Source organism: Pogona vitticeps, chromosome 15, assembly GCF_051106095.1.
Source record: "Pogona vitticeps strain Pit_001003342236 chromosome 15, PviZW2.1, whole genome shotgun sequence".
Taxonomy (NCBI): Eukaryota; Metazoa; Chordata; class Lepidosauria; order Squamata; family Agamidae; genus Pogona; species Pogona vitticeps.
Window position 1 is genome coordinate 3696838 of NC_135797.1, and position 67925 is coordinate 3764762.

General features: G+C 53.4%; 5 protein-coding genes and 1 long non-coding RNA gene across 13 annotated transcripts in view; 1 reads left to right on the forward strand and 5 right to left on the reverse strand.

Annotated features, from left to right (window-relative positions):
- Window positions 1-4640, reverse strand: part of KCNN3 (potassium calcium-activated channel subfamily N member 3) — a 55542-nt gene extending 50902 nt beyond the window's left edge. For both annotated transcript variants that reach the window (XM_072983910.2, XM_078382241.1), the window contains exon 1: window positions 3472-4640. In XM_072983910.2, the coding sequence (XP_072840011.2) occupies window positions 3472-4296 (825 nt within the window). In that variant the 5' untranslated portion in view covers window positions 4297-4640. The remainder of the gene's footprint in view (window positions 1-3471) is intronic.
- A 9180-nt stretch (window positions 4641-13820) lies between these two features.
- On the reverse strand, window positions 13821-19804 carry PMVK (phosphomevalonate kinase). The gene is made up of 5 exons (XM_020797412.3): window positions 19576-19804; window positions 17406-17469; window positions 16155-16307; window positions 15922-16051; window positions 13821-15209 (listed from the first exon to the last, which is right to left on the reverse strand). Exons 1-5 carry the CDS (start codon window positions 19662-19664, stop codon window positions 15073-15075), a joined length of 573 nt encoding a protein of 190 aa, XP_020653071.2. The 5' UTR covers window positions 19665-19804; the 3' UTR covers window positions 13821-15072.
- A 168-nt stretch (window positions 19805-19972) lies between these two features.
- Window positions 19973-34257, reverse strand: PBXIP1 (PBX homeobox interacting protein 1). Of its 2 annotated transcripts, none has more exons than XM_020797420.3 (11): window positions 33669-34257; window positions 29042-29161; window positions 28267-28348; window positions 27829-27890; window positions 27057-27204; window positions 25791-26021; window positions 25671-25694; window positions 24728-24801; window positions 24237-24419; window positions 22762-23762; window positions 19973-21478 (listed from the first exon to the last, which is right to left on the reverse strand). In XM_020797420.3, exons 2-11 carry the CDS (start codon window positions 29102-29104, stop codon window positions 21382-21384), a joined length of 1965 nt encoding a protein of 654 aa, XP_020653079.3. In that variant the 5' UTR covers window positions 29105-29161; window positions 33669-34257; the 3' UTR covers window positions 19973-21381. The 2 variants fall into 2 exon arrangements, with proteins under 2 accessions (XP_020653079.3, XP_020653078.3); XM_020797419.3 differs by having other exon boundaries at window positions 29042-29176.
- A 3393-nt stretch (window positions 34258-37650) lies between these two features.
- On the reverse strand, window positions 37651-42785 carry PYGO2 (pygopus family PHD finger 2). Its single transcript, XM_072983897.2, has 3 exons — window positions 42453-42785; window positions 41103-41152; window positions 37651-40740 (listed from the first exon to the last, which is right to left on the reverse strand). Exons 1-3 carry the CDS (start codon window positions 42577-42579, stop codon window positions 39610-39612), a joined length of 1308 nt encoding a protein of 435 aa, XP_072839998.2. The 5' UTR covers window positions 42580-42785; the 3' UTR covers window positions 37651-39609.
- A 2761-nt stretch (window positions 42786-45546) lies between these two features.
- Window positions 45547-67925, reverse strand: part of SHC1 (SHC adaptor protein 1) — a 30581-nt gene continuing 8202 nt past the window's right edge. For 3 of the 6 annotated variants that reach the window (XM_078382243.1, XM_072984379.2, XM_072984378.2), the window contains exons 2-13: window positions 59767-59928; window positions 57854-57924; window positions 55829-55892; window positions 54060-54179; window positions 53167-53220; window positions 52274-52325; window positions 51586-51712; window positions 50526-50697; window positions 49612-49672; window positions 49171-49311; window positions 48397-48647; window positions 45547-47612 (exon numbers count right to left, since the gene is read on the reverse strand). In XM_078382243.1, the coding sequence (XP_078238369.1) occupies window positions 47484-47612; window positions 48397-48647; window positions 49171-49311; window positions 49612-49672; window positions 50526-50697; window positions 51586-51712; window positions 52274-52325; window positions 53167-53220; window positions 54060-54179; window positions 55829-55892; window positions 57854-57924; window positions 59767-59928 (1404 nt within the window). In that variant the 3' untranslated portion in view covers window positions 45547-47483. Of the gene's footprint in view, window positions 47613-48396; window positions 48648-49170; window positions 49312-49611; window positions 49673-50525; window positions 50698-51585; window positions 51713-52273; window positions 52326-53166; window positions 53221-54059; window positions 54180-55828; window positions 55893-57853; window positions 57925-59766; window positions 60752-64944; window positions 65005-67712; window positions 67773-67925 lie in introns of those variants that run through there. The other 3 variants (XM_072984377.2, XM_072984376.2, XM_072984375.2) reach the window with 3 other exon arrangements.
- Window positions 60961-67925, forward strand: part of LOC144584943 (uncharacterized) — an 8439-nt gene continuing 1474 nt past the window's right edge. The window contains exon 1 of the long non-coding RNA XR_013539440.1: window positions 60961-61083. This is a non-coding gene — a long non-coding RNA (uncharacterized LOC144584943). The remainder of the gene's footprint in view (window positions 61084-67925) is intronic.

A 67925-nucleotide genomic window follows, 5' to 3' on the forward strand; every position in this document is an offset into this window, starting at 1 on the left:
AAAGCCTGGTGGCCAAACGTGGACCACGAGGAAGGAGGAGGAGGAAGGAGGAGGAAAAAAGAAACCATGACTCCTAGAAACACACTGAAATGGGGGGTGGGGAAAGTCTCTGCAGTCAAAGCTGGAAGTCCATAACCCTCAACAAAAAAGAATTCAGTGGTCTCCAATTTTTGCCATTAGCATCTCCCTTGAACAGAACAGGTCCCCAAAAAAACTGACCAGAAACTAACAAGTTCCTTTCTCTTGCAGGACAGAGATAACCGATGGAACTCACTCCCTCTTGATACAGAGATAACTATGGAGTTTTCTCCTCCTCTCCTGATTACTCTCTTGGTCTCCAAAATTGTTTACGCCCTATGATAAACCTTGTTTACGCCCTATGATAAACCCTTCCGAAGCCTTCTGCCTTTTTCTTTCTTTCTTTATAGCAGCCTGCGTTAAACTCAGCCACTTGATTATCATTTATTGGTCTTTTTTAAAGCACTATATTCGTATCATCAAGGTAGATTGTTAACCCCTGACCATGTCGTATAATCTTTAAGCTTCTTAAGAAGCATTTCCCCCTCCCATAACACCTTGTTACTTAATCACTCCCGGCTGTCGTAAAATAAAAATATTTGATTTATTGCTTATCTCCTTTATTTAAAAATGCTTTATCGCCCCTGTCCCGTTCGGATCTTCGAGGAGTGCAGAGCACAAAAGAGGAGTACATTTTAAAAGGGAACAGCCGAGATCCCTTAAAACAAGCCGAAAAGAAAAGAAAAAGAAACGAAGAAGGAGGTTTACAGCAAATTCAAGCACGTGGGTGAATAAAAATATTTTCGGCTGGCATTAAACAGATGGCAATGTAAGCGCCAGGCAAGCATCTCTTAGGATGGTGTTTCATGACTAAGGAACCTCAAGGGAAGGGGGGGGGGGGAAGCCTTCTGAATAACAGGTTTCGGAAAGTTACATTTTATGGACTACAAGACCCAGCATTCCCTCACCAGCAGGGCTGCCGGGTCGGATCCTGGATCTGGAGCCACAGAGTGGGGAAAAGTAACTTTTCCACACTCTGATGAATGACGTGCACCTCATAAAAGGGGCAACTCCAGAAGAAACCCCACCTCTGGCAAAGCATGGCGAGGCATCTACACGCTGTTCGATTCCAAATCCCATTCTACCTACCTGCTGGCTGGGGACAATGGGTCCCTGAGTCCAACAAGATCCGCACAGCTAGCCTTCTTCCTCACCACACTACTTTGAAACATTTAGGCCTCTTTTGAGCCATTCATCTCAGCCCTGTCTGCTTCATCTGCCTCCCTTCTCCAAGCCCAGGTTCAAGGCCAAGTGTAGACGCCTAGGGGCAGGGACCTGTCCTTTGGCTAACAGGGGCTCACACACCTTGGTCCCCCAAACGACTGAGACTCGGGACCCTCCCAAGCTCCAGGCCGCTGGAGGCGAAAAACACAGATTTACGCAGCATAATTGAGAGCAACGGAACTCGAATCACCCGGCAGGTCAAAGGTTAAAGATCCCTGCTCTAGAGCCCCTTATAAGCAAATTAAAACAACCAATTAAAACATCTGCCTACTCTTTAGACGATCAGCTAAGGAGGCGAGTTTAGTAAAAAGAAAAGCGAAGCCAAATTTCTGCACTGTTCTTAGGTCCAGCTTCCCTCCACTTCCCTCCTGATACGCTGGACTAAAATGCCCATCATCCGCAGTGCCTTGACACCTCTTGAGAACATCACATTAAGGCTGACTGCCTGAAACCCCGTTCTGGGGTAAATGCAGCAGGGCAGCGGTGAGGTATTCAAACACTGTGCCCAGGGGACCTCTGGAACTCCCTGCCACATGGGGAGAGCAAGGCTAGCCTATGAGCCTAGGCTCAAATGGGGAGAAGGGGGATCCCACCACAGGGAAGAGACAGGGCCGCCTGTCTGGCCACCATGACCGCTTTCATGGGGGGGGGTGTCATGATTCTGCCCCACACTTGGAGAGCCCAATGCAACCACACCCCAGCATGCCCCCAAAGAAGAGCCAGCCTCAGGCCGGGAAAGGTTCTGTGCTCAGCCCCCCTCCACCCCAAAGATGGTTTCTCTGCAGTTCTTCTGCAGCAAAAATCGGGTGGGGGGGGCATCTAAATTCTACAGTCTCACCCAAATCTGGGGGTTCCCGCAGAGAAAGGATCAAGAACGGGGGGGGGGGGGCAGCCGGCCACAGGGAAATGGCTACAGAAATTCACCAGGGCGCGGTGGAAGGATTAAGGGAAAATATATGGGTAGGGAGACGCCTGGCACCGGAGGCAAGGCAATGTGGACCCCCAGGGGGTCAGGATTGCACCCCTCCCTTGAAAGGGAGAGGCAGGCAAAAGGTCCCTGGCCCTCAGAGGGTGTGTGTGTGGGGGTGAGGGGTACGGATCCCTCTCCAGAAATATGGAAGGGGCTTCTAATCCAGTCTTCAACCATTCCTGCTTCTAGCCTCTAAAACGCCCCCCCTCCAACCAGGGTGGGGGCGAAATAACACACACACACACACACACACACACACACACACACACCGCCCTGCCTAAACCCCTTCCAGCTGCGTCCCGAGGAACAAGCCGCGCCTGAAGCCTTTGGGGGGGGGGGGATGGAGGGAAGGATGCCCTCCCGGCGGGAACGTTAGCTCTCAAGCCTCAGGCCTGCCTCTTTCCCCCCCCCCCCCCGATCCCGACCCCCCAAGGAGGACCCGCCAGCAGCCTCTCCCACCCCCCCACCCAGACATTTCCAAACTCATCTCAGGGAGAGGAACGGGTTTGCGTGCCAAGCTGCGGGAGGCGCGCCGGGGCGCGGAGGCCCCTCGCCACCTTTTCCCATCGGAAGCCTACAGAGAGGGAATGATCCAGAGCCAGAGAAGCAGGTGGGAAAAGCAAACCAACCGGTCGGATCCCCTCCGCCTTCCTCTTCAGCCCCCTCCCACCTGTAACCATCCTTCCGTCCTCGCCTCGTCTCGGCCGGTTTTTATCCAAAGGGCTCCTTTGGATGAAGACGGGGGCTCCCTTTTGGGCACGTCAAGCCACCCAAGAGGGGCTCCCTTCCCTCCCAAATTCGGATCGTTCCCCCTTTTCCCTTCGCCGCCCCCCAGAACCGGCCGAGAAAGGCCAGCCTGGAGCGGGCAAACTTCCTCGGCAGCGCGCGTTACCATGGGGAAGCCACCGGGGCGCACCGCTCAGCTCCGGCGCTGGCGGAGCGCCCCTAGGCAGAGATGCGCCGCCTTGGGGGAAGAGGGAGGGGGTCCCTAAAGGTCGGTCCCTAAAAGCCCGGTTTTCCCTTCCCCACAAAGCCCCGTTTCCTCTCCCGGAGGCTGAGAAGTCTCCCCAAAACGGTGGCCGCCGCGCCGCGCCGGGGGCGTTTTTGGAGAGCCCCGGCGTGCGCTTTTTGGCGTGCGCTTTTTTTGTGGTTTTTTGGCGATGCCTCCCTGGCTCCGCGCCCGGCCGGGCGGCTCTTACCTTGGAGTACAAGCCCCAGGAGAGCTCCGTCTCGATGACCATCACCACGATGCCAAACATGCCGAAGATGAGGGCGTAATCGCTGAGCCGCTTGCGCTTCTCGAAGAGGGCGCGCCGGTGACCCAGGCGGTAACCGATGTTCTGGTTCTTGCGCTTGGAGGCTTTGGCGAAGGCGGCGGGGCCCCCGACGGGCGGGTGCTTGTGGGCGCCGCCCCCGCCGCCCCCCAGCCCGACGACCCCGCCGCCCGCCGTGTTGGGGTGCGCGTGGTGGAGCAGGCCCTGCGGGGAATGGTTATCCTCCCGGGAGATGACGATCTCCGGCGGGGGCGCGCCGCCGGCGCCCAGCAGCTGGAGCGGTTGCGCCTCGGCCTCGCCGTCCAAGAGGTTCCGACGGGAGGCGCTGAGGCGGCTGAGCGGCTTCATGACGCCGCCGCTGTACTTGCAGGAGCTCATGGCGATCTCGGTGAAGGGGTTGCTGTCCCGCCGGTGCGCCAAGGGGCTGGCTTGCCGGTGCTTGGCCACCCCGCCGCCTCCTCCTCCGCTGGAGCTGGGCGAGTGGCCCGACGGGGCCCAAGGGTCGCCGCTGACATTGGGCTGGCTGCCCCCTTGGCGGGAGGCCGGGCGCAGGGCGGCCACCGGAGGTGGAGCCCGCAGGGGCCCCGCCGCCGCCGCCGCCGTCGGGGGGAAGCCGGTGGAGGGCGCGGCCGGGGCCGGGGGGCGCGCCTCTTCCCCCGAGGGTGGGCACGGCGGCACCACCGCCGGGCACCCGCGCGCCTCCTCGGCCTCCCGCTCGCCCCCGCCGGCGTCGGGCCCCGACGGCTCCATCCCCGGGCCGCCCCGCGGTGCCCCTGCCCCGGCTCAGCCTGCTGCCACCCCCAGGGCAGGGGCATCCAAGCCGCCCCTTCCGATGCCCAGCCTGGGCGGCGATGGCACAGCCGGAGGAAGAAGAAGAAGAAGAGGCGGCGGAGACGGGCGGGCGGGCGCGCTGCTGCCGCAGCCGAGCTGCTGGAGTCTGAAGCGCGAGAGCGAGAGCCGCCCGGCGCTGCCTCCCAGCCTGGCGGGAGCGCGCGCGGGCGCGCCGCCGCCGGCCAAGCCCCCCTCTCGCCCCCTCGGCGGGCGCTCATTGGCTCCCGAAGAGCGGCTGCCGGGGTGACATCACCCCCCCTCCCTTGCCCTGCCCGCCGCCCCCTCCCCAAAGGCCGCCCGAGCCCCACTGCGCCTGTGCGCGCCGCGGGCATCACGGGGTTTGTAGTCCCGCGGCTCCTCGGAGAGGTGGGGAGCGGGGGGAGTTGGCTGCCCACGCCCCGACCGGGCGGACGCCGCCTGCCTTCCCTTCGGCAGGGGGGCCTCTGTTGAAAAGGACCGGTGGGTGGCGGCTGGGGGGGGGGGTGTCGCTTTTTGGCCGGGACGCTGGGAATCGGGCGAGGCGGCAGGTGGGAAGTTCAACAGGTGAAGCCGCGGGGCGCGAGGCGAGGCGAGGGGGAAGCCTCGCAGGGTGTGTGTGTGTGTGGGCTGGGGTCGGGTGCATCGCCCGGTCATGGTGTGGGGCGGGTGGGGGGTCTGCTGTTCCAGATGCTCTTGGACAACAAGTCCCATCGGTCCTGGCCAGACTAGTCAGGGATACGGGGAAGTACGAGTGACACCCCGGGGGTGGGGGGGGGAACATCTGGGGATCTATCTTTTCCTTCTCTCTTCTGCCTTTCTAATCTTCCTGCTTGTTTAACCCATATTTTTGTTTAAAGCTCTTGTCTCCCAGGATCATTTCAACTTGGGCTCCCATCAGCCCCAACAGCTGGGGATGATAAAAAATGTAGTTTGTGACAGCTGGAGAAAACCCCAGGCTGGAGGGAAGCCGATTTATCTGGATGCCTCTCTCTCTAATCTGATCCAGTTCAGCTGTCTGAGCCACTGTCCTTTCTCCTCCCCCCTTGAATCTTTCTGTCTCCGCCCAGGGCGTGGGAGCGATGGGATTTGGTGGACCAACAGAACCCATCAGGCAAGACTGAGCCGGGGCAGCCCTCCAAATGTTGGTGGGCTACATGACCCATCAACCCTACCCCGCATAGGTGAAGCATTCTGGGAGCTGTAGTCCATCGCCAAGGACCGGCATGCACATCCCCTTCCCGCCTGTTCTGATGAAGGATGATGAAAACCATCTCTGATCTTCTCTTCGTTCACATTGTGAATCTCCTTGGTTTGCCCCCGTGGAGTCGGAGAGGAGCTAAGTTTTCGCACCTCGCTCACCTTACCGGAAAGCACCCTTAATTAAGGAAAGCGTAGCAAAAAATCTCCACAATTCCCTAACACAAGGAAAAGATCATCAACGCCTCAGGCTAAGGATCTCAAACCGAGGGTCCTGTCCAGGAGGGTTGGAGCAAGGAGCACGAATTTAGCTCCTCTCCGGCTTTTGTTTGGGGGGGGGGTGTCACGCCAAATAAATCCTCACACCCCAGATACGAAGGCCGAGGTCTCCATATGAGGTGGAGGGTTCGAAGCCTGCTGCCACAGCCTCATCATCTCATATTTTCTAGTCTGTAGGTGCCGAGCAGCCAGAGAGACGGGTCGCCACTAAGGTCCGCCTGAGGGTGCCTGGGTCACCCAGACTCTTGAGGCAGGCATGTGAGGAGAAGTTTTAAAAAAACAAAATACCAGGAGTCTTGTAACATTTAAGATTAATGTGAAAAGCCTGGGGGGGGGGGGGGAAACGCAGCTTCCAAACAGCTGCTTGAACATCATGTGGGCTGGAGAGTTACTGGGATTGATCTTGGGTTGTTGCTTTTTTAAAAATGGATGGATGGATGGATGGATGGATGGATGGATGGGTGGATGGGTGGATGGGTGGATGGACAGACAGACGGATGGACGGATCTTATGTCCAGGCTACCTGAAGGACCATATCTCCCCATAGGAGCCTTCTCGGCTTTGAAGATCATCAGAGAACAGCTGGTGGGGGACACAAGACGGGGCCTCCTCCGGGGCAGCTCCTACGTTATGGAAGGCTCTCCCTTGGAAGGTCAGGTTGGCCATTGTCCCTTCTATCCCTCCGCCGGACCATAAAGAAAGTTGACCGCCGAAGAATGGATGCTTCTGAATTGTGGTGCTGGAGGAGGCTCTTGAGAGTCCCCTGGACTGCAAGGAGATCAAACCTATCAATTCTAAAGGAAATCAACCCTGAGTGCTCCCTGGAAGGACAGATCCTGAAGCTGAGGCTCCAATATTTCGGCCATCTGATGAGAAGAGAAGACTCCCTGGACAAGACCCTGATTTTGGGAAAGTGTGAAGGCAAGAGGAGAAGGGGACGACAGAGGATGAGATGTTTGGACAGGGTCACCAAAGCGACCAACATGAATTGGACCCAACTCCGGGAGGCAGTGGAAGACAGGAGGGCCTGGCATGCTCTGGTCCATGGGGTCACGAGGAGTCGGACACGACTAAACGGCAATCCTTCTGCCGACAGCTGGAGACCCACCTTTTCAAGCAGTCTTTTGACACCCCCCCAATGCCTTTTTAAAGTTTAGCGTTTGTAATGTTTACTTGCTTTGCATTATTTAATTGTATTTTAATTAGCATATAGGGTTTTTTTTTACCTTTTGTTTTTTAACTCTGTTCTTAATATTGCGACCCACTTGAGATCCCCTTATCCGGCCAAAGGCAGCCTATAAATAAAACAAACACTTAAAAATAGATAAATAATAAATACATGGCACAGGGAATATTCTTTCCTAGCCAGGGCTGTATCCTTCTGACCTCTATCTCTCTTCTTGACTGCTCCGGGCTCGGGGAAGCGAGAGGAAAAGCTTTATTACAATATACTGTATATATATGCGTGTTCAGAATATAAATTTCACATCACGTTGGCCCGGATCATCCGGCGTGAGAGTCTGTCTCCTTTCGGTCTCCAGATTTATGAATTGTGACGTACAAGTTTGCCTTTTAGCTAGTTTGTGGGAATTTGGACTCCTAGGTTCCGGACGCAGCCGGAGAAGGGCTGCCAGGCAGACGGGGAGAATGTGTGGGAAAATTGAGACGGATGCAGGAAATCAGCAAACCGAGTCACGGAGGCGGTGGTTTCCCCCTTGCCAAGCTGAAGAGTGCAGTGAGAGTCTGCAGTCCTACACAGTTAGCGAAGACGGGTACCTTTCTTGGCATTATTTCATAATGTCTTAGCAGAGCGCAGTAGCTGGAATGGTGGCTAATGGAAAGAATTGTGAGGCTGAAAATAAGTAATAAAGCAAAATAGGGGAAACGTATTTACTTCCATAGGAAATCTCTTTAGGGATAGTGCTGGAGGTCATCACACCTAAACTCATATACAGAAGCCTCTAAGAATGGCTTCTATGGGTCTCAGGTGGCTGACACCCACTTCTCGGAGGAAAATCCTTTCCGAATCTTAGTCTTTGCCCCCGATATCCATGTTTTAGAATACAGTAGATGATTTCCAGGGCCCAGGCTGTACCCCAAAATCTCAAACGCTGGAAGCCGTTTCATAGGCTTTTATTTTACTTTGCAGTGGAAAGCCACAACTTTAGCAGAGAAGGCGGGAAAATTCACAGACTCCCTTTCCCCACCCTTGATGGGGAAAACAAATGCAAAAATTGCAGATTGCACGCTTTCACAACACCCCAAAAGCTGCTTGGTCGAGCCAGGCCTGAGAAACACGGAGAGCAAAGGAAGGGAATCTTGGATGCGAAAGCTCTCCATCAAGGGTAAATTTCTGTTTACTTTATCATGAGTTGGAATAAATGCCCGGCATGTTAAGATAAATCTGTTAGTAAGCGAGTCATAAGGTGCTGGTGGCCAAGATTACAGAACCCGTTTCCTTGAAGGAAAAGCAGCTGTCTTTTCTCTGGCCTTCAAATAAGGCTCTCCAGGGCTGGCCCGGTTTGTTTTAATTATTCTCCTGCTGTTGTGGTTTCTTTTTGTTTGTTTGCGGCTGTTGCTTTTAGCTCTCGGTTGTTAAGTGTATCTTATGGCATCCGTTTTCATTTGTTTTTATTCTTGTGGTCCACGGCGCGGAGAGCGCGGTGCAAGAAAAGCACACAAAGAAACAAAAAATCATTTTTTTTTCTTTTAGAAGTTCGGTACTTTGTCGTGTCAAATGAGGGATCTGTTTTTTTTCCCCTGTCCTCAACATCTTTATCAGGCTGCTTCTGTTGTTGTTTTTTTTCCACTTGGAAAATGAGTTTATGCATGTGTTGTGTTTCAGATGTTCAATGGCAAAATTGAGGAAAATGGGTCCTTTTCTGGATATCCTGTAATGGCTAGAAAGACAGACAAGTGGGTCCTTGATCAAATCAAGCCTGAACTGTCTCTGGAGGCAAAATATATTGAAACTGAGGCTATCCAACTTTGGGCACCTCATAAGGAGGCAGGAATCTCTGGAAAAGACCATTGTGATGGGAGAGGTAGGAGAAAGCAGGAAATGAGGAAGACGAAATATGAGATGGATCAACTCCCTAAATTACGCCACAGGCTTGAGTTTTTGCAAGAGCTGAGCAAGGCAGTTGAGAAGGGCATTCGGAAGAGCGCTTGCTCATAGGGTCAGTATAAATCAGAGGCGACTTGATAGCATATAATAATAACAATGGTCCTTCCCTACAGCAAGAAAATGTAGGAAAACCAGCCATTCCCTGCAAGAGGAAAAACATTGGCCCACATGACGCCATTGCTGAGAAATGAGAAACGAACCTTAGCACATATGCAGGACCATCAATCTGGGATTGACTGACGGGCAATAAATAAGTAAAATCAAACGTTGCAAAACCCCTGTGTGAGATGGAGAGTCAGTTACTTACACACATGGGGAGTCTGTTTAAAAAAAAAATCAAGGAGTATTTAAAAAGAGGGTGCCAGGCTCTGGATCCCCAAATCTGAGTGCTTCTGTTTGAAATCAACTCCGCGCTGCACCATTTTGTTGCAGGTTCGACCAAACCGAACACGCAAGACCCCCACCGGCTGGCTTTCTCCATGGAAAAAGATTCCTCCCGTCTCAGAAACCCGTGTTTCCACACATCTGTTTATCTTTTCCAGCCAGCGCTGGCTAGCCCCACAGAAGCTGGTCTTTTGGCTCCATTCCTCGGATGAACATCCGGGAACTGAGCTGAAGGTCAAGTCGCTCCTTGCTGGCAAATAATTCTTTTTTTTGGTCCCTGTTTCTTAAAGCTCTTCGCTGGTGGCCATTCAATAGAACGACCCGCTCGTTTCCCTAGCAAAACCTCCACAGGTAAGAGCAGTGTATCTGAGAAGCCCCATTTGCCACAAGGCGGCCACCTCAGTCGGCCAAAGTTGGGGAGCAGCAAAGACAGGCCTCACAGGTTCTCCCCAAAATCCCCAGCCCCCCCCCTCTCTCCTGTTGGATCTCCAGACTGGTCTCCCCAGGCTTGGTGGGGAACGCTGCCTTGTTCCCCACCCCCCAATAGGCTGGGGATGACATGAGAAAATCTGGCAAATTTTACTCCGTTTTTACTCCTGCAGATTGAGGGATTTCTTTCTTCTGAAAAATAACCGGGTGGCCTAGACGAGGAAGTGCATTCTTTGACCTGGCGAGAGTGGCCAGCTGCCCCTTCCAATCCTCACTCGGGCATCAACATACTGGGGACGGCTCACCTTCCCGCCATGGGTCCACAGCACCAACTCACACACCCCTCTAAGCATTTCCGTACGGCAACACAACCCCAAAGTCGGTTTGAGCGCCAACTACGTTTGCAAGCAACCTGCCATGATTCCCTGGAGAGCTAGATTATTTCCTGCAGGGAGGCGGGGAAGAGAACCCCCAGGAGTAATAATGATGAAGGCTGGACCTTCATCTAAGACAGCCGCCACCCGCCTTCCCCTTCTTCACTTGACAAACCGCAACCCCGTTTGCCTCTCGTTTAGAGTCTACCGATTTCATCATCATTGCATGCTGTTCCTCAAAAGGTGGATGTTGGCTGCCAGGGTTGCCATGGCGACCGCATCCAGGTAGCGCTCTGCAGCACAGCAACGGAAGGCTGAAGGAGGGCATCCTGCTGATGAGGTCAAAGAGGACACGGGAAGACTCCTGGGGAGGCCCTCCTAACTCCCATCACCGAGAGAATATTCTGGTACAGTATACGGAAAATCCGGGTTCAATCAGCCAGCATCCCCTGTTTTCCAAAGACCTTTTTGGTTACCCAGACTAGAGAAGCCCCTTTTGAGAATTTGGGCCTCTGTCCATTCAATCAGGCAAGAGGAAGAGGAGGCCGGATGGAGCAATGGGTTGAGCAATCCGCTGGCGACTCCCACTCCGGGGGTTCTGGGAATCCATTCCGGGTTTTATCCTTCCCCTTTTACAGGAGTTATCCAACATCTGGTACCCATTTGGGAGATTGAAGCTGAGCCCCCTGAATGGAACAACTCTTGTAACGCCTAAAACCTGGAGCGGATTCATAGCGACTCTGAAACCAGACTCGCCGGCCGTCACCTGGAGGATTCTGGAATCTGTAGTCCGAAATCATCCTTTCTCCAAATGCTGTCTACTCCAGTGTGTTTGGTAACCTCAATGCCGGTTGTAATGCACAGGATCTTGACTATCAGTGGAGGGAAGACGGCCATCCAACAGGCGAAGCCCCAGTAATTTAGGGCTCCAACATCCTCATCCCATCAGTCGCCTCCGTCTTAGACTCCAAATAAAGGAAGGGGAGGGGGGAATCGCAATTCCTTATCAGGCTTTAAGGAACCTTCATCCGTGCATTGCTCCTTGGTGGAGTTATATAAGACCCCCTTCTGCGTGCCCTATATAATCTCCTTAGCCACCCTGTTTGGCCAGAAAGCAGGATCAAGAGGGGCGGGGATTACAGACAACAGCTGGACCGGCGAGCCGAACAGCAGCTGGATTGAAGCCTTCTGCAACGAAGGGGCCGCCTGGCCGGACGAGGAGCCAGGACAGACGACGGTTACCCGAGGCGAGCTTTTGGAACGAAGAGACGGAGGAACACCAGAGGCAGAAAGTCTGGATAATGACCCGGCAATAGTAGGGAGGTGTAAATTTGGAAGTAAAGGCACTCATTGTGATTTCCACCCCGGTTCAGGTCGACTTTGGCACAACGAGAGTCTAAACACGCAGCTAGCTGGATCAGTCCTAACAAATAAGGAGCGGGTCTTTTGTAGAGAGAATAGCTCTTAATTGTCCTTGCGAGACCCCCATCTCACAAGGTCTGATTAAGCCACTTCTGATCTGAGGGGGGGGACCTTAATGGTGTTTCTGGGGTACACAAGCTGCCCGTCCCTCCGGCAGACCGAGGCGCCTGCCTCAGGCAGCAGAACCCAGGGGACGGCAAAAAACACAACCCACCGCTCTAGTTAAGGTCCTCGTTCGCCTCCTCTTGGTCTGCCACAAGACCCAGCCAGCAGACTCCCTAAACTGAATTGCCATCCTCTGTGCTCAAGAGAGATGACTTCTGGGGGAACTACGAGGCCCATCATCCTCACACCAACAGGGCCACCAAGCATTTTGACAGCACACACTTTAATATTTGATAGGGGCTGGACTTGATTCTATAGGGTCTCTTTCAGTTCTGCAATTCTAAGATTGTTATGGCTATTCTACCCTATAAATAAATATTCAATTTAAAAGGTTTTAAATGACTTTACTTGTATACTGCACTGGGGTGTGTTCCACTGTAAACTGCTTAGCTATATAGATATATATCTATATTTGCATCTTGTGTTACATAAACAAAAAGGGCTTTACCACATTTCCTTCCAGCCTTGATTTCTTGAAAGGGGCTTAAAATTAGGTTTCCATTAAGGCGATCCTTTCGTGCATTTCCATTTGGGTCTTCCAGAGCAGCTCAGAATCTCAAAGAAAATGTTATTCAGATAAGATGGTAGAAGCTAAAAATAATAATAAAAACCAACAAAAAAAATGAACTCTGAATGCTGGGAAAGACAGGATGCTAAAAGCTACGGTTATTATAATAATCGCTTTATCAAAACGGCAGCCGACGCCATTTGAATGCTGCCGAAATAAAAATATTTGGATTTTCTTTTCTTTTAAACACCCTCAGAAGGCTTGATGATTTTTTGGGGGGCTGGGATTGCCACCTTCCAGGAGACCCCGCTTCGTGTTCTCACATGCTCAGTGGCTCGGGGTCATCATCATCATCATCTTGGAACGACAGAGCTGGAAGGGACCAGATGGGCCACAGAGTCCAGGACGGCCTAGTGGGGGAATTCGAACTCTCAACCTCCCCAAAAAAAGTCAGGCAGGTTTCAATGGGGCACAAAAGCACATCAACCTCTCTGTTGCTGTTTCGTGCCACCCAAAAACGGCCACCCGAGGCCACTGCTTCCCTACGCTTCACGGTAGGGCCGGTTCCAGCCACCCAGAGCCCCATACGCTCACCAAATCCGAACCATCAGCTCTGTTGCTGCCAAGAGGGTATTACAAAGGCAGATCTTTCTACTTACAGAGACAGATAATCTCCCAGCGCGGGGATACAGCGAGCATCATTCTGACGGAGGGCTCGGTGGCCTGGCTTTCGAGCAAAGAAGAAGGGCCCCATTTTTTACAAACGTAGGGCGTGGAACGTGAAGCAACTGTCCTGTTCTGGAAGCGCTCGGACAATAAATAAATAAATATCCCAAAAAATGTGGGGTGGGGGAGCTGTTGTGGTCTGGGCCAGGGGCGGGGGTGAGGAAGAACAGCAGGGCAGCAGGAATGCTGTAGCACAACAGCGCCACCACGATGTCTGGCCAGAAAGGGTATTGCAATGCTTAAATGCAGATGTGATCCGGAGAACCAAGCAACCAGCCAAGTTCCCAATGGTCACAGATCACTTCCTATTCTCTCTGGCGCAATTCTTGCATCCAGGGGTCTCTGGGTTAAACTGGTTTGTTTATGGGATGCCTTAGAAACCCCGGAAAGGGGGGGGGATCCATTTCTTCACTACTTCTGAAAGACTGCGAAAACCGTGTGCAAATTTTAAGCTCCGAAAGAGAAGCCTGGTTTTCGTACAAAGTGCCACAGCGCTCAACTCCCACTTCCCGGAACAAAGGCTGGCACAAAATAAACCACGTCCTTGTCTAGGGGACAGGAAAGGCAGGGGAAGAGTGGCAGATACCGAAACAAGCTTCGTGTCGGCTGGATGGAGGCTACGGAGCCCATTAATTCCGCAAATCAGACGGACTTCTGTCCCTCCATAAATGGGACCCGACGCCAGCGAAGAATGGGATCAGAAGAAAGTGGAACTTCCTCCTCCTCCTCTCCGCCTTTGCAATGAGGGGCCAAACGTCCTGAGCACTTTGGAGAGGGCTTTTGGGAATTGAGAGCCACCGAGGTCAAGAACGGAAGCTGGGGAAGAAGACGACAGAGAGGCAGGCAACGGATGTAAACAATCAGATGCTTTTATTGTGAGCGCCGCCACCTTTCTCTCCCGTGGGAGGAGAGGACGCGGCGCGCCTCGGGTTCAGCAAGAAATGGCATCAGCCGGCGGTTAGAGGACTCGGCAGGGAGGGCAGAAAGATATATATGCAGAGCTGACTCCTGGCTTCTCCTCCAAATCCCATCACCTGTCCTGGGACGTCTCGGTTTTAAACTCCGTTTGGTCTGGGTTGCCAGCATCATTTCCCCACCGAGGCTCCTCCGCCCTTCCCACTAAGGTCCCTACGGGAGATTTAACGATATAAAACGTAGCCTTTGTCAGAAGAGCAGCATTACAGGAACGAAATCTCACGAGCTCCCCCTTGGTCCCTGAGGTCGCTGACCTTACCCCGCTTTCCTGTTCTATAGCCCTCGAGAAGCATAGGAGCCTTCCTCAAGAAAGGAGTTGGCCACATCGTATCTGAATTAAGGACGTGGCAAGGATTTCCAGAAAGGCGAGCAGGAGGGGGAGAAAAACAGGGCTGAATCAGGTCCTTGGAGAGATAGAGAGCGCTGTGAATAAGGCACCGCAGTTCACCACCATCAGAAGGAGGTGGGTGGATTTATAACAGAAAAGGAGCCAGAAATGAGATTATTCCCATCAAGGATTTGGGGGGGTGGGGTGGGGGGAACTGGTTGTATCTGGAAAGGGTCTGGTTTTTTCCATGCTCCAACTAGTGGCCACTGGCAATCCCCTAAGGAACTGGATCAAACTGCTTGGAATTAAGCAAGAAGGCTGTAGGCGGGCGAAATTAGGAAATAAGATCATTAGGAAGAGCACAGCAAAAGCGTTGTTCTGCCCCCTGGTGGCCAAAGGCCGCAAGCGTTTAAATGACAGCCCAAGAGGCCGAAGCGGAAGAGGCGTGTGTAGAACGGAGGGCATGACCACCAAAGCCAAAGTGGAACAAAAACCAAGAGACTCATACATTTCTGTAAAATAGGACGCGATGCCAGGCAAGTCCGGGGGTCAGATGCATGTATAAACGGGCACTGGATTATGGCACCAGCTGGAATGGATTGTCCAGACGCCTATAGTGGTACCATCAGGAGCACACGCCCCATCATGCTTTGCCCCAAGGCCAGCATCCCCACACAGCTGTTTCCGGCATCTCTCCAGATGCAACTGCTGGCGTTTCGGCCCCAGGTTTTTCCCGAAAGCGGCGTGGGGGGGGCAAGGGGACGGGGTGGAGGGGGCTGGTGACGGTCAGCCCCGGGCCGTCCTACAGTTTGCTCTGGACAAACTCCATCAGGGTCTCCAGCTGGGTGTCGAAAGAGAGCAGGTCCCCGTCGTTGGTGATGACCCAGTCGTACGTCACGCCGTGGTCCAGCCCGCATTCGGACTCCGCGTCGTCTATTCCTGCAGAGGGGAGAGAGAGAAGGAATCGACCAGATGCCGGTTGGGAAGTCTGCCTGAGGAGGGGTGTGCAGGCATAACCCTTACAAACTAGCCCAGCGAGTGGAGAAACTTTTCATTCCAGGCGGATGATAGACCCACCGAAATTTCGCTCGCCTGGAGAAAGGCCTAGCTCCGGCCTAGCTTCCTGTTCAAACAGGAAATGCACAGACTCCTAGGCTAAAGCTAGGCCTTTCTCCAGATGAGCGAAATTTAAGTGTCTGTAGGCACAGGTAAACAGGGAGTGGTGCGAGTTAAACCACGGAGCCACTGGGCCTGTTGATCGGAAGGTCAGCAGTTCGAATCCAGCTCCTGCCAACCTCGCAGTTCGAAAGCATGCAAACGCGAGAAGATGAACAGGGACAACCTCGGTGGGAAGATAACAGCGTTCCGTGTCTAGTCATGCCGGCCATGTGACCACAGAAAGTGTCTACACAAAAACACCAGCTCTTCAGCTTATGAACTTCAGTCCCTTACGAGTTGATGGATTAGAATCTGGACTCCGTTGACTCAACCCTCAAGGCTGGCTTTGTTTAAAAACACCTTCATCGAAGCCGCCTCCATTTCATTCCTTGTCAAGAGGGCTAGGAACTTGATTCTTTCCAAAAGCCCCAGAACGGCGCGTTGCACAGGAAAATAAATGTGACGCAGGCTGGCCCGCTCCCGACACACGTACCTGCAACGAAGACCCAGTCCCGCCGTTTCCGGGTCTCCTCGGTGGCAACGACGCGGATGAGCTGGACCACGTCCCCGTACACGTCACGGAACCACTCCACGTCCGAGAGCCGCCTCGTGTCGCTCACTAACTGCGGGGTCAAGACGAGGGGAAAAAAGTCAAGGGACATCAAAAGGTGGGAGAGGTGGGTTCGGATAAAGTACGTTATGCCCCCAGGAGACGAGTCGACTTACCCAGACCGGCTGCGTGACCCCTTCCGCCACGATCCGGCAAAAGAATCCGGGGTCGTTCCTGCGCTGTTCCTCCCCCCAGCGGATCATGTCCTTCCGATAGGTCTCCTTGTAGTCGCTGGCGTCCAAAAGACGCTGGAAATCCAACCCGTGTTCCTGCGGGCGGGAAAAGCACGCCTATCGCTCCGTTCCAATGCCCGCCCCGATAAAACCTGACAATAAATCCTAATTAATTCGCTCCGTACGGGCGCCCGCTGTGGTATAGCGGATAAAATGGCGGACGAGCACTCCGGCGTTCGAATCCCCGCTCAGCCAAAGAAACGTAGGCCGAGGGGGGGGGGGGGTAATTGGTAAAATCACACCTTAAAATATATCAAATATGTGGCAAGCCCCTCCAGAGGGGTTCTGACTTGAGAGCAGGTAACAGACCCGTTTGATCCAGAAATTAATTTGCTCTTTTAATCCTGAACTGACCAACGGGATGTTTTAGTTCTAAAGGACACGGAAAAGCTTCTCGCTCATGAATGGCCTGGAAAAAGTCCACAGAAATAGAAACAAGGACGTTTAAGGTTTCTCTCCTGTAGCATTAAATCCATTTTTTAATTTCCCAGAGCATTTACGGATTGTTTGACCCTCCCTTGAAGACCTTCAGCATTTTTTTTTCGCTTTGATGACTGCAACATTGTACTCCTGCTGGCTTTTATTTATTTATTCCTACCTTGGGGCTGCAATTATTTTTTAAATTCTGTTTGCTAACCTATGTTATGGTTCTTTTTAAACAATTGTATAGCCAAATAGAAAACATTGTTACCTAGGGCGGGTGCAAACAATAAACACTGGGTTTTCCCCAGCCCGGGGTGTGTTAGGTTCAAACTTTCACTGTCCCTAAGCGGCACAAGGGAGCCTGGCAGGGGATGATGGGAGCTGTAGTTCAGCACCCTTGCAAGGTGAGGACTGGCAAGCAGCTAACGTTTGGGACAGGATTCGCCGAGGCCTTTTCTCCCAGGCAAGCCACATTTAGAGGTCTTCTCTGTCAGGCAGAACTCCCGGAATGGGGAACAATGGGATTCGGAGTCCATTCAATCCGAAAAGCCCATCCCAAAAAAGGACAATGCCTCTAGAGTTCAAAATGGAGCCTCTCTGTTCAAGAGCAGTCTATCTCACAATTCGGCACGAGATCCTGCAATCAAGTTCTTAAAATACTTACCCGTCAAAACAGCAGCTTCAAAGGGGGCAGAAACGGGAATAACTCACCTTCGCATACTGTTCTTTAAGAGGTCCGGACAGACGGAGGATAGCGCACACATCGGGACCCAGCCTGTGAGGAGAACAAGGCAGGAGGCACCCAGATGAAGCTGCTTCTACACCGGCGAACAAGTGACTCGGAGAGCAATAGCTAACAAAGCCTCCGTCGCTAAGCATAGTCTATCTCAAAATTCCTGGGAGGCCTTGCTTTCTTCCAGGAAAGGAATGGCTGGTTGACCCTGAGCTCTTATATTTATCTTTTTTATGAAAATGAACAGTGAATGACACTCTATTATGACACTCCATTACCCCCTAACCCAGGCGGCTGGCTAGAACCTCCAGCTTCAGCAATAGTATATCTGATACCAAGGTTGCAGAGGACAAAGAGCATGGTGGGCAGCTGTTACCTTTCTGGGGGACTGACTTAAAGTAAATAGTGGTCTGATCCATTTTTTTTAAAATACCCCAGCCTCATCAACTCCACCCTCCTGTCACCACTGCAGGGTCGTTTTGTATCTTAATTATATTCTTCTGCCTCCAACAGCTTGCAAATCCTGCACCCCAATGACATGGGGGACTCCCCGTTTTATACCTTTCCAACTCTCACTGTTTTAAAAAATAAGATCCTTTTTAAACTCAAACCCTCCTCTTCTCTCGAGCGATATATTTTTCTCTTTTTTTACTGCTTCGTTTGCGAAAGGCGAGAAAAACTCATTTATAACAAATCTGAAGACTCCTGCTTTCGCCAACTTCTTAAGTAGGTCCTCAGAGACCCTGAACTTTTGTTATTCTCAGATGCCGGCACGTATTTCTCTATTCAGCAGCACCTTGGCACATACTCCCCCCCTTTTAGATGGCTTCGGACTACAACTCCCATAATCCCCTCACCCTCGGCCATGGTGAACCGGAATCCAAATCCCATTAAGAGGGGCAAATGGGACCCCTTACTCTTGATGGAGCCCCTTGGAATGGGCAGTTGTGGGGAATCTGGGGAAATAATTCGCTCCCCCTTTCCCGGGACACCATTTTGCCTCAGGCTCCACCCACCAAAGCCACCATTTTGTAACAACTAGTTCTCATATCCTTGCAAGCCACTGCCTCTGAGCATGTGCAGAGCGCTTCCATCACAACTCTCCCTCGAACCGCAGGCAGCTTGTGGGCCCGCCAGGTTTTGCTGGATTACAACTCCCATCAGTCCAGGCAGCATAAAGGATGCTGGGCATCGGAGGCCGACAACCTCCTGAAAGTCGTGTGTCACACGCTTGCTTAATCAATCCCCCTTTTTTCATCCATTTTTGTTTATTGCTCGTAAAAAATACCCAATAATTGGGTGTTTTGGAGGGAAGGGAGGGCCAGTGCCCCAAACTTTTGGGTCAAAGGGCGCTCTGTACATGCTCAAGAGTACTAGGAGCAATTTGGCAGGCTTGGGGGCTCCGAGAACTGGTTTGGGGCTCTGCAAAAGAGTCATGAAATTTTAATTTTTAAAAAATAACAAACCTCTCCTGTGGCCCAGTGCAGATCAGAACCCCCAAGGCAGACCTGCAGACCTTGGATTCCGGTGGCTTTTTCGTTCCCCCAGTATACACGCGCTACTGGTCTTACTGGTCAGACTGGTCCTGCCTGCCTCCCACTCCCCCACCCCTTGGTAGTCATCTTCTGCGATGCAACGCGGGCTGACTTTTGCAAACCCTCCGCCCCTCTGCTAGCTCCCTCCCCGACCCCTCCCCACTGCGCTCACGTGAACTGCGCAACGTGCGAATGGGACGAGGGGCGGGTCCCGAAACACGCAAGAACATCGCCGGCGCTCCAACTCCCCCCAGGAGTCTAGGCCTGGATAACTTCCCCTCCTTTTCCGTTCTCGTTAGCAAGGAAACGTCCGACGACGCGGGTTTCCTCCCCCCCCCCCCGCCCAGGACGCATTCAGACGTGCAAATGCAAACACGGAAGTTAGGGAAAAATTTGGGGGGAGGGTTGTTTTTCAAGGTGGAATGCGGGCGGCTGCACCCTTGAGCAGGAAAACCAGAAGCCACGTCGGGAGACTGCTCGGTGGGCAAGGTCCAGCTTGCACGTGTTGGGAGTGGGTGGTCTTGTGAACGCCACCGCGCCAACCCCCGTGTTGCGTGTACGGGTCAAATGTCCCACCCCTTCCTCATTTTTGCAACCCACCCACCCCACTTACCGGCTCTGAATCTCCTCCGCCACGAAATCTTTCCCCGATTTTCTCTTCCCGCTAAAGAGCAACACGAGTCTCGGCCCGCTCCTGGCCATGGCGGCGACCCGGCTCCCCCTCCCTCGCCGGCTTAATGGTCTCGCCCGGGACCGACCATTCCGACCGGGCCGCCCCCGCCTCGCTTCGCGCCAATGGGTGCGCCCGAGAGAGGCGCCACTTCCTGCTAGGTGGGCGGTACCATTTGGAAACAACCAGAAAGGGGGGGGGAAAGAGAAGCCAACTCCCTCCCCAAAAGGCTGAATCATGGGGGTGTGTGAAAATAGTACGATCCGAAAAAAGGCGGAGCTTTTCTCAGAAGCCACGCCTCTCAGGTGGCCTACCTGCGCCCAGGTGTGCTGGAGAAAAGTTTATTATTTATTTATTTATTTATTTACAGTATTTTTTTAGCCACACCATTACCAGTGGCTTCTGGGCGGCGTACAACAATATTAAAACATTAAAAACTTTAAATATAATGTTGCACATCTCTGCCAACCTTCTCCAAAATAATTCTCCTAAATTAAGTGATATTAAAATATATAAACCCGCTGGAAATAGTTTAAACGATGACCCTGGAAAGCAAAATAGGCACAGACTTCTTTTTTCTAAAAAAAAAAAACCCTAATAAACCCACTAAGTGCATTTCTGCCCAGAAATTATCAATCCATTGAAATAATCAATCCTCCAGAGGCCTTACTGCTGAAAAAAAGAGAAACTTTGCATAGAATTGCAAGTGTATTTCTTCACTGGATGCCTAGGGAATACTCCCGGGGTTTTGCATATATTTGCATCTGTATTTCCAAGGATGCATTTAATTTTTAAATGAATTTGTATACAACAACGGTTAATCATGCAAAACTACCTCAAATGGAGCTGCAGACATTGTAGACTTAAAGCATCCATGAATTTCTGGAGAGAGAAGTTATTTTATCATTTTATTATTGTTACTGTGTTGTTGGCCTGCTTGCACACCCCACGTTTCTGCCCGTAAATTTGCAGTGCGATAGAAAGCAATTTCTGTCTCCATTTCCCCCCCTCCTTTAGAGCCCTACGAGGTGGGACAGGCAGTGAGGGTCACCCACTATTAAGTGAGAACTCGAACCCAGATCTATTTGACGAGTCCATGTAGATAGATTTATTTCTTGCAATTTTTTAATTTTTTATTTTTTATTTTTTATTTTTTTCTCTAATCTTCATGACGGTTGATATAATCTTGTGCCGTTCAACAAACACAGAAGGCTTTTTTTCCACCGTGTCAAACCAGGCCGCTGAGGCGGAAAAAACTCATATTTCATTGATTTTCAGACAGCCCCTTTCACATCTGATGCAAGACGAAAAAAATCAGCCTCCTGCAAGGTTTCAGGACATTTCTCCCGCAAGGAAACCAGACACCATTAAAAAAAAAAAAGCAAACAACACAAAAAATGCACAACCTACAACTCCCATCATCCCCACGTAAGAGGCCTGGGGCTGATGGGAGCTAGAGTCTGGGATGCTCCAGAAGGCCACAGGCTTGGCATCTGTGGTGGAAGCCACCCATCGGGTGCTCTCCGATGGCTGCTACCGAGCTTCACACCCTTAAAGGTTTGGGGTACAGGAGCAGACGTGGAAGAAAGATGGATTTAACGCAAGACGATCTTCCAGGAAGGTCTCTGTGTGTCGCAATTACGCTACTCAATCCGCTAAAGAATACCCCTCGGTCTCTCAGGATGTGAATGGGGTTTGCTCCGTCCCTCTTGGTACCCCAGGGGTACCCCCATCTGTTCCCCCCCCGTCTTAGCCCCGGACCCGGTTCGCTCTGCCATTCTTGGGCCCAAATCCCTCACTTTTCAGCTCCTTGGCGTGCTGCCGGCTGCCGTCTCGGTGAGGAAATCTGTAGAAAAAGAAGTTGGAAACGTCACAAGATTAAGGATGAGCAGAAGCCAGGCCTCGGGAGACTCTGGTGATAGCACACCATCTGTCTCAAACCCCAGGGCAAAAACTTCCTTCTCTCTTCAGTTGATCCTCAGGCGTGTTCTTGAGGACTAGCATCTTTGCTCCCTTACAGAACCCTACCACCATTAAAAAAATAAATAAATTAAAATCCACTTTCTTACAATACTTTAACCATCCCATGAATTTTATCAGGTTCGAGAGTGTCCAAAAGATATCTGAATTCCGCGCTACGTAAATTTACAGGGATCAAACAAGGGGGGTGGACATCGCCCGCTCCCCATAAAGTCTAACGTGCAGTTTTTGCTTCCCAGTTTCTGCAGCTTCGCAAACCTTCCGAAACAGGCTGTTCCCTTTCAAAACACGCTCTCTATTTCATGAAAAAGAAAATGCAGAATATATCATCGCCGTCACTGGCATCCAACGTTAATTTGGATGCACAGAAGCCATCATATATTTTTTTTTTTTAAAAAGAGGACTGACTAGGAAAAATCGACACCAAGGGAATTTATTAACATATATATTGCATTGTAGGCAAGACAGAGCATTCTGATTCTGGCAGGTGATGAATAGAAGCTTGTTTTCTCCCTTTGAAAAGATCTCCCAACAAATGTTCGTGAACTTACTCCTGCACACACTTTTGAAACACACACCCACCCACCCCCAAAAATCTGCTACCTGAATCAGCCCCTCACTCTGGCCAACAATGCTTTCCTTAAAAACAAAGTGTGAATTAATGGAGGGGCACCCTCCTTGTCTGCTGATCCTTGAAAGCACTTTTGCAACTTAAGACGGACTTTGGACGGTGTACCGAACTTTGTAAACACCGTATTTCCGCGGAGCACCGATCTGGAAAGTCAATAGCCCTTTCAGGAATCTGGATTCGACATTTTCTGGTGTCCCCTCAACCCAGATTTCTTTCTGGGACTCATTCTCAATACAGTAGGACCACTCCCCCATACCTGCAGGATCAAGATCTCCTGATGAATTTATCCGCTGCCTGAAAATACTAAATAAAAACCCCCAGAAATATCAATTTATGTGTATTTCCTGTGTCTGAGTGCTCGATACATCCACATTATTGAAACGAATTCCTCTGCGGATCACACTGTTCTACTGTATCTTCCTTACATTTTCCTACAGATATGACATCTCTGAAGCCTGTTTCGCCTCTCCCCCCTGCACCCCTCCCCATAGGACGCAGACATCCTTCACAGTTCTCACCTGGCCCCCACCTGCTTCAAGATCACCTCTTCGAAATCGTCCGGATCTTCCCGGCTGCGCCCCAGGGACCTCGCCAGCTCCTCCAGGGCGTCCTCGACCTCGTCCAGAAAATCCACGAAGCTGACACGGTCGTGGGCGAACGCCCCGTCGCTCCCGAAAAAGCCGCTCAGGGCCTCCGCCAGGCCCCCGTAGTGCTCCGCCCAGCCCAGCTCGGCCAGGTAGCTCTGGACCAGCCTCAGGAAGGCGGCTTTCTCAACCGGCGCCAGCCCTTCCCGCTGGGCGCACTCCACGACCCCGACACAGCCCTGGGGGGCCCGGTAGGGATGCTTGGCCAACGTCTCCCACAGCGTGCTGGGCTCCGTGGGTTTCTTCACCTTCCGGACGCCGCGCGGAGGCTCCCAGTCCTTACCTGGCTTGGTCTCTCTCTCACCGTGATGTTTTTTGGGGCGCCGAGGCTCCTCGCTCATCCTCTTGTGCATTTTGTGTCTTTCGGGGGGCTCGTGGCGATACCCTTCCGGGCCGCCGGATCTCTGCGGCCAGGCCTTCTCCTTTTTCCTTTTTGTGCCGTCCCTCCATGGCGGTTTGGGGCCCTCCTCTTCACCCTCCACCACCTGAGCCAGCCTTTGCCCCACGCCGCTCAGCTCCGCCCGGAGACCCTCGGCTCCTGCGCCCGGTGGGACTTTCTGGGAGGCTCTGGCCAGGTCCTGGCCAACCGAGGCCAACACAGCGCGCAGCCGGCGGATTTCAGCCTCCTGGCTCTCTGGCTTAGGCCAGGGGCGGTCCGGGGGCGGTTCAGCGTCCGTCCCGGCGTCCCTAGGATGCTTCAGCTTGTCCTGCAGACGTCGGAGCTCAGCCTGCGCTGCCGTCAGAGACGCCGTCTCCCGCCGTAGCGCTTCCACCAGTCGGGCGTTCTCGGCCGCCAGCACCTGCTGCTGGGAGGTGAACTCCATCGCCTCGCCTTCCGTCTTCCGCAGGAGAGCCTGCAGCTCCTCTTTCTGCGCCTGCCAAGGAACGGGAGTGTGTTAAACACGAGAATCAAAACGTGGAGGAGAGAAAAATCTCCTTCTCCTGGCCCAGAATCACAAGAACGCGGATAAGGACACGGTGCATCGAAGGAACGAAGTGTATCACGCCACTGCAAAAGGTTAGGGTCCCTGCATTTACGGCAGAAATCCATTCCAAGGACGGATTCTGAAAACAGTGGATAATAGCAAACGCGACACACAGCCTGGTCTCTGGCTCTCTCTACTGGCCAGTTCTGGAAATGTCATCATTAGAAACACTATATATGTTCGGATTTTTTTTCTTTTAATATTTTCAGACCGCAGGTAAGTGAATCAGCGGATACAGATCCAGCGGAGAAGGGGGTCCGATTGTATTTTTGGGGAGCGGGCCATGCCGGGGACCTCCTCCCTGCCAAGCTGGCGTGGTAACCCGGGATGACCGCCCCTCGGGCCCGGAGGGACGGCGCTCACCTGCAGCGCCGCCTGCATCAGCCGGATATCCTGGTTCTCCTTGGCCAGCTTGTCTAAGAGGAGCCCCATGGCGTCAAGGCTCTGGGGGCCTTTGGCCGCGTCCGTCGGTAACTGGGCGTCTTCTTTGGCCCGCTGCAGGCCGGCGTCTCCGGAGGGCTCCGGTGGAGGGGGTGCCGGCCAGTGCTGCGGTTTGGGGAAAGGGGGAGAACGGACTAAGCACCGCCTCCTTTTGGGAATGCCAGGATTCGAACTCAAAGCCCAGAGGATTTTGGGTGGCCGTAGTCTCCTCCACCCAAAACCCAATCCCCCGAGCTCTGCTTTGTCTTCTCCTTCTCTCCGTACTATCCACCGGCAGGCAGCTTGGCAGGTGACAAGGGGATCAGGGAGAAGGCAGTACCGCCTACTGGTCATCCCCCCCCCCCCAGCTTGAGGCTGACGGCCCGGCCTCACTCTCACCCGGCACCTGGCTAAGAAACGCCCGACCCACTCACCCTCCCGTTGGTGGCAGGGTAGAGTTCGTCACCCTCCGCCTTTGGCCAAGGGCTTGAGACGTCCGCCGGGACCTCTGGAAAGAAGACGCAAGTAATGCAGAAGTGAAATGAAAAACAAGAAGCCGAGTCTGAAATGGTACTCCACCAAGGGGGCTGGGTCCAAATTTTTTTTTTTTTTTTGGACCCATGGACCTGACATTCAAAAGAATTTTTAAGGAAACTAAAATGGGTACAGTAGGAACCCTGTATCCGCGGGGGATCGGTTCCAAGCTTCTCCGCGGATACTGAAAAACGCAGATGATAGCAAACACACTTTAAAAGTGATTGCTATACATAGGGGCCAGTTCTGGTAGCTTCCTCTTTAGAAATATATATAGTTCTAGGCTTTGTCTTTTAATAGTTTCAGACTGTGGATAAGTGAATCAGCGGATATGGATCCCGCAGATACAGGGGGACCTATCATATTATACTCCCAGAACTGTGATTTTCTTACAGAGTCAGGCTTCCACTCACCAAATGCCTCATTTTGAAAAAAGGCATTATAAACCGCTTGTGTTTAGAGATCGAAGCATGTTAGGGTTGGAAGGATGTAATTCCAGCACTCCTTTCCGCGTCTGAGAAATCAGACTTCAACCAAGTCTCAAAGACAGATCACAGACCCAAAGAAGCTGGTTTGTGAATTAAAGGAGGGAGATTCAAACTTTCGCTGTGCACTCAGATGCCTTTCAACCGTTAAGGAATTCACTCTTCTAGACACGGGCTATCTAGAACGTCTGTATTTTCCTTTTCCTGGGAAGGAAGACAGCTACCTTGGGGAGACTCCCAATGACACAGCGGGAGGGGATTATGGGCTCTGTAGTTTGAGAGAACAACATTTCCGACACCTTCTTTCTAGGCAGGCGTCTGGTAATGGGGGAAGCGCAGAGCGACACGAGAAACTCACCATCGTCGGTGTCTAAGATGACCCCTGTCGAAAAGAAACAAAGAGTGAACGAAGCGTCGGGGGGGGGGGGTTGGCATAATACCTCATTTCTCCCCAACCGAGAAACCAGCAAATATTTACCTACGGCCACCAGCAAGCCTATACCCATGAGGACTAGAAGACCGAAGATCCATTTGGTTCTCTCTCCGTCTTCGTCCCCGAGGGTCCCTTCCTCTCGGTTCCGGGTAGCCCCCGGCCCGGCGGGGGCCACGTCTCGGCCTTTACGACGGCGCAGGCCTTCCACGTCCCGTTCTTCCACGTCCGCTACGTCTTCTCCGTGGCTGGAGGTTGCCGTGTGTTCCCCTTCCGGGCCTGGGAAAGAGGGAGGAATGAAAGACTCCCAGATCGGAGGAAACACGTTCCCCATGAAACGTTCAGTTCCATCATCACGCCTTTGAAAATAACGCCCTGCCTGATAAGAGACCCGGGGCCTTTTTTCCCCCTAACAAAGTGCATTTAATTCCATATTTTTATTAATTCTCAGGAGAACGTCAAGCAGCTTTGGGGGAGAACTGTGGGGTTCCCCCTCCCCCAATTTTAGGTACTTTTCAGGTGGATTTAAAAAAAAATAGAAAGGATACACTATGTAGGGTCTTGTAGACAGAGCCACAGAGGCCCATAATCCCCAAACAAGGGGCTTCAAGTAACCCTGGACTACAGCTCCCCGGCCAAAGGTGCAGACTTCTGGGAGTTGTAGTCCAAGACCATCTTGGGACCCCCAAGCGGGGAAGCCACCAGCAGAGACCGTCTTAGGCTCGACGGATGTAAAGAAAGCTTTGTTCCCGGAGCTTAACAGATCCAGCTTTTTTTGCTTAGCTATGAAATGAATGTCCTGGATGAGTGCGAGCCCCCCTGGGGGGGGGTGTTTACCCAGTTTCAGCCTGACTCCCTCTTAGGGTGATTGCGACTCAAAAACTTGAGCAGCTTAAATTGTTTTATATACAGTGGTGCCTCGCAAGACGATTGCCCCGCAGGACGATTAATCCGCAAGACGATTGGTTTTTGCGATCGCTGTGGTGCTTCGCAAGACAATGTTTTCTATGGACGATTTTTTTTTTGCAAGACAATGATTTTTCCCCATTGGAACGCCTTAAATACATTTCAGCGCATTCCAATGGGGAACCGCGTTTCGCAAGACGATGTTTTCTATGGACGATTTTCGCAAGACAAAAATTTTTTCCCATTGGAACACATCAATTAGATTTCAGTGCATTCCAATGGGGAACCGCATTTCGCAAGGCAATGTTTTCACAAGGCGACGTTTTTCGCGGAACGAATTAACATCGTCTTGCGAGGCACCACTGTATTTGGAAATGCGAAACAGCAGCTCTGGAAAGAACGACTCACCGAGTTTCTGGATCACGATCGGGCCCTGTGGAGCAGGTACGGCTTGTTGCTCCCCATCCTGGCCATGGGGCTCCTTCGATGGGGGCTCCGGAGCTTCAGCCGGGCTCGGGGTCTGCTCGGTGGGGACATCTAATTCCACCCCAGGGCCCTGGATGCACAGAAAAATTAAGAATGGAAAACACACCGCTTCCAATGCCTTTGCGCATTGAAAAAAAACACAACAACACAGACACACATTCGACACCAGGAATGACAGAAATCAAACCCGCTGGCTGCTGAGCCAGACAGCGGACTCATAAAACGCCACTGCCTCTCCTATGGTTTAAAAAACTTAAAAAGAATTAAAACAAACTAACAAAAACCAACAAACTAGAAACATCCCCGGAAATGACAGCTTGGAGGAAAAAAAGGAAATACTATTTTAATGCAAACTCAAGCCTGGGGCTTCGTTTAAGCAGTCAATCCATCTCGTATTTGGCCCTTCCTCTTTCCCTCCTGTGAATGAGCCAGTTCTGGTCTAATTGAACAGGAAAACAACTTGCATTTCATTTTAATCTTTTTTATATAGGTGGCGGGCAGGGCGTGATCGCTAATGAGAGAGAGACAAAACCAGCACACCGTCTTTCCGCTCCCAAGGGGGTGTCCCTGGGTGTCCCAAAACTGCACTGGCAAGAAGGAGTGAAATCTAATAATGAGAAAATTTCAGATCACACTCTCACACACACGCACACACAAAGAGGACAGTTGAACCCTTCCGGTTTCAAAGCTCTACCTTCGATTTGGTCTCCTCTGGATCCGGAGTCTTGACGCGACACTCAGCTTCACCCAAGAAGGCTGCGTAAGAAAAAACACCAGTCTAAAGTCGCGGAACGTGTGTGCGTTTAAACTCCCTCCTGCCGTTTTATTTTTCACAACGTCCCTGGAAGGGAGGCCAGGAGCAAAGGAGGCGGGAATGTCCCATAGGGGCTCATGAGCCCAACTTACTAACAGGGGCCCTCCAGATATTTCTCAAACACAGCTCCCATCCTTCTCCTCCTCCTCCCCCGGACTCTTCTGGTCATGCCTGATGGGATTTGTAGTCCGGCTTCCCCCATGGAAAAGGGCAGAGCTTCGAAAAACAGCTCTCCTCTCAGCCAGCAGGTGAATCTTGGAAGCCCTGGTCTTTAAAAATTCGGGGGGGGGATCCATCATCCACCCCCTCATCACCTACCCTGGGTGCTTTCTTTCAACGGCTCATCCTCCCCGTGGGGTCCCTCTGATGCTCCTACGCCGAGATCCTCCACAGGTAAAGGCTAAGGGAACAAGAAACACAGTTGCACGCCAATTTTCTTCTCTGCGGGACCACGAAAATCAGGAAGGGTCAGTGGTGGAAAAAGACCGGAATCCAGTGCTTGACATACAGACCTTACCCAGTATCTCCAGACCTTAGAAAGAATTTGGGGAGGGGGCTTAGAATCTTCCAGCCAGCAGGATTTTGGGTTTTGTAGTCTGACACTAAAAGGCCCTCTCTAAAACTGTTGTTCCATGAGTGGGTCGGCACCGGGCCACATCAGCCTGGCCAGATCTTCTGGGACTGTAGCTCCCATCATCCTTGGCTCTTTTGACAAAAGGCTGATGGGCTTTGGAGTCCGACAACCTCTCTAGAAGGCCATGCCAAAACATATTAAGTGCGGAAACAAAAGGAGCAAGGATTTGACTTGGATTCCAATCGCTTATCTCTTTCCATCTTGAATAATTTGATTATTGATGTTTATAATGTTGTTATATATGTATATTGTTTTATTCTATATGTTGGAAGCCGCCCAGAGTAGTCAATTGACTAGATGGGCGGGGTATAAATGCAGTAAATAAAATAAATAAATAATAAACCAGCTTTGCTGTGTGGCTTTTGAAGCCCGCACATATTCCGAACAATGAGGACTAGAATCTTCACACCAAAATTTACACTGCCATCTGGAAAAGACCTCCTTCCCCCAGCCACTCACCTCGGAGCCGGCAATCACCCAGCTGTTGTTCTCGGACTCCCGGGAGTCTGAATGGTCAGCCATGGCTGCTCATGACCTAGTTCGTCCTCCTGGGGATGATGGACTGAAGAGCACGTCTGCCTGATCCGATGGAAGCTGGAGGAAAGAGAGTTTTTAAGAAATACGGTGTCTCTGAGCATGCTCTGAGCCTCGAGAGCCGATTTCCCTTCCAAAACGAAATTGAGCTTCCAGTCCGGTCCTGTAGAAGTCCACCCCTGTTTTTCCCCTCCCCATTCTTCCTTCCAGCAGCCAAATTTAGGTGGTGGTGGGGGGGAACGCTTTGGTTCCTGTTGTTTAACCCTCTTGAAGCCTCTTGCTGAGTTTACAGCAAATCAGCTACAATCTACTGACAGATCCTCCTCTACTTTCTGCCCCACAAAGCCAAGCTACACACAGCCCCACTGGCGCTTCGCCAGGGAGGAATTTGACTAGCAAATTCATGTCAACATTGGAAAGAAATGGAACAAAGGCTGACTCTTGCGGATAATGTTTCCTGGAGAAACTAAGCCGCTACGTCTCCCTCCACACCAGGATTCGGTTGCAACAACTCAAACAAAAACCCCAAACCACAGTTCAACCCCAGGCCTCTCTGCCTTCGGTCCTACTGCCACCCCCTCTCCCGGCAACCACCCCAAATTTGCCACCGTTACAATCCCAACTCCAAAAAGCAGACCCAGTGTGGTTTTAAAAAAATATTATCTGTGCTCAAATTTTTTAAAAACTTTTAATTACTTTTCCAAAATTACCAGCTGCTTGCTGGTGCTATAAAATATAACCATATTGGGGTGCTCTACAGGTCTTTTTTAAAAGATACCTTTTTAAAAAATGTCCCTTAGTTTAAGTTTCTAGTCCTCATACCTCCCACTGCTGTTACTGCTTCCTTGGCTGCACTGCATCCAAGCAAATCTAAACTAAAGAGAATTTCCTGATGGACGTGGCTACGTCGTAGGCGTAAGATTAATATTCTTTGAGGTGCCTTTCTTTATTAAAATGCCGGACACAGAGAGGAAGAGAGAGAGAGAGCAAGGCCAGGAGGCGCCGAGGCCGAGCGCCTTTTTTTAACCAGCTCCTACGGCCCCCGACACTCGTCCAGCTTGGGAGAGAATGCCGAGCATCCTAATTATGCCCGTGTCCAAAAGTAGACAATCGCCAGGACTTCAAGGGATGAAGAAGGCAGAGAGAAAGAAATGGACGGGTCTAGGTGCCGGGGGGGGGTGGGATGGGGAGTGGGACTTGAGTGCGAATTAGGGGATGGTCTTAGAAGGAAGGGGGGGTGACCCCAAACACGTCTGATGTCTGGGGTGGGGGAAACACACCCCAACTATTTGTGGTTGGTTCCCAAACAGGTGCCAGGCGAAAAGACGGACAGGGAGGGAGGGAGCTGGAAGGAGGTTAGTATTTATAGCTCCTTTTAATGTATTTTAGCAGGTGGACAGGGCTGTCCGGACAAGCGCCGCGTTGCTTAAGAAATGCACATGAGCGGCAGCTTGTGTGACCCTGGCGGATGTTTGGACATCCCAGGAAGAAAAGGGAGGAGGGAATTACACACAGAGATAAGTGTGTATATATATATATAGTGTAATAGCACTTTTCTGCTTCTCGCCTCCTGTGGTTTCTACAAAGAACCGGCAGGGTTTTGCACACCATGCCTCTTAAACAGGAAGTTCAACAATGCAGAAGCTGAAGTTCTTTTTGGGGGCCGGAGGCTGTGCCCAATTCTGGCGCCGCAAACTGGGGAAAAAAAAGGCCAGCTTTTTCCAGGCTTAGAAAGTGACCTGCTTTGTTCAAAGCGGCCTCAGTGGGAAAGTCAGCTTTCTTCAGACTCCGGTGTTCTGTGACAACCCTGAAGATGAACGCATTTTATTTGGCCGCGAACTTTCATAGCCTGGCACCTCTCCACAAAAGCAGGTGCCAAGGAACAGCGGTTTAGTCCCGGAAGTGGCCAGAACTTTTCACTTAGTTCATTGGCTTAGATTCCTGGCTGCAGCCCCAGAGGTTGGGAGTTCGAATTCTCCCCACTGGGCCTCCTTGACAGGGGATGGACAACGTGACCCACAAGGTCCCGTCCAGCTTGGCAGTTCAAAAAGTGCTGGTTGTTGTTATGGAGGCAGAGGGAAGAAATTCTCTTTTTAAAAAAAAACAAAATTTGTTATCGAGAAATCAAGCCAGTGAGATGAAGCCTAACCCCTTGCCCCAGCGCCTCGAACATGCCGGTTGGCCTTTCCCAAAGATCTGAAGCATCCCCTTTTCTTTTAAAGACCACAACACCCAGCATCCCCAGCCAGAGGTGATGCTGGGCTTTGTAGTCCCCCCCAAAGACTTTCCCTTTCCTGCGCTCTGTCTTTTCCATGCTTTTGCAAATCAGAATATTCCCCCCTCCCACCCCACCCCTTCGGATGCTGCTTTCTGGCTCTTTTTTTTTTAAAAATCCTTCCCCGTCTCTCCCTCCCATCCGTGTTTTTTTCAAGCCCTTGGCAGACAAGCTGGCGGGGGGGGGGGGACTCAGCCGCCTTTCTTATCCGGATCTCTGTTGAGCCACCTTCTTCCCTTCTACACACACATTGCTGGATGTCATAGCAACCTCGCCTGGGATGTCCTTAATAGGCAACGGACCAGGGAACCCAGCCGGGCCCCGATCCGTGGCGGCGGAAGCCCCAGGCCACAAGCCACCCGGTGAAAAAACCTACCCCGGGGGGCTCGGTCTCGGGCATGCCTGGGGGGGGGGGAAGAAAAGAAGCAGCAGGGAGAATCCTTGGCTTCTCCCCCAGGACCCCAACATCTGTGGGTCTGATGATCCAGGAGCAAAATAATAATAATAAAGAGTTCAGGAAGTGGGGAACCCCAGAACGGAGGGTTTGGGGCACCTTTTAGCTACCCAAAAGGAGATTCTGTGTACAAACAAAGCTGGGTCCCTCCCACAATTTCAACAGATTGATTTAAGCAGTAAAAAACCACAAGGTTTTGGAGCCTTTGGGGGTCACTTCCTTAGCCTGGGAACTGGAAAAAGCCTACCTCTTAAAAAATCTTAGATCTGCTGAGCTGGAAAGGTCCCGATGGATCGTGGAGTCCATCGCTGGTCAAGGAGGCCCAGGGGGGATGGGGGAATCGAACCCCCTTGGCCTCTGACTCCGCAGCAGGAAACCTGACCCACCAAGCTATCGTGATCTCCTACGAACCGCCTGGAGATCCACCCTTAGATTCCAGGATCCTCCGCCCAACCCTTTCTGGGTCACGCGATGCAGGTGGGACGGCTCCTCGGTGCATAAACTGTGGGGTGGCGAGTGCGAATCTTCCCACCGCTCTTAACCTGGTAGGTGCCCCTAGAACTGCATCAGCCTTAAAGGGACCGGATCTGCTCCGCCGGGTTGCGGAGAAGATTTCTGAACAACCCAACACAAAACCCCCTTGACAGGAGGGAATTTATTTATTTATATTTATTTATTCCATTTATACCCCGCCTATCTGGTCAATTATGCTGCGGCTCTGTTTGGGGTTACTGTATTATTGCTTGATGGATTTTCTTTTTTCCTCCTGAGGTCTGGCACAACATTTTTAACTCCTCGGTGTTGCTCACCAAGGAAGGCAGCGAACGTAAAATAAAGATGCCCGATTCGGGACTTGGAAGAGGTGTAACGCGCGCTAAAACAAAACGATCTAAAGTCAGCAGCCGCCAACAAACAACCGGGGAACACAATACAGGGCCGAGCTGTGCCTGTTTTAAGTCCCGTTGAATTCAAGAATCTGTCCTTCGGGGGCCGACACGTATGGGGTTCTACTGATTGTGAGAAAAGGAGATTTCTAGGCTCAAAAGGATGCAGATAAATCCTTATTATTGCAAATAAACAAAGAGAGGGACACCACCAGTCCCAAGCATCAATGGGGAGACATCCGGGCATCCCAGCTTCCGGGCTCAACAGAGAAGGTGTTTATCAACAAAGTGTTCCCTATTTCGCAAGAAAAAGCAAATCCTAATAACCATGACACCCTCCCACCCCTGTTTGCGACACGAGCCTCTCTCTTGAACCAGGGCTGAGAGTGAGGGATATATTTGGGTACAGACAGGCCCATGCATTTCTCTGCTTTCCTGCTTCTGCCCTCTATTTATTTCTTTATTTCATTTATTGCCTTAGCTTTCGATACTGCCCTCTTATCGTCCTGGGCGGGTCAAAGCAAATGCCCTACCAAACCCGGTGGGGTGTGTGTGTGTGTGTCTCTGATGACATGGCCATGCCAAATAAAACTTCTAGGTCTTGAAAAGGGGTACGGAGACTCCTTCTTTCTCCTAAAAGAGGGACCACCCCACCCCTCTCGTTTCCCCAAAGGGAGGTACAGTCTTTCAAGAAAGAGTTTTTTCCCCCCTCTCCCAAACTTTAAAACCAGGCTCACATCCCCCAGGCCGGGAGGGGCAGAGCTCCTTAAGGTGGGAGGTGGGGATGGAGGCGTTGCCACGGTAACCCCGCATCCTCAACCTTCCCCTGGGTACCAAAGCAGATAAAGGATGCTTCTTAATCTGTCTTGGGGTTTCCTCTCTTTGGCCCCAAAAATCTCACCCCTTTCCATCTCTCCGTCGCTTTCCGTCCGCCCTTACCTGACTCCAGAGGGCACCTTGATTTTTGCTCCAGGTGTGGGGTTCGATTCCCCACCCCCCCTTTGACTGTGGTGGCGCAGGAGATGTTGGGGGGCCGGCTCGGCTCCTCTTGGCAAACTTTGAAAAACTTTTGTGGCTGGCTTCCCCGCAGGGAGGAAAGAAGGGGTGGGACGAAGGGAGCCGGGGAGCCAATGGCCGAGGCCTGGGAAGATCTGCTCAGCCAATGGCAAGGAAGTAGCTTTGCCCTATAAGGATGCCTTGGAAGAGATGCAGCTGCTAGTTAGAGAGAGACGATTAAGGGGTTTTAAATCTCGAAGGGTGGGGGGCAAAAAAGGGGGGATCCCCCCTTGTCATCTTTCAGGGGAGGATTCCCCTTTCCAAAGACCTGGTGGGGGTGCATAGGAGAGGTACCCCCCCCCCAAAAAAAGCCACATCTATCAAGCGCAAGCAAACAAGGATGACTAAGCCAAAGAGAGGAAAGGCGGACAGACAGACAGACAGCAACAGCTGATGGGAAACTGGGGATGGGAGGGAGGCCAGAGGCTCCAGGAGTTGTCATTAAAAAAAAAATCCCTTCTCTCTCCCAGAGGGCTATACAGGGCTGGCCGCCGAGGAATCCCGTGTGACTCCCAAGCGCGCCCAGTCTCTTCGGCTCCTGCTGCTGCCGGCCGCTTCTGTTTCTGGAACTCAAGACAACCACCGCCGGAATCAGAAGGGCCTTTATGGCCAAGGGAGGGGAGGGGTGGGATTTGATGGGGGGGGGGAAACTACGTTTCCAAATCCAGAGCACACCACTCATGACACACTCCGTCCAGTTTTGCAGGGTTTAGGGGCCTTCCTGAATGGAAATAAGGAAGAAGGGGGGGGGGGCAGCATCCTAGTTGGTCTCAGGGACAGAAAGCCTGTTTTTACTGGGCCCACTCTAAGGGGTGAAGGCTGGAAAGAGAGAAAAATTAAGCCAGGCTGATTAGAGGGAACGTTGCTGAATTCTATTATTTGGTGGTCCTGGGTGGGCCAAAGAGTACAAATCTTATATCCCAAGGAGGCAGAGAAGTCTGCTTTGAGATTTTTTAAAGTCCCTGGCCAGGCTTTTTTTTCCTTTTCTTTTCTCATCCTCCCCCTGGTGATTTCAGAAAGTCCAGGCACGTCTTTGGCCCGCGAAAGCAGACCTGGCACCAAAGATCAGGATGTGTCCTTAAGCCAAAACGGCAGGGAGGAGGACTCAGAGACTTGGGGCGGAAGACGCCTCTTTTGTCACCCGGCTTCAAAAGGAAAAAAAGAACAGCAGGTACCAAAAGACAGGAATCTAATAATCATATATGATAATATCAGTCAGAGAATAAGCTGACAAGGGGAGGAAATCGATTCGTTTGAAACGTGGTGCCGAAGGAGAGATTTGTGGACACCCTGCGTGGCCAGAAAGATGAACAAGGGAATCAGAACCATCTCTGGAGGCTAACATTGTGTTCAAACCGAGGCTGTCTTACTTTGGATACCATCTGAGAAGGCAGGATTCTCTGAAAAAGACCATCAGGCTGAGAAAGGTAGAAGGCAGCAGGAAAAGAGGGAAGATGCAATGTGAGATGGACTGATTCTCTGAAAGAAGCCACAGGCTTGGGTTTCTAAGAGCTGAGCAGGGCTGTCGAGAGCAGGACATTTCGGAGAGCAGCCGTTCCCAGGGTGGCCATAAGTCAAGGGCAACGTGACAGCACAAAACAACAAATAAGAGTACGTAAATAGTAATGTGTTATGGGTTTATAATTAGCCAGCATGTTCGGGATCAGAAAATGAGCAGCCACGAGGGTGGGAAACGTTTGTGAAAAGAGAAGGACATAGTAAAACGTCATGCCAAAGGAGGCCCACCTCCTGTTCCAAACTTGGAAACAACCGGTCGCATTTAATTAGGTGCTTGCTCGTTAGCAATCCCTCTTAGGAGGCTGGACGTGGGTGTTTCTTCGTTAAGGGAGATGACGGAGGACGAGAGCTTGGAATGAAAAGTTTATAAACCGCTCGTTCTGTTCCTGGTTTGTTTTCCTATTTGCTGGGAACGAGGCAGAATGGCGAGGGGCTCCCCGGGTGGCAACGGGTAGGAGCTGCCGCCCGGCCGCGAGAGAGGCGGTGGTCTCCTCAAGAGAAAGAAGCTGGTGCCAGCTTGTGCCTAAAATATTCGAGGCACGCCACCCTGCTTCCCAGGGAGACAAGAGGAAGCAGCTGCAGGCAAAAGCATAGGGGAGGGCTGCATCGTGTTTGTGCCAAAAGCTGAAATCCAGAGAAAAGAGAGAGAAAACCCTTATTTATGAATCACAATTTTGCTTGTTTTCTCTTTTTCTCCAAATTTTGCTATTTTAAAGACAGGAAACTGCCCGCTGGGACTCCCCGCAGACAGACGGTTCGACATGGTCAAGCCTCGTCCCACTCCGCCCTCTGGTGGCCGAGACCCATCCCCAGATGTTCTAGGACTACAACTCCCAGCAGGCTTCGCCACGAGCTGGGCTGGCCAGGATTTCTGGGAGTCCCAAGTACCTCTGGGGACCCGAAGTTGGAAACCATGACTCTAGTCCTTAAAATGCGTCACCCCTCCGCCCCCAAAAAGGTGGGTGGGTCATGTAATCCTTATCCACAACAGAGACAACATTCCCCATCCTGGAAAAGATTCTGGGGTGGCAAGAGAAACGCCAAAGGCAGGAGTAAGGAGTCCCTTCGCAGAGCACGAAAGAAACCGCACACGCTGTTAGCTACTGTGGATCAGGGCTGGCGTCATCGGATTTGAACCCGTGTCTCGTCGTTCGTGCAGAGAGGTGGGATTTTTCTGAACAGCTGGCCCCACTGGATCCTTGGGAGACAAGGGACCCACCGCCCCATTCCACGAAACCTGGCTCGGAGGACGTCGAGAAATCAAGAAGCAGGCGGATCCGGAATGCTGGGCAAAAAAGCGACGGAGCTTCGCGTGGGGCAGCCCAGGGAGACTGCCTCCTCGGGCGACCAGAAGAGCACCCCGGATGCATGGGCTACGGAGTGTCAGGAAGCACAGCCCAAGGATCAGAAGGCTCCCCTTCCTTTTTCTTTCGTCCAGCCTTCAGAGAGACTGGCTCACACACAGCCAGTGGTTTAGCAAAGGCCCATCTACGGGGGGTTGATATATTATGGGTTGTCATTTCTGACACAGAGTGAACCTTATAGACCTTCCCAGCTATCAGAGGTGTTCAAGGGGCAGCCTGCCCGCTCTATGCTTCTGCGGCCGAAGGGAGATCTGAACCCAGGCCTCCTGGACCCTGAATGTTACACTCTTCTGGCTAGCTGGATAGCTCAGTGGCCAGAGGTTGCGAATTCGATTCTCCCTACTGTCCCTCCTGGGAGAAGAGCCAGCCTGGGTAGCCTTGGGCAAGCTGCACAGCCCCAGGGCTCCCCCTAGAGGAAGGGAAGGGTCAAGCGCTTCTGAGGATTCCCTACCCAGAAAACCCCCCAAAAAGGGTCAAAACTGACTTGATAGCACACACGAGCAGATCGTAAACAAAGGAAGACTCGACCATCTGAGATGTCAGAGACCTAAAACATGGAAGGAATCTTTAAAAGAAAATGTAGACCAGCCCACCTCAAAGCAGGAAGCAGCTTCGACCTAGAGGCCTCCAACCAGAGAGAGAATTCCAAGACAGTCTTTTCCATTTCCAACCAGGTCTTAACTGGTGGAAAACAGAAGCCTCCTGGACCCGAATTTCGCCAAAATCTCTACCAACCTTTTTTTGCTCACTGATTCTTTCTAGCCCTGTCCTTCGAGTGATGGGAGACTCTGTGGCATCATCAAATCGGAGCTACTCCTCCAGAGGCAGGCATCCCTGGTTGCCAGAGGCGTGGGAACTACAAAGCCCATGGTGGGCAGGGTTCCTGGGAGCTTCAATCCAGCCCCGTTGGGAGATCCAAAGCAGGGAGGCCCACTGAGGACCCTGCCTTGCTCGCCTTTCAAACGATCCTGGGGACACGGTGGTACAAAAAACGTCACTTTTAATGCTCTCACATAAAAACGAGATCGGGGGATCCGGACCCAGCGATGCCTCCTTTCCCCCCCAGCCCCCAAATCCTCTGCCACTCAAAATCGTCACATAAAGTCACAATCGGACCAACGAAACCAAGCGCACGGATACACAGAGACAAGGGAAGGGGGGGGAAGAGACGGACAGCATAAACTTTTTTAAAAAAACGAGTGCATCCAGTAAATCTTCTTCCATGGCTTGTTTGGAATATCCCCCCCCCGTGCGAAGTCTAGGGAGGCATTTTTAGTCCGCTCGTCCACCCTTCCCTTTTTTCGAGGGAAAAGAATCTCAGATTTTTGAGTTCAGAAGCACTGTAGTCCCGGGCTTTTGTAGGCAGCCCATCCTAAAAAACCAGGAGCCTTCGAGGCAAGGCGGATCATGACACCCGTCTCTCAGAAAACGCTCACAGAGATACTGAATGTGTTTTGGGTGTGTGTGTGCGCGAGGGGGGGGGGGGAAGAACAGGTCCGGAATACAAGCCCAGCTGCTCTAACCTTACCCCTGCGCTCAAAGAACATCTTTATTTGATTTGTATCCCGCCCATCTGGTCTATATGACCACCTCCCAGAGTAAAACCCCAGCGAGGATCAAGGGCCGGACAAACACTGCGCCCTGTTCTCGCTTCTCCTGCTGTGTTAGTGGGGAAACCCCGCATCAGAGTTAGAGCCTGCTTTCCAGGCATCGCATTGGCTAGGTCCCGGGTGAGAAACACAGTGGTGGTCGGCCAAGGGGCGGGCAGGAAAAAAAAAAGGGGGGGACTCTGGATTTTGGCTCAAGGCGTGAGCTGCCTGGGTAATTCGGGGGGGGGGGAGAGAAATCCACCACACGTGGGAATTAATGAGAAATCTCCCCCAGTTCCGGGTGGCACACTGACAACTCCTGCTCTCAAGAGATGCTAAGGTCTCTTCGTTCTATTGTGGCTTTTGGGGTGGATTTTTTTTTATCCATGTGCAAACAGAAAAGGCGTTTTGATTACGAATTTTAAGCTACACGTGCCCCCCCCAATACTGGCCAGGAGACTCTGGGACTCTAATGAAAGCATAGTTTTGAAGCTACCTACGAGAGGTTGGCGCCCGGGCTGAGGAAGATGAATTATCATCGAAAGCTCACTCTTTTGTCTTTAGTTGTGTTGTATTGTTTTAGTTTTGCAGGAAAGGGATCACCAGTTCCTGCATTTATATTCTCCAGGGTGGGGAATGACCTTCTCCTGATTTTTACTCAACTGTTTTAAATGTGTTACGGTTATTTTCTTCTTCTTAGCAATATTAATAAACGTTGTGCTCTGCTGGAATGTTAAAAAAAGGGAGCTGGCTGTTCTATTACTGCACGGCGGCTTTCCAAAAAGAAACCGATAACTGACGCCACTCGGGCAGGAAATAATGTCCCTTAATGGAGGCAGGGAATTTCTGGCGATCCAGAAGTTTTGAAATACAATGTCCATAATCCATTACGCTGGCTGGGGGGGTGGGTGGGTTGGAGTCCAAAATGTTCAGAGTGAAGACAATGATTCCCACCTCCTTCCCTTGCTCCTGGAGGTCTCGGAACTTAAATCACACACACAAAAATCTCTTCCACCAAGCGGCTCACGCCTCTACGTGCAGAAAGTCTGCCACGCGTCTCCACGGGCGTACGTGAGCGAGGGCCGGCCCTCCTCTTTGGCGGAGCGAGCAGGTCACCTCGATGGGCAGAGGAGAAAAGTGTGTTGAGGGGACGTGTCTCTGCTCAGGGAGCTGTCCTGACCACCCTAAAGGGGGCAAGAGAGCCTCAAGTGGAGGGGAAGGAGGTGGCCGAGTTCAGGTCCAAAAAAATCTAGCGGCATAAAACCGAGGGCCCGTCGCTTCCAGCAATGTCCTGGCTGAGGCGGGCCAGCCTGTCCGAGGCGCAGAGGTCCGGCCCGCTCCGCCGGCGCGCCTTCAGCCGTCGTTGGCCGCCACCAGCTGCCCCAGGCCCTCGCGGATGTAAACGGCTTGGATCTCCTTGGTCTTCAGGCAGAAGTCGCAGGCCCAGACGGCGGAGGCCTCGGTGGTCAGCAGGCCGTAGGCGTTCTCCGTCATCCCGGTGCACTCGCGGTGAAACCACTTCTGGCACGAGGCCTCGCACAGGATGGCGTCCTGGTCGTCGTTGACCTCGCTGCGGCAGGCCCCGCAGGGGTAGACGAGACCGGGGGGCGGCTGGTGGCCGGAGTTGCCCGAAGAGGCCTTGCCCACGGGAGGCAGCTGGCTGTTGGCCTCGGGGGTCCCGGTGCCGGCGTGCCCGGCGCTGCTGGCGGCGAAGGAGGGCTGGGTACCGTTCACGGCCGCCGGAGAGCCCGTGTGCTGCTCCTGGCTGAAGGTGCTGGGGGGCGGGTTCAGGGGCTTGCCACCTCCGGCCCCAGGGGGCCCGCCCCCAGGGCCCCCGCCGCCCCCGCCCCCATTGTCTTCGCCACTCGGGGGAAAGCCAGGATCGGGCCCGGGAAAGGGGCTCGGGTTGGGAGGAAGGTTGGGGATGTTAGGGTTGGGGCGCTGGAGGGGCGACTGTCCGAACAGATTGCCCGGCTGGGTGAAGCGCTGGGCCATAGGGGGCCCGCCTGGCGGGTTGAGGGCCGGGCCCAGGTCCCCTCCCCGCGGGGGCTGCCCCATGGTGGGCGAGATCATGGGGCCGAAGCCACCCATGGGTCCTTGCATGAGCTGCCCGCCGGGAGGACTGAAGTTCTGGCCCAGGGGCTGGCCGAACGGCTGGCCTCCGAAGCCCATCCCGCCCGGCTGCACGTAAGCCGGGTTCTGAGGAGCCATGTTGAAAGCCGGGCCCATCTGGCCGGGTCCGAAAGGGGGGAGCTGCCTCCGCATAGGCTGCGGCCCCCCGCCGTAGCCGGGGGGAACCTGGGGTCCCATCGCTCCCTGCATGCGGAAGTTCCCGAACGGGCCGGGGCTGCCGAGGAACGGGGCGGAAGCCGAGCCCACTTTGGCCGACCCGAAGTCATCCTCGAAGGGGTTCGAGGCCACCAGGTGGTCGACCATCGGGGTCGGCGGAGGGGCGAACTCCGAGAGGTGGGAGTAAGCAGGGCCCTGGAAGAGGAAAAAACACAGGAATATAAGCACCACGCGAGGAGGCGTTCTTAACCGACACTCCCAAAAGTGCAAATAAAGAACCCCAGCCCTCCTGCCACAGGATTCCATATCCCATCATCCCCCACCAGAAGGTACACCGGCTGATGGGAGCGACTAGAGATCTATCCATACAAGGAGAAATGCTGGATTTCCAGGGGCCGCTGGCAGTTGCCAAATCTCCCACGATATGAGAATCTCAACAGGACATGGAAATGCTTAGGAACAAATTTCTGCTCCTGGAACAAGCGTATGACGCAGGGCGACGTTAACAGCAATGCCCATGTGCCACGAGCATGCCCACCCGTGAAAGGACACGCTACCTGGGTGTTGGACTTCCGGCGTTTCTTCTCGGGGCTCTTCATTTGAAGGCCTGGTTAGGAGGGGAAAAGAGAAAAGGCGTCATCAGCTTCACAAACAGAAGGAATCTCTTATTGTTCTGTGTCCTCAAGTGGGGACTGACTGGCGGCAGTCCGAGGAGGCCTTTCAGTGTGATATTTAGGGAGTGCTTTTCCCCATCCCAACTTCCCCCAGGTGGGAGTTTCCAGGCTGAGTAGGGACTCGAACCCAGGTCTCCCTTGCCCTACTCCCTCTATTCTGCACTGGGTACCCACTCTTTTCACTTAAAACTGGCTCACCTGGGACAAAAGGCCTTAAATGCAAGGCTCAGCAAGGCCTAGCTCTGCCTCAACTTCCTGTTCCTGTCCCAGGCCTAGCTGGGAGTTTTTTCTTTCTCAACAGAAAATTAAGGCCCAGCTGAGCCTCGAAACCTTCCGTGGTGGAGCTAGGGAATCGAACCCAGGCCCCCTGAGTCCTCGCTCATTGCCACTACGCCGTACTACCGGGGCTGCTGGGCCTTGGGAGGTTTAGGATCTAGCCCAGAGGCTCCCATCCTTGGGTAACCCAGATGTTCTTGGACTACAACTCCCAGAAGTCTTTGCTGGCAGCTTTGTAGGCCGGGACTTGTGGGAGTTGTAGTTCCAAGAACACCTGGGTTACCCAAGGCTGGCAGAGCCTTTTTTAAGTCCTCTCAATAACCCCAAAAGTTTTACAGACACAGAAAACCTCCCAAAGACACCCCCCCAAATCTTGCAATTAATACCTATTTAGAAATGATGAAGGTCTTGATAAAGAGCCACAAGACACAGGAAAATAAATCACAAAAAAATAAAAATTAAAAGGTCAAAAGCCCCCAGATATAGGACTTTACACCTCTTGAAGGATGATGACTATCCACCCCAAACTGCTGGCAGACACAAGGCACCTCCCAGAGACAACCCCCCCCATCATGTATGCCTTTCCACCTATTGATGGATGAGAAGGATGATGACGACTAACCCCACATGGCTGGCAGACCCAAGACAATAAAACGAGGCGCCCCATTCAAAAAAAAAAAAAAAGTAGCAGGGAGGCTCCTCCCCCCTCGCCGAAGCGCCGCCCATTTATGCACTTTCCACCAATGGGCGGCGGCGGAGGGCGAGCCGCCTTTCGGGCCTCGAGAGGGCGCCAGGCGGCTCACGGCCCCGCCCACTCCCCCGTCGCTAAGGGCCCCGCCCGGCCCTAGCAACGCCTCCCCCCCGCGCGTTCTGTCCCTCCGCCCTCCGCCGCCCCGTTGCCCGTAGCAACGGCCTCCTCCACCCCGCCCGGCCCCGCCCGCTCCCCCAACTCCTCACCGGCTTTGCCCTGTTTGCGGCCCGGCCCGGCGGAGAGGCTTCCCGGCGGGGGAGGCGGCGGTCCCGGGGCCGGCGGGGCTGCTGGGCCGACTCCCGCCTCCAGCTTGTCGGGGTGCGGGGCCGCCATAAGACGGAGCGGGAGCTGCCTAGACCGGGAACCCGGGCCGCGCCATCATGCCCGCCAGCGGAAGGAGACGGAGGAAGAACGGGGGGGAGGGAATGGCGTCACTTCCGGGAGGCCCGTCTGGGCGCGGGTCGCTCTAGGAGTCGAAGTCTTTATGGCGCGCTTCAAACCACCTCTCGCGGGGCTTCGAAGCGAACGTTCTCAGGCCAGGCCGGAAGTGGCGAACCAGAGCCGCGCTTCTCTATCTCCTTCGTTTTTTACCTCTATGGCGTGCCAGAGGAAGGCCCGTCGGAAAAAAGCGGGGCGGGAGGTACCATTCCCTAAGGGCGGGAGGGGGGGCGGAGAAATTAAAATACCACAGGACCCGATTCTTAAATTTGCCGGTTGTGTTAACGACGCTCGCAATTAACCCCGAAGGTGTAGCAACACTCGAACTTTTTTCGCTCCATGAGTCTAAGCAGTTAATGTATACTTCCCCCGTTTTCCAAAGTGGGAGAGCCCAAATATGGCTTTCCGCAACGCGACTCCATCTAGCCAATCAGGGGAAAGGAAAGGGCGGTTGTCCAATCAAAACGCCCTATCCTGCGCTAAGGCTCATGGGAACTGTAGGATTAACAAAAGGCGTGCAGAAGAGACAAACCAGGATGAGTTTGTGACCCTTAAATTCATTCTATTATAGAGGCTTGATTGACTGCAGCTCCGTTCATGGCCTGGTAGAGTGACAGAAGCTGGTGGAGAATTGTAATTAGTGGGGGTCAGAGAGCTTTGAAGTGCAAACATGAACCAATCATCATTACCTGGACAGAGATCTCAGGTTTTGACCCCAAAACATAGCTTTTGGGATCCATTCTCCATCCTGCAAACTTGGGACCTGTCATCACAGGGGGAGTCTGACACCTGGGCCGGTAGCCTCAGGCTTTGACCTTAAGGACAAGCTGCGGGATCACAAATCTGTCATTCTTGTACAGATGAGGCGATTAACTCATGGAGCCTGATCAAAAAGCCTTTGTTGTTAATTCAGGCGCCCAAAGGCGGAGTTGACTCTCTGGATGCAGGTTGTAACAAGAACTCATCAACTGAGATAACACTCCAGGTATCTAACAAAGACACACCTGTCAGTCTTTGTTGTTACAGCTGAGCCATCTCCAAAGCCGTCCAGTCCTCAACAGCCCTGTTCCACTCTTGCAAACGCAACCCTGTGGCTTCAGTTATTGAGTTGATCCATCTCACATTGGGGGTCTTCCTCTTTTCCTGCTGCCTTCCACCTTTCCCAGCAGGATCGTCTTTTTCCAGAGAATCCTGCCTTCTCAAGGTGTTGGACAGCTTCAGTTTAAACATGTTTGCCTCCAAAATCTCGTTCAGGCTTCATTGGATCATGAACCCACTCTTTTGTCTTTCTGGCCATCCAGGGGATCAGCAAGGTCTTCGCAGGACTGCAAGATGTTTCGTTGGCTTTTTAAGTCACAATTCCGTTTTCAAACAAATGTTTTCCGTGTCTTATGAATCAGATCCACAAAAGCACTTGGATGCACCAATTGTTCTAGAACTACCATTATGTCCAGGAACACGTCACCCAGGCACACATGCTTTCTGGATTGCAGTAACCACGGGACAGGATTTCTGTATCACCCAGCCTGCATCTTTTCCTTCGCTTACGAGTTTGTCTGCCTTAAAACACAGCCTAGGATCTTGACAGATGAGGCCGATTCTAAGGATGGGCAGATTTCCTTCATTCCATCAGTTTGGAACTTCAATTTTAACTTCTTAAATTTTAAATTCAGCACATATAACAGAAGGGCTTCGCAATGCTGGTACTATCCACCCCCAGAACATCAAGAGGCTGATGGCAGAAAGATCCCCCTCAATTCCTGGTGACCCCAAGGCTTCCTTCATTGCACTGGCTTGTTTAAACCGCGGTTTACCGAGATATTTGACCCCCAGCTACCCGTTGCAAACAAAAAGTCACAAAAGAGGAACCAGCCGGACGTGTGGAAGACAGACCGTGATTTGGTTCCTCCGTTCATGGCTTAAACACCAAGCCAGGTTCCCTCCCTGATGCCTTCTAAAAAGCTCTTTACAACATGCTTGTTTCATCAGGTCTTCCAAAAGGTGCCAAACGAAGACTTGAGCCTTTTATGTCACTGCCGCCTCCTTTAATCTTTTAATAACGGCTTACATGTTTTAAATGCCTGCATTGTTCAATTATTTAAAGCGGCTGTTTACTTTGTTTGGCACTGACTACATTGTATCTTGGTTGTTCTGTTAATGTTTATTCATTGTTAGACGCCCGGAGTAAACACTGGGTTAGATGGGTGGTATAAAAAATCAAATAAATAAGTAAGTATCATAGCTTGTTGTGATGCACAAACACAGTCCCTTCCTCTGTTCTTAATTGTATAGGCTAAAAGTTGAAGACACAAGAGTAATCCCACCCAAAGGCACCTTTTAGATAGCAATGCGGGCCAAACATCTGGGGATCCAGGGGTGATTTTTTCCCAGGATCCAGAGTGTGGTGCACGGTTCCTCCAGATGAATCAGTCTCTCCTGCGCTCTTTCTATCAATCTCCTTCAGACCAACACAGGTTTCTAATGTCAAACAAAACCACCTGCCCAATTTCTTGTTCCAATAAGGTGCGCCGGGAGGCACCTTGTTTTAGAGACTTGCCCACCCCCAGCAGTGCAAGTGTGCTCCTTTCCTAGGGGAAATGGGGGGAGGATACCCCACTCTCCAACGGATGGGTTCCAGGGGCCATGGCATTTTCCCCCAAGATACACAGACGCCTTTGTGTAGCTCTGGCAGTGCCAACGACCCATTCATGCTGCCTGCTACCTTTCTGTACCATCAAATGTCCATCCCTCAACAGCCGTGCCCTTTTGCCCGCACCCCACTTCCTCACCTGCCCTCCCTCCTCCTCCTCCTCTCGCCGTCCCACACCCTGACCCCCAAGAAGCGTCAGGGCAGCCGTGGGCTAAAGAAATACCAACTTTAATAATAACCGTTTGGTTCCTTTGGTATAATCAAGATAAAAGTCAAAACTGATACAAAGAGAGAGTGTGTGTGTACAGGACGAAGGGAAAGGTGAGTGGGGGGACAAAGACCCACGGAGTGGTGGGGCAGGCACAAGTGAGAAGAGGTAACGGAAAGGGCTACACTTTGGCTTCTGGAGGATAACAATGGACATGCAAGAGAAAATTAACAAACTTATGTACAGACCTGGTGAGGAAGAGAAAGAGGGATCAGCCTGAGTACTGCAAAGATACACTCGTCCCCCCTCCACATCTCCCTCTTCCCAAATAAACAGCTTTCCCCCAGGCCCCCTTTGGATTGCTCCGGGGAAAAACTCCCTCACAGCTCGCAGGCTTGCTCGAAGGAGAAAACTGAAGCTTGGGGCGCAGCGTCCCAGAACCCCAAGAGGCCTCTTGTGCTGTCGAGACTGTGCTTTGGGGTGTAGGAAGGAGAGGGGGAGAGTAATGGAGGGCTTGGCCCCAATCAAGCCCATTTTCCCCTTCTCCTCCCTGGCCCCCTTTCTTTCCGGCAGGCCAAGCCAGCTGTATCCCTGGGGAACACTTATTTTCGAGGGCAGGCATCCCGGATCGCCGCCTTGGGATGGCTGCTCTCCCAAATCCTGCGCTCCATCCGTCTTTGCCAGCAGGCACACAGCCCCCCCCCGGAAAGGCCAGACAGGACAACGGCGGTTGTGCAGTTCCACGGGAGTCGGAAGGAGAGATGCACTCCAGGGCAAGACAACGGGAGGAAAAACACCGTCCGCCCTCAAAACGTCCAATATTTCAACACCCCACACCAAGCTGGGCTGAGGGCTGAGCAAGGAAATTTGGGCTTTTTAAACTTTTTTTTTTTTTTGCATAAAATCTCAGACCTAGAAAAGGGTCAAGGCACACAGAGTTAATATGTAAAGTGAGTTAGGAGGGCGGAAAGGGGGGAGGGCGAAGGGGCGTATCTGCATTTGGGAGGGTATAGTGGGGGGCTAGCCCTCCTTTCTTTGTGCTTTCAAAAAACAAAACAAAACGGGAGGTTTGGGTGGGGGGAAGAGGCGGTTGCTTCGCCACCCCTGAAAAATAAAGTGGCTCGCGGGGGGGGGGGAGGACTTTGGCATTTTGTGGACTCGGCAGGCTTCTGCTAAGCAAAGGCAAGACACAGGCCTCCTTTGGGGTTTTGGCTGTGGAGAAAGGGCAGAGCGCGGAAGGGTGGCAGCCCCTTGGGTGAGGCCTGTGAAGCCGGGGCGTGTGTGTGTGTGTTCTCGTCCCCCCCGCTGAGAGAAGACGCTATTCTTGGATCCGGAGGCCCCTCGGCAAGGTCTAGCGCCTTGAGGAGCACTGGGCAAAGGGATGGGGATGGTGGCGGCGGCGGCTGCAGGATGCCCTTAACGGCAGCGGCAAGATGTGCAAAGGATACGTGCGTGAGTGGGATTAGGGGCCAGGTTGAAGGAGAAAAGGGGGTTCCTTCTCCCTACCCAAAAATACCGGCAGATCCCCAATCGAGGCGAGTGAGGCACCCTCTGGCAGGGACCGAGTCTGCCTATGAGAGGGCTCTGGGTGAATGCCCAGTGGAGACGCTTGGGGCCCCTTGACTGACTACAATTCCCATCATTCTTCAAGCCCCGGGCGAAGTCCACTAGATCCTCTCCCCAGCCTCGCTAATCCCTGCTGAGCGGGTGGGTGGCACAGATGAATACATGGCTATGGGGGGGGGGGGGGTGAGAGTGACAAGACCGCACATGGCACACAGCTGGCAGAGCAGCTGAACCCTTCAAGGCAAGGGAAGCCACAGAGGAGGAGGAGGAGCAGCAGCAGCAGCAGCGAGAGGGAGGGATGGAGGGAGGCCGGGAGGGAGGGAGGGGAAAGCTGAGAGGTGCCCCCCCCCGCATCCAAACCCCCAGCCCTGTTTCTCACAACCTCCGCTCCACGGGCTGCTGTAGGCACAGCTCGCTGCCCGCCGAGATGATGGGCAACCGATTGTCCATGTGGTAGCTGACGAGGTGACTGACGCTTTCGAAGCGATGATCCTTTGTCCGCACCTGCCAGACAGAAGAGAGGATGAGGCCGAGGGCTTGCTCTGGGATCCGGACACCCCCCCCCCGGCTCTATGGCACCAAGAGGTACAGTTGGACCCCTGTATCTGCAGAGGATTGGCTCCAACCCCCACCACCAGGATGCTGAAAAACGCGGATGACAGCAAGCACTAATATCATAACGAACGCTATACATGGCATGGTCTCTGACTCCCTTTAGGGACCAGTTCTGTATGATTAGAAATATGCATTTTTAGGTTTTTTCTTTTAATGCTTCTAATTTTTTCACACCGTGGATAAGTGAATCCGTGGATACTGATCCCGCAGATAAGGGGATCCTACTGTATTCCTTAGATGTTTATAAGCCCCAGACTCTAAGCCTCCATCCCTGCTTGGGTGTAACCTAGTCAGTACAGGCCAGTGTGTGATAAGTAGGGCTCTTCAGTGTTTCCTAAAGAACTAGGGATCATAGTTCTTCGGGAGGTGCCTTCTATCGCCCCTAATGGGCAGAGAAACTACGACTCCCAGGAAGAACAAGCTTCCCTTTTTAAAAGAAAAGCAAAGGCCTCAGAAGCTGATGGGACAGGTCAAGGGACTCGAAAGCCCTTCTCTTCAATTGCCGTCTCGTGGCACACCCCTACTCCCCCGCCATGGCTTCTACTATCTAGGGCTGATGGGAGTCGGAGTCTAGCTGCATCTGCACACCTACCCCTCTGCCGCCCACTTAAAAGCCAGGGCAGGAAAGACGCTGTCTCCCGCCGCGCGCCCACACGCCGCAAGCAAGACTCACCACGCCTTCGGGATCGACCAGTAGCAGATGCTTGGGCTGACCTCTCTGCAGGCCGGTCAGCACGTACTGGCCCGGCGTGGTGGTGCTCTCGCGCACGAGGAAGTCCCCGTTGCTCTGAAGCAGCCTCTCGGCCTCTTTGCGGCTCATCCGGCCGTGGTACCAGGGCTCCCGGCTGAGCTGTTCCTCCATGGAGGCCAGCAGCTGGGCGGGCGGGACAGGGGGTGGCCCGCGCAAGGCGTCCTCAAAAGGCTCTGGGGAGGAGATGGAGAAAGGAGGCGGGCGAGCCGTGAGACGGGGAAACAGGCCAACTGCCCCCCCCAAGTCAATGGCTTTGGGGGACCTCTGACATCCCCAGCCATCCCCCAAAAGCTTCCAGGAGCAGCTGCCTGGGTGGAGAAATGGGGCACACGGTTTACCAAGTCTTCCTCAAACCACGAAAACAGCAACCCAAGCAATCCAGAAGTTGAGTCCTGGAAATCAGGGTGGCTCTTTCTTCAAATTTTGAGAGGATCTAATGCAACCTCGAGGGATTTCAGAGACAGAAAAAGGGCTCCAGAGCCTCCCAACGTGTCTCAAACTTGCACGTGACTGATTTGGCCTTCTTTTCGGCAACAGTGAGGTCTAGAAGCATGGGGAAGGGTTTCGGTGGAGCCGGTTCGCTCATCTTGGGCCTTCGCTTCCTCGCCCAAGCGGAAGCTGTGTGAATGAGGCCATTCCAGGCTGCCGGCCGACGGGACTGTCAGAGCATTTCTGGATCCCGTTTCTGCCACTTACTCATGTCAAACAGATCTTTCTGGGCGCTACCGTTGGCGTTGGCCCCGGGACCGCCCTGCCATGTCTTCTCCAGGTTCTGCACGTTGACGTAGGAGGGGTCATCAAAGAGATCCGTACGGCCGGGAGGGCATCGCTCCCTCCCTGCAAGGAAAGGACAATCTTAAGTTTGCCTTGGAATCCCCGATCAGCCATTCAGAATCACTTCTAACCAACAACAGCCACCGTGACAGCATGAGGGAAGTTGAGATAGTAAAAACCCGGCGATACAGAGCCAGCCCTGTGGGGAAGGGCAGAACCAGCTAGTGATGTAGACCCTCCACAAAGGGAAGCTACATGGAACCTCCAGATTCAGAAACAGTCTACCTGCAAAACAGCAGAATTCAGCCCGCGACCCCAGCTGCAGAGGGCTGCTTCAGCAGCTCGTGGGTAAGGGGCAGGTACCTTGCAGAGCCGCGTGCGGTTTCCGGGATTCGTAGTCCCCAGCAGACATCTGTCCGACGGGCTGCAAGGCAAAAGATGGGATGTGAGTGCAAGGTAAAGACAGGAAGCGATCTGGCAGCCCAAGGGCTGGTTTTCCTTTTCAGGAGAGCTTTCTGGACGGGGCCTTCTGCAGGATCGCATGGCCTGTGGCAAAAAGGCAAGGCCTCGAACCCCTGACTGCAGCTTAAAACCCTTGCTGTCAGGAAACTAAGCCCAAGGAGATCCTCTGAGGATAGAGAGGTGTTAACAAAAGCTGGGGTACAAAATGATGCCGTCGCGGAGAAGGGAAGAAGGGCCCTCTGGGGAATCCAGGTTGGGAGTCAAAGAAGGCTGGATTCAACTGGAGGGGGGGCGCTGAGGTTCCTCTTAAGTCAGCGATGAGCAAAGCACAGCCTTGAAGGTCATGCTTTGTTTTAGCTGCGGGGGGGGGGGGGGAGAGAGGCAAACAGCAGCTACGGGAAACCTCCGGGAGCGCTGATTCGATTTTAAAAACAGGTCAGAGAACCTCCTTCTCCCCTTTTAAGCAACGGTTCGCAAACCGAAATGAAACGGAAGCCATTTTTCTTCTTTTCCGTTGGTGGCGTTTCTGACGGCCCGTGTGGTCCCCAAAGGGTCTCCTGGTCCAGAAAAATGTTCTTTCCAAATTCTAGACACCAGAGCAGCCCCTTCCCCTTCTCTATGCCCCAGACCTCCATCGTAACCTTAAAAAAAAACCTCAGGTCCGTGCCCGGACCGCCTCTCTTTCCTTCCACCCGAGCGGGACAAACAATCTTAAAGGATGTGATCACGGTCCAGAATCAAGAGCCCGGATCCTCCTAGATAGGAAGGGACAGGGGAGTGGCGGAAATGTCCGAGAAGCTGCCCCTCCTGCTTACCAAGGTGGCTCCCAGATGGTTGGGCGTGGGGGCCGCGGGGGCTCCGTCCCGCAGGCGCATGTCGACCACGCCGCCCAGGGGGGGCTCCTTCCCGGGAAAGTCGTTGTAGTACTGGTGGTCGGGCGGGGGGTCCTCCTCTTCGTCCCACGCGGAGCCGTCAAAGCCGGCCATCCTGGAGAGGGCGGAGAGGAGAGAGAGGGTCAACAGGCGGGTGCCGCTCCCCCACCGAGGGCACCTGGCCTGATTTTTTCCCCAGGGAAAAGTGTCAGAGGCCTCCGGGAAGCGAACAAACCAGCTCATGCAGGGAAAAGCGTCGGGGCAGAGGCAGCGAGGAGGGGGGGAAAACCCGCCAGGGAGAGGATCATTTATTTAAAATATTTTCTACCCTGCCTTTCTCCTTTAAAAGGACTCAGGGCGGCTTGCATCGTGAAAGCGATGACATTCAAAAGCTAGAATCGGTAAGCATGCAAATATTTTAAAAAGGAATCAAACAAGTACTGTACTAAAAATGGGAAATAAAATCTATACTAGAAGACATCTAAAACAACAGACCACAACAATTCATTTAAAAAAAAACCCGTCATTGTGGTTGTGTGCCACTGAGTCACTTCTAGCTCATGGCAACCATCTCCGAAATGCCCTGCCCTCAACGGCCCTGCTCAGCTCTGGCAAACGCCAGCTTGTGGCTTCTTGTGGGGAGTCCGGCCCTCTCGTATTGGGTCTCCCTCTTTTCCTGCTGCCTTCCCTCTTTCCCAGCCTGAGACGTCCGTCTCGGAGAATCCTGCCTTCTCAGGAGATGCCCAAATTAGGGCAGGCAGGAATTGCTCAGTGGGGCAGGTGGAAAGAAGTGGGGGAAAAAGACATGGAGGGCAGAGGATCTGTTAGGAAAATTGAGAGATGGGGGTCAGGAAATTAAAGGGAGGTGGGCGGAGAAAAGGACGCTTCAGGTGACCGAAGGGGCTTGGGTTCCAACGCTTAACTTAATCCATTTGGTTTCTCACGGCCATCACCGACCGGGAGGAGAGAGAGGGAAAAACAGGGAGCGAGAGGAGCATCTTACCTGTCATGCGGAGTGACCAGCTTGGGTGGGTTCTTGAGGTACTGCTTGAAGCGCAATTCAAACGCCTGCCCGATGGTGCTGATCACGTCCTGGGCCAGCCCCTCAGGACACTCCAGGATGTGGCAGGCTGCAGGGAAGGAGGCACTGTCAGAGAGATGGACCAGACCGCTGCTGGTCCCATCGTCCCCGGCTTTTCGTGCTGGGTGTTTCTGCGCCCGAGGAAGGGACTTGGTTCCTAAACTAGGCCGTCTGTGGGTTCATCGGGGAGAAGGACACAGGACGGGCTGTGCTGTTCTGCCAGACATCTGCCTCTAGGCTGCCCCACCGCTGCCTCCTTATAGAAGTTTTCAAAATAAAGAAGATCATGGCAGCTTAAAGAGAGATACTTCCAATGCTGCAATCTTCTGTTGCAGCGCTTGCCTGCAGATCATAGCCCTGCACGTTACACACCGTGTAAGGGGGGAAAGAGCCATTGGAAACATAAACAGGGAGAACTCAAAGAAAAGGAAGGTGCCTTTTCTCCATGTTTCAGAGATCCAGAGAAAAGCTGGCAGAAGACTTTATTAAGAATTTGCATGGCGCCCAAGAAAACAAAGTCGAGGAGGAGCTTCTGGTTTCTGTTCTGGCGGGATTAAATCCAGGGCTCCATAATATCTAGTTCATGACAAGAAAGCCCGGCGCGTCATACCTCTGTGATTGACGGGGTCTTTGGCAACGTAGGCGACGTACTCCGCTGTGTCCTAGACAGAATGAGAGACGGTGTGAATGCTGGATTTGAACACTCGGCTTCGAGAGAGAGGGCACCGGGTCCAAGGACACAAGGTATGTCCCTAACTCTGCAGGGCGGAGGGGGGGGAGTGGGAATCTGGAGCCCTTTGGTTGGGAACCGGGGGGGGGAACAGCTGGACCATCCCTATTTTCCCAAATGGAGAGCCTATTTGAGAGGGAGAAGTGGTCCGGGTAAAAGAAGCCAGAAGGCTGGGGGGGGCGGAAAACAATTCTGCAGTGGGCCTGTAGAACTCTCTGAGATGCATAGATTAGGCAAAACGAGAGAAATGGCATAATTTATACACGACCCAGCGAGTAACCAAGAAGCAAAGCATGAAGCCCACTGGAGCACTGATAACATTATACAGTAGGACCCCTGTATCCGTGGAAGATCAATTCCAAGCCCCCTGAAGATGCTGAAAATTGCAGATACAAGCAGCATAGTATCTGGCTCCCTCTAATGACCTCTACTGCTGAAGACACCATGGAAATACATATTTCAGGTGGTTTTCTTTTCATATTTTCAGACTACAGGTAAGTGAAACCGCTGATATCGATCCCGCAGATACAGGGATCCTACAGTATTCAGAAACCCTGCTCTTTTCCAAGACGCTGGCAAACAAGGCAGCTACACTTTCTCGCCCATTTCGGCTAGCTCAAGGACCAAAACGCTGCTTCTGTTGAAATAAACCAATAAATACTGAAAGCATTGTTTCTTTGAAATCCGAACAGTGGCTCACACGCGGGCAGGTTCTACTCGGAAGAGAGTGTCGTCCGAGGGCTTCAGACTTCAAACTAACTCTGGACACTCACCGGATCTCCTCCAGAAGCGAACGAGATGGACTGCATATGGTGGTTGGCAATGATCTAAGAGCAGAGGAAAAGAAAAATTAAGAGGCAACAAGAGTACATGCACATCCCCATAGGAAGTCAAGGTATATACGTGGAAACATCTACATCCGTATACGGTTTCATTCTCTCTCACACAGACGCTGCGTAAATCTCTCACCCTCAAAGCTGCACATATTTTCCGCTGGCAGGGCAAGAATGGCTTTTTACCGGGGAGGAAATTAGCTATTCTTTTCGTACAGCTGCATAATTCAAGCAGTTGCACACACCCCTCAGCCCTGAAACGAGACTCTCTGATCTGTGGTTTATGGGTGCGAAGCCCTGGATGGGTTTCTCTGCACTGTTATGAACCATCAGCACTTCCTGTGCATAGGCAGGAGGGAGAGCACTGCTCCTCATAGGCCGTGGAACAGAAATGTTTTGCACAAATTCGTAGACTCATAGAAAAGTGAGGTTGGAACAGGCCTACAAGGCCAACCCCCGGCTCAAATTCTAGATACCGCAAGAGAAAAAGAACAAACTCATTTGTCTCACTCAGAGAGGCTCAAAAACGCCCCACTTTGGGGCCTCAGGATACCTAAATCAAGGAGAACAAGAACTTTTGTCACTATTTTTTTTCTTCCTCGAGATGTACGCCCATACACAAAGGCTCCTCAATGCACAAGGCTGGATCAATGAGCTCCCTTCTGATCAATCACGCCACACAGGATGATGGATGTTCCAAGACTCTGTTGGAAGCACCCTTTCTTTCGACAGGTCTGTCAAGCCAGCAGAAGGTTGAAAGCTGCTTTCTCCTGCCAACAGCGGGCCCCTGCCTGGCACGGACCGTGCCCGGCGGGGGAAACAGGATCCCTCACCTGCTTACAGTCGGACGCCATGAGGTTGAGGCTGCTGGTGGAGATGGTGAGGGTGATCGGCATGCCGGCAAATTTCAGGTTGCTCTTGCCAAGGATGGAGTTGAGGGCCCGGCCACAGGGCTGCCGAAAGGGGTGGGGGGAGAGAGAAAAAAAGAGATGCACCCGGAGGTTAGCAGGCGGGAAAAGCTGGGAGGACCGTCAGGCAGCCTGAGTGGAACATCACAGGCTTACTGCCTGCAAAAGGAAGCAGCCGCTTCCAGTGTCAGGCAGGGGGGAAACTGCCATAAGACGAAAATAGAACCTCCACGTTCAGAGGCAGTCTATCTTTCCTTCCAGGTGTGGCGGGGTTGGAGAATCTGGAAGCCAGAGGAGCCGTCTTCCAGCAGAGACAAGCAGAGATATCAAGCAGCATCAATTCTCCAGGGTTTTAAGACATTGGGGGGGCTTTCCCAGCGCCGTCCTGAGACCTGTTTTACCCACAACGTCCACCCCAGCCTTCCCCACCCTGGTGCCTTTTGCTGTCTGGCACAAAGGGAAGTTCCACCAACGTTGTGCTGCTTCTCGGCTGTCCTTTTCCGGCCCTCGCCTCCGCCTCCCTCCCAGCCCTAGGTAGCCTCTTGGGATTGGGAGACGCTGCCTGCTGGCCCCGGGGGCAAGGCCGGGCCAAGGGTGCAGCGGCCACCGAGGAGGAAAGAGGAGCCAAGGAAGGGCCAAAGGGGTGGGGTGGGAGAACTGAGGAGACGGAGAGGATTGCTCTTCCCCACCCACCCTCCTTCCCGGCCACCGACGCCTCCTCTGTGTCCATTAGAGAGGCCGTTATGGTTATCTATTGATCAACCCTGCCTGTGGGAGGCTTTATGGCAGCCGCTGGGCTTCCATTTCTCTGCAAAGGAGGATCTTAAGAGGAAAGCGGGTGGGCATGGGGGGGTCAGATCCTGCATATACACACACACCCCTCTCTCATGACAGGGCTGAGAAACACACAGAGCTCTCTGGCTCAGCTCTGCCCCCTGACCCAACCCTGACACCAGCATCCTCAGTCATCAGGAGCAGCTTTTTCATGCCTTTCCACCACCACCACCAGAGAAGCGCCAGCCCCCCACCCAAGGCCAGATCCTTCCCCATTTGGGGAGTTAAGGCCCGTGGACTCTAACAGAATACACTGCCTTAAAGGACAGCACTTAAAAAAATTCTTTCTTTTCACTGATAACTCCCACACACACACACACCCCTTGGGGAGAAGCGCAGCGGTCACTCCCCACCTAACAGAGAGCTAAATGATGCTAGAAAGTGAGTGTCCTTTTCCCCCCCGTGGCCGCTGGTCCTCCAAGGTAGACTGCCCCAGAATATGGAGGTTCTATTGCTGTCTCGCATCATACAGGGGCTTGGACACTTCTCTTCCTCCTCCGTTATTTTTTCTTTCTTTCTTTCTTCTTGATCCCATTTTAATAGCCCTGGCAGATTTCAGAAGCCGGTTGATTTGTTTGACAAGGAAGGCTTCTTTATACAGTGGTGCCTCGCTTAACAACGATAATCCATTCCAGGAAAATTGCCGTTAAGCGAAAACATCGTAAAGCGAAAATAAAAAACCCATTGAAACCAAGATCGTCGTAAAGCAGATTCGTCGTAATGCGGGGCAATCGTTAAGTGAGGCACCACTGTATCCGTCTTTTTGGTATCCATCTTCTCGGGTTACGCAGAAAAGCAGGGGGAACTCTCGAGGTGCTTCGACTACTGCCCTGCCCCCCCCCCCAAAAGCAGCAGCTCACCTTTCTCCTGCGGACGGCTCCCTTGGCACCGGGTACGGATTCGCACACCAAGCCAATGGCTTCCCTGTGGAGTGGAAAACAAGGCATCTGGAAGAGGGCCAATCAAGCTCACGGCGAACACCACTCATCCTTAACTAGGCTTGCTCTGTTTACAGGGCAGGGAAGGGGAGGGAGCAGGGAGAAGGCTTGGGCCAGGCTGGCGGTCCGTTTCCCCGAACGCTGCCAAGAAGCCGACCGCCAAAGAACGAAACCACCGCTATCCTTGCCGGTAGGTGACATCCAGCGGCTGGTTCTTAGGGGTAGACTGCCTCTGAACAGAGAAGCCCCACGTGGGTGGCCAGGGTTAAACAGAAGCAGAACGGGCATGAAACAGATTTTATCCTGTGCTAGAGGCTGAAGCAGAGATGCTGTAGATACATCCTGGCCTCCGAGAGCCTCTGCCAGGTGCTGAGAATCAAACTAAACTGACATTCAGGAAGGGTAAGTCCAGCAGATATTCAACAGACTGGCTGCATATTGGTGCTCCAGGCTGGGAGTGTCTGGAAAATCCAGGCAACTACGGGTGGACCAGAATCCTACCCACCGCCACCCCAAAAGGGGCTAGTGATGGGAAAGCAAACCCCAGAACAGCCACTCAGGCAGAGGCACCACAGGCAACGACATAGGGAGCGGTCTGGGAGCCCAGCATCCCTCCAAGTCCTCCATTTCACCCTCAGGAATTACTGTTCCGGTTCGAAAGAAGGAACCACGCAGAGAAAAGTGGCCCCGACAGGATGATCGGACAAAAAGCCCGGTTCTCAGTGCCAACCCCACGACGTGATGAGCCTGTAGACCGACCAAGGCAAGTTGCTGGGGGAGGGTGGGGGGGGATTAGGGAATCGAGCGAGGCCGGTTAATATTTGATGATGCTGTATAAATGCTTCCTGTCTTTAGCAGATTAATTTTTTTTAAAAAATCATGTCAGTGATGGGGTGCCGGAGCCGGGCTGCTAAAGGTTTCCATCTCCTGCTGCTCCCTCCGGCCACCTCTTTCCAGACCTCGTGTCTGCCCGGTAATGGACAAGAGTGCGCACACACACACATACCCTCTTTCTCCCTCTCCTGCAATTATTTCCTCAGCAGCGAAAGGCCAAAAAGGACATTTATTTGAACGGGGGTCGCTCCTTGCTCTGCTTCCTCCAGGCTGAGGTCCTTCTGAGGCATTGGAGTTGAGTACAGTAGGACTCCCGAATCAGCGAGCAATCAATATCAAGCCCCCCCCCGCAGATACTGGAAAACGCGGATAGCAAATGCTATTTTAATAGTCAATGCAACACATCGCGTGGTCTCTGGCTCCCTCTAACAGCCAGTTCTGATAACTTTGCCTTTAGAAATATATACCTCTAGAATTTTTCTTTTAATATTTTCAGACCATGGAGAACTTAATCAGCAGATACTGATCTCACCAATGAGATCCTACTATATAATTTTAAAATGGGCATGATCCCACAGCCAGATGATTTTGGGAACTGGAGGGCCCCCGGTTTTAGGGAAGGCTGCACCCCTTTCTTTCTCTGAACAAGCTCAGCCTGGAACACAACAGGACCCCTCCGACCCACTGCACTAACAGTGACTGAGTGATACGATGAATGCAGGGGAGCAACCCAAGGAACTCCCCCCATGTGGAAGCTCAGGGCAGGGAACTCACACGGAGGTAACAACGGGCAGCCTCTTCCAAGCAAATGCTTCGTTTGGGTTGCATTTGGGGGAAGCAAACCGTCCATTCACGTCCCGTGCAAAAGCACAGCAGGCATGGCTGGGCCAAGAGGCGGCGTGGCTTGGAAGAGGGTGAACCAGAATGGGGCATCATGCAGGAAGCAACGGCGAGCCTCTCCAGAGCAGCAATTCATGCAGAGACACGACGGAACACCTCCCCAACCTCACATTATGCTGTTTCTGCCCCGGGGAACAGCACAAGAGTCGACTGCGCGCCTGTTACGGAGCGCCCGCGGCAGAGCCGTCCCCTCCACCCACGCACGCGGCTCACCTTGTGACTTGAGTCCTTGTGCTGAAGTCCAGCGCCCGCATCGACTGCAGCACCTCCACGCAACCCATGTACTGAGGGAGGGAAGGGAGGAGAGGAAGGGTTAGCCCTCCGTGACCCTCGGCACGCCGACTGTTGGTTCACCATGATCCACACCATCCTGACCCTAAATGCCGGGTCCCCGGGCCAAGGTGTTGAACCTCTGGACATTCTCCACCAAAAGGCAGGCCAGGGGAGTGACACTGGCGTAACTACACAACAGGATTCTGGCAGACGGTTGTCTTTCTTTGTTCACTTTAAGGGTAATGAGCTCCAGGTGAGATGTGGGCCCCTCTTCCTCCCCTCCACTTGAACCCCACAACCACCTTGCGAGGTAGACTAGGTCACGGGAAAATAACTACCCCATCCAGTGAGTTCCACAGCTCAGAGGAGAGACTGAAGCTTGGATCTCTTCCTCGGACCCAGCTATGTCTCTGAATCATCATCACCACCACCACCATCTGAGAATGGCAGAGCTGGAAAGGGGGACCCTCGGGTTCATCCAGTCCAGCCCCTGTCAAGGAGGCCCAGTGTGGGGATTTGAACTCCAAACCTCTGGCTGCACAGCCAGAGACCGACACCACTGGACTTTCCAGCAGTTCTTACGCAGAAGCTCCAGTCAAGGTAGACGTTGAGAGCTGTGTTTCTCCCCACTGTCACAAATACAAGATGCGATGGCCCCTGTGATACAGGACTGCCCAAATCCCTGCCCCAAAGCCTTTGGGACGAAGGCACGGGCTGGGAGTGGGAAGAGGAACATGCCGGGGACTTTAAGATGCTGCCGGTCCCTCTGCAGGAACCATCCTCCTGGAGGAGCTGACCCAGAAGCTGTCCGTGGATGCAGGAAAGCAAGGCGTTTCTCTCTGGTGGGTACCTGGAGCGTTTGTTTCCGCAAAGATCCAACCGGATGGGGCAATGGGAGAAGGGAGAAGGCCCGTGCTGGGTGGGGGAGAGGGAACAAGGGTCTCCCTCCCTCTCAAAGCAGGGTTTGGGGATCCCCCGTGGAGGTGGGCTTCACAGATCGTGCCTGGACTTCAGAGGGTGGCAGCCGCAGCCAGGCGCTCTAGACCCGGCAGTGGGTGAGGAGGGGGAGAGGGCAGGCGGGAGGATGCAAGCGCCGCATGTGTGCCATGCCCCAAGGGACAAGCGCCCGGGCACCCGCCTGTCAAAAGCAATCATGCGCTTGGATAGAAGACCCAGGACAGACGCCTGGCGGAGGCCGGCTGGGTGGGCCCAGCTGGCGGCCCTGAATATGTCGGAGGGGAGGTCAGAGAACAAAAGGGATGCGAGGAAGGGGCCGTCACCCACGCTGGCATGGAAGGGCATTTCTCGTGGCACTCCCCCCGCCCCGTCGCCGGCCAAATCATTACGAGGTGTCCGAAATATTTACTTCCTGGAATCTGGGGCTGAGAGGAAAGAAAGGCTGGAGTTCCATCTGCTTCCCTCAATGGGCAGGCAGTGGCAGGAGGGTCACCGAAAAAGCACTGAGCAGGGGGGGGGGGGTGGACCCGATGGCCTTCAAGGCCTCTTCCCACGTCATGGTTCCATGGGTCTAAGGCACGCTGCCCCGGACACTGTCTCTTTAGCACAACCCCATTCCTTTCCTAGGCAGAGCACCCCTCTCCCACAGAGAACCCCAATTTCCCAGGCGCCCGCAACAGCACTCACGGCCAGAGGGAAGAGGGACACGTCAGCAAGGCCAGCTGTCACCGCTGCAGGGAAGGGGAGAAATTTGGCCCCTCTTTGCATCTGCAAACTAGCTGCTGATCTCGGGGGGGCCACGCTATGGGTCTGCTGCCCTGCCCCCCCCACATCTCTCGCTGAGGGTTCTGCCCCCCACCCCTCCCCAAGCTCCACCCCCTTCCCCGCTCACTCACCCGGACGAGGTAGGAGACTCCGGGGCCCATCACCTTGTCGTCAGGGTGCAGCCAGCCCCGGCTGGGTTTGTTGACGAAGCTGCCGTGGCGGGTCCACTCGTCCCCACCGAGCTGGCCGCCTTCCACCCGCATCTTCTTGCCGCAGCTCAGCTTGTTCATATCCTGGGAACAGAGACCGAGAGTCCGGGCTGAGTCTGGGAGCGGAGCAGAGGCAGGAGCAGCAGGAGGAAGAATAAGAGGAGGAGGAGGCGGTGGTGGTGGTGCCGGCCCGGGCGGGGGCTCCCCAGATCCGCCCGTCTCCCGGGAAAAGGCCCGAAGGCTGAGGAGGGTGGCCGGGTTGGCGAGCTTCAAGTTGGCCATCTTGGGGAAGAAAGAGCACAGGGTGGTGGGGCTGTCCTCCGATTCGGACGAGAGTTCGCCGAGGGGCAGCATCGGGCTGAGCGACGACGAGGACAGCGAGCTGGGGAGGGACAGGGTGGCCCCCAGGGGCTCGACGGGGGAGTCCCCCTCTGCCGCCACCGAGCCGTCTTCCAGGGAAGAGAGGGAGTCATTGCGCAGATGGTTGTATTTGCTTTTCTGCAGGAGGTCCATCGCTGCAAATGGCCGGAAAGGTCCTTCGGAGGAGGCCGCCCCAATCAGGGGAGGAAAAAAGAGAAAGTCAGGGCGGTTCGGGGGGCACCTCGACCAAAGGCCATCTCAGGAGCCCACAAAAGTCAAAACGGACACCACCAGGAGTCCCCGCCAGCTTCCACCTGGCATCGCTGCCAGAAAAAGCGAGAGCGACGTGCAGGCTGGGGAAAAGAATGAGTCTGAGGACGGAGCCTGTGCCACCGAGATGGTGCCCTTCGCGCCCAGAGGCGTGTCCCTACAGACTGCCCTGGTGCCCGAGCAATTGGGTGCTGCTGCTCCAGAGGCTGGAGGCGGAGGTGCTGAATCAGCGAGACCGACAAGGCAACAATCCTCCCAGCGCCGGATGAACGCTGACCCTTGGACAGCTCTCTCGGGTCAAAGCCCAGACGAGGACGGCATGAACTGGGAAATTCAGCAAGCCGCCTCCTGCCGAGAGCAGTCACACCACCTGTTGAACCACCGCCCGCTCCCCCTTCCAGTTCAGTTGCCGCCGCCTGCTGCAAGCCTGACAAGGCCCGTCCTCTTCAACCTGAACGCCCGGCAGCGCTCAGAGACGGGAGCGAGAATCGGGCGCCGGGCGAGTGAATTTAAATCCAAGGATGCTTTCGCGTGGCTTCTCCTCAGGACTGCAATGTGGAGACAGACAGACGGACGTTGACGCGAGAAAGGGAGGAACACAACCGCAAGGTGAGGCGGCTGGCGCGCTCCTTCCACCTCAGCCCGATCCCAGGGAGGTGGCAGTCACAGGGCTCTGCCGCCTGCCAGGAAACCTAACAGAAGCGCCTCTGTTCAGGCACAGAAGCCCACGTGTTAAAACCGACGGGCAGTCCTTGGCCTCTGGCGGCGGGGCTGGTGGGCGGTCGCCGGAGATGCTGGAAGCTGGCGGCGATCGGGCAGCATCCCTGGGGTCATCTCAGGGGAGACCGGGCCGAGGAGGGGCCCTCCGGGGTGAATCCAACCTTGCCAGGGGGACGCAACGGGTCCTGCTTGGATCCTGAAGCTAAGATGGAGGCCCGTGGGGTCCTTTCTGTCGGTCGGTCGTGCTCTCGCTCTTCCCAACACACACACACACCCTGTGGCTGCTGCTGCTTCCCGGCTTGCAGCTGCTGCTCTCTGGCTGCCTGGGAGAGCCTGACGTTAATTACTACCGCTTCCTGAATGCGCTCGCTGGGGCTCTAAGTGACTGCGGATCAGATCCGTTCTGGGGGATGGGGGGGGAAACGCAGCGGCGGGTAGGAGGCGGCGGAGGGGGGGGGAGGACTGGGGAAAGAAAGAAGCCAAGCCCCTGCTTGCAAGAGGAGGGCACTGCTGACTCACCCACCAGCCTGCCTCCTGGGCGGAAGGGGGGAGACAACGGGGGGGGGGGCGTACAGAGGTAAACGGGGCTTGCTCCCAAAGGGGTGGGGTCCTCGGGCAGTTATCTGGAGCAGAGAACAGAGGCGCACGCCCACACAGACACTCAAGGTCACCGGCCGCGTAGGGAGAGAAGCCAAGGAGAGGGCTCTGCCAAGAGGGAGGGGAGGAAGAGGGGGGTGCGGGCGCAAGGGGGGCATCTCCAAACAAGGAGCATCAGCAGAAGGAGAGACAAGCAGCTAAGTAGGTCGAGATTTGTGGGGGGGGAGACACCTTTCCAAGCCCCGATGCTGGCCCGGTCCCTCCGCTTTGCTCCTTTCCAAAGATCGCCCTTGGCCACTATCTCAAGCTCCTTCTTGCCAACAACAGGCTTGCAAGGTAGGCTGGCTTGAGCCTCTCTGGGGAGGATGGAGGGGGCGAGAAGCACTGGGAAGTTCAACGGAGACCGAGGGAAAGAGACCTGGCTTGTCTACGGCAGCAAACAAGTGTTTTTTTTTAAAAAATGGGGCTTGACCTAACCAACAGGGTCCCCTACCTGTATTCGTGTCACCCACTGTTGTTAACACAGCCCTTGTCTTATATGCACAAGGAAGGACAAATAATGGAAGAGCTGATAGCAAGAGCCTGGCCTGAAGGAACCGTCCTGCCAGTCAGGGCAGGGCCCACCATTAAAAAGCCCCCCCCCCCCGAAAACCAGTTTTTGATCCAAGCGCGAGTGCCCAATCGTCTCATATCCCCAGCGATGGATTCGGCAACAAGCACCGAGTCCCTCCTTCCTCCTCGCTGGGCTTTGGGTGTCGAGCCCAAAACATGCCTCACCAGGCTGTTTTTTAAAAATCCACTCAAGTTTCTGGCCCTCATGCTTCCAGTTGCAGGCCCAGCACCCCGCAAAGCCTGAGGCGCTCCCCCCCCCAAGCTAGACAGCTGCTGATAAAGAACAACAGTCCTTTCACAAGACCCGCCTGCCCCCAGGGGCTGACGACTAAAATCTGGCAAACGCAGGCAAGCAGGCGGAGTGGATGACACCCACAGAAGTGGGGATGACCCCGGCGCTCTGCGAGGGTGGCCGGAGCAAAGCTGGGCTCCAAATATGGTCTCCTTCCTGGCCTCAGGAAGCTTCTCCCTCCCACCAGGCAGACCGTGAGAATTGGCTCCTTTTCTACTCCTTGACACCAGGCAAAACTCTTCCCCCCGCCGTGCAAAGGGGCTCTTTAGGGGATAGGGGCCCGGGATACCCCAAATTGAAGGGAGAGCCTCGGGCGAAGCTCGCGCGATCCCAAATGATGCCCGGCTCTCCGTGGCCCCGGCAGGAGGGGCGTGCACGGAGGGGACCACTCGCCCAGCCTAGATGATGGGATTTCAATAGAGGGATCCCAAGAAACGAAGGGGTAAAGGAAGGAGAGTTCAGAACTAGGGCCAGAGACCAACTCCCGCAGGCTTGAGGTGAGGGACGGGGCTGACCCCCAACTCCCCTCGCTTGGCATGGGGGGGTCATTCCTGCCCATCGGGGCCTGGAGGAGGAGGAGGTCAGAAAGGGTTTGCTCGGGGCTCAAGGTCCAGCCATGGGGGGGGGTGGAGGAGAGAAGGAGGGCAGTGGCATAGGGACAGGAAATAGGACACGGCGTAACCCAGATGCTCCTTCCTCTGAGGAAACGGGAGACAGGAGCAGGGCTGAGCATCTCCTGCCATGGGAGGCAGGAAACCCGGGAGGCGGCGGGGAAACAGCAAAATGGAGAAAGTCAAGGTGAACACCTCACACACACACACACACACACACACACACACACACACACACACACACCAGCAATGGCTGGATGTGCTGTGGAGCCGGCTGGAGGGCCAAGAGGCCAGAAGGCGCCCACCTCGGGAGGGAAAAAGAGCCTTTCGGGACCGCCTGGCCCAGGGGAAAGAGTTACTCACGGCTCTAAGAACCTGCCAGCTTTCCAGATGTGCCTGACTACAGCACCCATGCTCCCCAACCACTCTGGGGCAAAGGGAGGCCATAAACGGACACCCCCCCCCAGAGAATACCAGCTTGGGATCAGCGGCCTGACAGATCCTAAGCCGTAGCAAGGTTTCGATATGATTTCGCTTCCGTTTTTCTTTTGTTTGCTTGCCTGCCTAGGTGGCCATTCTTGATCCACACACCCAAACACGTCTCCGTGCATAGACAGAATGGTTTAAAAGCTCTCTCTGGCCAACTTATGCTAGACTTATCCACAATCTGAAAATATTTTTAGAAGGCACTCACCTCAAGACAGAAAAAAGTGAGAGTTCAGAAAGAGAAGAGAGGGGAAGGAAAATGAACAGGGGGGTGGGAAAGGTATGAAAATAATGTGGAAACAGAAAGAGATTAACAATCGCTCCACGGTTTGGAAACAGCGAGAGGCTGGCCCTCGGGAAATTCATTTTCTGGGTCAGAGGGAGACGTGGGCTCAAGGGCAAGGACACGGACTGATCCAGAAGGTGGGACTTGTCGGCAGGACGAGAGGCGGCACAAGGAACCGAAAGGTTCAATATTATCCACGGTTTCTGGCATCCGCAGCGGCACTGGAAGCCACCTCCCGCAGATACCGGGGCCCTTTCTGTCCTTGTTTCCTGGCTGCAGCCCCATTAGCCCAGCAACTTGCCCAGCGAAATAATACTCAGACAGCTGAAGGGCTTTGGCGCCTCAGTTCACATTTCTCCTTTCTGCATCCAAAGACCAGCGAGCCGCCTGACAAACGCACCCCCCACACCGCAATCGATCTCCAACAGGACCCCTGTATCCGCAGTTTCACTTATCCACAGTCTGACAATATTAAAAGAAAATACCCAGAAATACGTATTTCCACAACGCAGCTCCCAAAACCGGCCACTAGAGGAAGCCAGAGGCCATGCCATGTATAGGGTTCACTATTATCCACAGTTTTTGGCATCCGCAGGGGGACACAGAACCGATCCTCCACGAATATGGAGTGGAGGTCCTACTGTTCTTATCTAAGGAAAAAGAACTTCTACATTAAATAGTGAGTTCCCTGGAAGGTGAAGACAGAAGCCCTAGCCTGCATTAGAAAACCAGGGGGGCTCACCGACACTGAAGGGGGGGGAGAGAGAGGGAGGGAGAGGGAGACAGAGAGAGAGTAGAGGCTGCCCCAGCACCACAGCGAGCTGGTCCTCCACCACACCCAGGGACCTAATGGCACTAGCTCTTACCGTATACTCCATCCCTGGCAATTTGGATGCCGGACCAGCCCCTCGTCTTGGGAATCAAACCTGCAGTTCGGTGACAAAGAGGAGTTAGCGAGGATTGCCCGGGGCACGCTACGTGCCGGGGAAGTGGGGGCCGGGAGGGCAGTCCACCAAGGAGAGAAGAACCCATCTGCCACTAAACAGAGCTAGAAAAAAATCAGAACGGTGGTCTTTCCAGGGCCAAGCGATGGGGGCGGTAGATGAGGCAAGGCTGACCCCCCCCCAGCTTGCATCACAGAGACCAACCACTGCCCCCAATCCAAACTCTGCTCCGCAGGCCTACAAGGGTCCACAAAGGGGCTCGGGCAGCTGAAATTCCGCGGTGCACCGGATTTTGGAGGTAGAGCATTTTGGGTGGCGGGCTTCAGTGGGCCAGAAACACCGCCTTGGGGTCCTGGGTCACCCCAATCTAACTCGACAGTTTCTCGACAGCTTTGGGGGGGGGAGACATCAGCAGAGAGAAGCCCTTCCATCCAGCTACCAGTTGATCCTTGGAATTATTATAATAAATAACGCCTAACTATTGATGCATTTCTATTAACGTCTCATTAAGCTCACTCCCGAAAAGGGAAAAAAAATCAGGAAACTATCATGCTTGCATTGACACGTGTCCTTTACAGCTGTTCTGGTGTTTGCCCGGAGGAGCCTAACTGGTGTCATCATTTTAACAAGCTCGACTGTTGTGCAAATTTTGGTGGTGGCCTTGCTTAATTTCTGCTGCAAATAACCTTTTCGCTGGCCCTGCAGCTTTTCTGCACTCCACGGCCCTCAAAGCAACGTCCAATAAAACAGGAAAATTCAGATTCCGAGGGAGTCAAGAAGCCAAGTTTAAAACCTGCTTCGGAATGATGCTTTATCACCTTAAGAGCTCCTCCTGTATGTTTTTAATAGTGGAAAAAATGCCCCAGGCCTGGGCTTACAGAATGAATGGACACCTGACCGAGTCTTCAGTATTTCTTTCCTTCCTGAGGAAGAACTTGGGAGTCCCAGATACGGTCCTGGACAGGATCAGGCTATACTGGCCTCCCACACGCACACACATTCAGCAAGGAGCCTGGCCCTTTAAAATGATGCAGGGGTGATAAGGCCGGCTTGCGGCTCTTGTCTGGGACAGAGGCAGCAGCTGATCGGGCCCGATAAACCAGGAATGATTCACAGGCTGCCCTCTCCCTGGGTAAGCAAAGACAGGGCGGGCCCCCAAAGCAGGGGCCCGGACGCAAACAGAACAGCTTGGCCCCCCATCTGAAATCTGCACAAAGAGCATGTGGGTCAACCTGCCTTGCCGCCTGAGGCAAAGGACAAAATGGCACCTCTCCCCAAACATACATACATCTCCACACACACACACACACACACACCCCAGTCTGGAAGAGAAGGAAACTAGCTGAGCAGCCGGAGTCTGCTTTGCCTGGGGTGAGGGGATGGCGTCCTTTCCCAGATCCAAGGGGAAACAACTAGTTTAGGGGGTGCAGGAGAATCTATGGGGGCTTGTGCAGCCCTGTCCACAGAACAGATAGGCTCAGGAGGAAGAGACAGGATTGGATCAAGTGCAGGGCTGAAACTACTGCTACTACTAATAATCTTAGAACAACAGAGCTGGAATCATCAAGTCGAGCCCCTGTCGAGGAGGCATAGTGGGGGAATTCGAACTCCCAGCCTCCGGCTCCACAGCCAGAGACCTGAACCACCGACCGATCCAGCAGTTCTGGTGATGCAGCTGCTGCAAAAGATAATCAGGAAACAGCAGAGTTTCTCCATGTGGAGCTAGGAGGGAAAATCCTGCCCCGATTCCGATCACGGTTGATAATCCTTTGCAAGAGCGGCCACAGATCTGACCTGGTTTAAAGCAGATTCTTATACATTTCCGAGGTTCACCGAGCCAACTTTCCTGTTCTATGACAAGTTTTAAATATGTTTAATTGTTTTAAAATACTATAGTCATGTCGTCTTTTTAAAACTGCTGTTTGTTTTATAAAATTTTAGTTGTCACGAGCCGAAACTTGGCATATAAATGTTATTTATAGATGTTATTTATGGTTATAGATAAATCAGTTTAGCCCCAGGAGCCAGAATGGTTAAGCTGCCTTTTGCTACAGGCCCCCACCTGGTAGCCAGCCACTTCCTCAATGGAAATTGAGGAGAGGGATGGATCCTGCCCATTTCTGCAAACTTCCACATCAGGAGGGAAAGCAGGCTGCTGGGCCCGCTCGCCAGAGGGAGGTCCCTGCTCGCCATGGCGAGCGAGGGGAAGGGCGACACTTACGCCTGATGAAAAGGAGGAGGGAAATAACACATCTGGAGTCTCGGCTAATGCTGCAGCCCCCCCCCCCCCAATTTGGCAGGCTGCAGGCCAAGGATGGGACTCAGAGGCTTCCCACCCTCTCCCACCCAGAGAGCGCCTGATCCAGGCTTCCTATTTACAGAGTTTTTCTGCACGAGCCAGAATTCCTGGATGGTAAACAAAGACGTGGCATCTCCCCATGATCTAACTGCCTGCACCTTCCACGCGGCGCTGGCTCCCTCCGCACAGCCAGGAAGGAAGAGGCCGATCACAGGCCAAAAACATCTACCTCGGCAAGGGGTGGCGGATTAATCACAAGCCCCTGGTTGCGAAGTTTCCTTCTCTGTTTCGCACACTCGCAGACCAAGTTATAACCTTGACCTACTAAGACGACGAGAAAAACAAACCGAAGCCAGCCGCAGGAGAAAAAGACAAAGAACTCTAGCCTCACCCTTTCCTGGAATTGCGCTGTCTCTTCCTAAAAAGAAGAAATTGGGAAATGCTGAACTCAGAAAACCCACTGCCCGCGCTCTCCCCTCCTCCCACCCCCACCCCATTTTTTGTAGGCCAGTCCCATTTTAAAAGCCATGAAATCTGAGAGATTAGCCATCCGCCTCTGGGCAGGACGGAACAAAAATGTTACCCAATCCCACAACCTGGACGT

Bases quoted from the DNA above. Each gene is read 5' to 3' on its own strand.
- PMVK (XM_020797412.3), bottom strand. From the start codon at position 19,664: ATGGCCAGGAGCGGGCCGAGACTCGTGTTGCTCTTTAGCGGGAAGAGA. The intron at 16,052-16,154 runs GTAAGTCGACTC...TTGACCCCGCAG, and splicing joins GGGTCACGCAGCCGGTCTGG to TTAGTGAGCGACACGAGGCG. The intron at 15,210-15,921 runs GTACGTGTGTCG...TCCCCTCTGCAG, and splicing joins GGACTGGGTCTTCGTTGCAG to GAATAGACGACGCGGAGTCC.
- PBXIP1 (XM_020797420.3), bottom strand. From the start codon at position 29,104: ATGGCTGACCATTCAGACTCCCGGGAGTCCGAGAACAACAGCTGGGTG. The intron at 26,022-27,056 runs GTGAGTCGTTCT...CCTCTTTCCCAG, and splicing joins GATCGTGATCCAGAAACTCG to GCCCGGAAGGGGAACACACG. The intron at 24,802-25,670 runs GTGAGTTTCTCG...TCTTCTTTCCAG, and splicing joins CATCTTAGACACCGACGATG to AGGTCCCGGCGGACGTCTCA.
- PYGO2 (XM_072983897.2), bottom strand. From the start codon at position 42,579: ATGGCGGCCCCGCACCCCGACAAGCTGGAGGCGGGAGTCGGCCCAGCA. The intron at 41,153-42,452 runs GTGAGGAGTTGG...CCTCCTAACCAG, and splicing joins CCGCAAACAGGGCAAAGCCG to GCCTTCAAATGAAGAGCCCC. The intron at 40,741-41,102 runs GTAGCGTGTCCT...TTCCTCTTCCAG, and splicing joins GCCGGAAGTCCAACACCCAG to GGCCCTGCTTACTCCCACCT.